General features: G+C 38.9%; 1 non-coding gene across 1 annotated transcript; it reads left to right on the top strand.

Annotated features, from left to right (window-relative positions):
* Window positions 1-46360: 46360 nt before the first annotated feature.
* On the top strand, window positions 46361-46466 carry LOC131230125 (small nucleolar RNA R71). The gene has a single exon (XR_009163849.1). It is a non-coding gene; the product is annotated as a small nucleolar RNA R71 (small nucleolar RNA).
* The last annotated feature ends 25623 nt before the right edge of the window (window positions 46467-72089 follow it).

The following is a 72089-nucleotide window of genomic DNA, read 5'->3' as shown; positions in this document are numbered from 1 at the left end:
TGATGCATTTTGAACATCCATGTCGTCCGTCCGTTTTGGATAAGGACGCCACCATGATGTATTTTAAAATTCATTCCATGTTGTCCAGCTATTTCCCATCTCAGTTGTCCATCACATGGGCCCCACATAAGCTTTATAGCTGATGTATTTACGACAGCACCTCTGTGGGTCCCACCACCAGGTGGCTAATGTTTTGACATTAGTAAGTTCTGTGGTTCCAACCATGATGTATATGTTTTAAATCCACGTCGTTCATCTATCTGGTGGGACCCACCATTATGATATGTGTTTCATTTGCACCGTCCATCTGGACGGTGCCACATACGCCCCACCACGATGGATCTTTCCCATCCCAATCATCCATCCACTTGGCATATCTGACCGTCCTTCTGCTGGACGGTCAACACCCTACCACAATGGATGTGTTCCATCTAAACAGTCCATCCATCTGACATGCTAGTGGGCCCCACTTTAATGTATGTGTAATGTGTAATATTCCCACCGTCCAGATGGCTAGACGGTGGATTGTTTCAAAAAATAATTAAAAAAAATGATGAAGCTAAATCAGTTCGTTGGTGGGCCACGTATGTGGACCCCACCTTGATGAATGTGATTCATCCAACCATCCATACATTTAGTGAGCTCGCCCTTGAGCTTGAGGAAAAAAAAAGGCAGATCTAATATTAAGTGGATCACCCTACAGAAAACAGTGGTGTTGAACGCCCACTCTTGAAACTCATTTGGGTTACAGAAGTTTTGATTCAATATAATATTTGTTTTCCTTCCCTGTTCAGGTCCTTGTGGCCTTATGAATAGTATAGGTAGAAAATAAATACTATGGTGGGCTCACTAGAAATTTAACTACGAAAATCATTACCACCACTGTCATTTGTGGTATGGTCTAGATGATCCTTTGGATATGATTCATTTTTGTATGCTCTATAATGATCTCTAACAATGGATGAATGGTGTATTGGACTCGGCCCATTCAACTCGGCCTATTTGACTCAGCCCATTTGTACCGGCCCATTTGAATTGGCCCATTCAATTCAGCCCATTTGATTCAGTCCATTTGAATCGGCCCATTTGACTCATTGACACGGCCCATTTGATTCAACTCATTGACTCGACCCATTTGCATCGGTCCATTTGATTGGCCCATTGACTCAGCCCATTTGTACCGGCCCATTTGAATCAGCCCATTCAATTCAGTCCATTTGAATTGGTCCATTTGACTCATTAACTCGACCCATTTGATTCGGCCCATTCAAATCGGCCCATTGACTTGGTCCATTCGACCCGACCTATTGATTAAGCCAATTATATATATATATATATATATATATATATATATATATATATATATATATATTAGCCCATAAGTGAGGCCTAATGTGATGCGTATATACACCATAAGTGAGGCCTATGATGATGTGCATTAGACCCTTGTATGAGGTCGTGGGCCGATTATACGATTGACCCTATGAGCGCCTTTCCTTGGGAGTAATGTTGGTTAACGGTCCACATTGATGGACAATGATGGTTGGACGTCCACATTGTGACCTTCCCTTAAGCCTTGTTAGGCCATTCCTCATCATTCTCTTGTGGGTTAACCCAAACGCTTAAGCCCCATTGATTTTAATTGATCCATCATTGGTCGTCCATCTATGGACCCTGTCTTGCGTCAAGGTTGATTATCGATGCTGATTGCCAGCTACCATTGCCGATTATAAGTTTGTGAGAGCATAATATCATGATACATGCCCATACGCATCATCTGTATGTGTGTTATAAGGTGTGACTGGCCGTTGCATATGCCATAATGCAGGTGGTTTATGGGACTCCCTGATAGGCGAAGTTATCCCACATGAGCACATAGTATGCGTAGGATTGATGCATGATTGGACTGCATGACTCATGCACTTTGCATTTGTATGATTGTGATTATTGTATTTCCTAGCGACATCAGGGCCATATCCTCCACAGACACATCGTGGATGGCCGAATTGGATCTCGAAAATACTGTTTCTAGCATTAGGGCGCCATAGATGACCCTGGGTGAAAATTTCTAAACCCGATGGTACAGGAGGATTACTCCAACGTCGAGACCGAGTGGATATATGAGTGCACGAGGGCCGTATACCAATAGGCCGCGTCTCCCACTGTCGTGGTCGGTTAGAAAGGGGTGTGACCTTACCCGCCTGAGTGAGGGGGCAATTTCTAGGTTGAGTTTAAGTAGCTTAAGGAATACGTCCGCTATCGACGAGCCAAGCCCAATATTGGCAAGCAGATAGTGGGGTCTCTTCCACTCTCCCAGTTGTGTGTTGGGATAGGGGTGGCAAGTTGGCGTAGAGTGTACTAGACCCGATGATTATCCAGAATAAGAACTATACTAATATTTGATGAGTTGTGTTGATGTGTGGATTTGTATGAGGATTGGCATGCTTGATTTGCATCTCACATCGCATGGTCATGATATGGCCGATAGCATTCACATCCTATACCACATAGCCTTGGTACAGCTGATTGTATTCATGTACTCATCAGCATAATTCCGCATTACTCTGACCTTGCATTCTGAGCACGCTCATACTGCGCACACACTTACACTGCCCTCTAAGCTTTCTATAAGCTTATGCACGATTGATGCATGAAGGTGACGCCCGGACGCAGTCGTAGCCTCGTCATAGTTGGAGCGTACGGTTGAGTTTTTAGAGTTTCTGTTATTATTATTATCTTGTATTTCCCTTCATACGCATTGTACTCAAAGTTTTTTATCATAGTGGATTTTGTGATGGTGTTCTTGTGGTTATTATTTGTGGGTTATGCTTATGGTTATACTTATACTGAATCAAAATCATGTTTGAAATCCTCCTTGTAGGATCCTAGGATCAAAACCTGGTGTATGGGTACTAGGAGCCGAGAATGGGATACTAAGGAGGCCGTCGGTGCCAGATTTGGCGATCGGGAATTTTATGAGCCGGATTTTCAAGTTCGTGGCGTGACAGAAGTTGATATCAGAGCATAACTTGGGAATAACCGAGAACAACATCACATGTTTGCTATGAGTTTAGGACGATTAGGCTCCAGGTGTGTAACCTTCTGATTGAGTTCCCTAAAGTGCGATTCTCAAGGTTGATGGACATCCTTATTCTTCTTATAGGACATGCTGCCCCGGAGAGCGACCCGAGCGAATCTCGCTCCACCACCTGAGGCTCCAGGTTTACCACCTGCGACTCCCATTTCACCCCCTAAGATCCCTGTTCTCCAGTCTGAGGATGTCGTTCCTCCACCTGAGATCGGTGAGGATCCGACAGTACCTGTGAGTGTCTCTCAGTTACAGCAGATGTTGTAGGCTGTGACGGCTGCGCTTCAGGGACAGGGCAGGCACCCAGTTGTTTCGTTAGCCCAGGTAGAGCAGGAGCATGCGAGCGTCCTTCTTCAAGAGTTTAAACAGCTCAATCCTCCACGTTTCTAGGGCGAGCCAGATCCGATTGCAGCTCAGGGGTGGTGCTCCAATGTGGAGAAGATTTTTGATACGATTGTATATACTACCCAGCAATGAGTTCGATTGACAGTAATGCTTCTCCAGGGTGAGGCCGAGTACTGGTGGACCTCCATTACCCGTGTTGCAGGACCTGATTATGTCTGGACATAGGAGGATTTCATTGATCAATTTGAGCAGCAGTACTTCCCTGACCACATTCGTCGTCAGAGAGCACTGACTTTGAGACCTTGGTGCGGGGAGACATGTTAGTGACACAGTAAGCGGCTCGTTTTATGGCGTTATCAAGGTTTGCGCCATATTTGGTCGATGACGAGGGGCGAAAGGCCCGTCATTTTGAGAATGACTTACGTTACAGTCTTTCGAGGCCATGTTATTGGGCATGAGCTCCCAACTTTTCAAGCGGTAGATCGGAGGGCTCAGATTTATAAGACAGAGTGGGCCAGCACACAGAGCGATCGAGATCAGAGGAGAGGTCGGAAGAGGTAGGCCCCCTCTAGTAGTTCCCAACAACATCGACAACCGCAGAGATACAGGAGCCACCTATCCGCCAGAGCACCATCGGCACCTCCAGCCGCACCACCTCAGAGGCAGCTTTCTGATACCTGTTATGGATGCGGTGGGATAGGACATCATAGGTGGGAGTGTCCCCGACCTTAGCAATAGCAGCCGAGAGCACCACAGCAGCTTCCTCAGTAGCAGTTGAGAGCACTACAGCAGCCTCCGTAGCAGCAACGATAGCAGATTCCACCACCGAGGCCCCCTCAGCAACAGCATCATCACCAACCTCCGAGGCTATAGCAGAAGAGGCAACAGTTTCGGCCGCCTCAGCACCAGCAGAGCAGCAGCATCCTCCGAGGGGATAGGCACCTCCCTAACCAACTCAAGGTAGATTCTATGCGGCTCAGCAGGACCCTCAATCATCTGAAGGAGTCGTTGAGGGTATACTTCCAGTCTCTCTATGCATCCCCCGAGTAATATTTGATTTTAGTGCTTCGCACTCATTCATGTCTAAGAATTTTTACCGATTGACTGGATTGTTGACAGAGTCTACTAGTGAGGGATTGACTGTATCAACGCCCTTGGGGAAGACTATAGTGTTGGGCTGTTTCTATTCATCTTACCCTGTTCTGATCGATGATATCTTCTTGCTCGCTGATTTATTTATGCCGCCGATATCAGATTTTGATGTTGTCCTCGGCATGGATTGGCTTGCTTAGTACCACGCCGCGTTGGACTATTTTGTGATGACCGTCACATTCTGTATACCTGGCTTGCCGTAGTTTTAGTTCATTGCCAAGCCTAGAGGAGAGTCATTGTCTTGTCTCATGTCCTGTACAGTCGAGGAGCCTGTTGCTTTATGTATTAATTAGTTGTCGGTGGTCTGTGATTTTTTCGATGTGTTCCATGAGATTCTGGGGTTACCGGCTCGTTAACATATTGAGTTCTAGATCGATCTTGTGCTAGGTGTCGCACTTATCTCGAAGGCCCCATACCGTATGGTACCGATGGAGTTGCGAGAGCTACATCAACAATTGGACGAGTTACGAGAGTTGAGATTCATCCATCTTAGTAGTTCTCTATGTGAAGCGTCATTACTCTTTGTCAGGAAGAAGGATGGTTCATTGAGGCTCTTCGTGGATTACCGCGAGCTCAACCGGGTCACGATCAAGAACAAGTACCCACTCCCGAGGATAGACGATTTATTTGTTTAGCTGCAAGGTGTACAGTTCTTTTCAAAGATTGACTTACATTCCGGTTATCATTAGATTCGGGTCCGAGAGGAGGACATCCCGAAGACGGCTTTTAGGATAAGCTAGGGTCATTTGAGTTTCAGGTCATGTCCTTCGAACTGACCAATGCACCCACGGTCTTCATATAGTTGATGAACAAGGTCTTTCGTCTATATCTCAATTAGTTTGTTATGGTCTTCATCAGAAACATTCTGATATATTCGAGGACCTATGAGGATCATATGCAGCATCTGGAGATCGCATTGCAGACCCTCCATGCCCACTGGCTGTATGCGAAGCTAGAGAAATGCAAGTTCTGGCAGGAGGAGGTGAGATTCCTCGATCACATGGTGACGAGGGAGGGTGTCGCAATGAACCCATCGAAGGTTGAGGCAGTGCGTTAGTGGGGTCAGCCCACTACTACATCTGAAATCCACAGTTTCATTGGTTTAGTGAGATACTATCGGCATTTCATTGAGGGCTTCTCTCGTATTGTAGCCCCGTTGACCAGGTTGACTCAGAAGGGCACAGATTTTGTTTGGATTGACGTATGTGAGTAGGCATTCATTGAGCTAAAGGACCGTCTGACATTCCCTCCTGTCCTCACTCTTCCCTCTGGGAGTGATGGATTTTTTGTATTTACTGATGCCTTACATATTGGTTTAAGTGTTGTCCTGATGCAGCACGACAGGCTTGTAGCCTTTGCATCTCGCTAGCTTAAGGTCCATGAGCTGAACTACCCCACACTTGATTTGGAGCTGGTAGTAGTCATCTTCACATTGAAGGTGTGGAGACACTATCTCTATGGGATCAGGTTTGAGCTCTTCTTCGACCACAAGCTTGAAGTACATATTCTCTTAGTCTGAGCTGAACATGAGGCAGAGAAGCTGGATGGAGCTCCTGAAGGACTATGATTTTGATCTCTAGTACCACCCAGGCAATGCAAACGTGGGGGTGGATGCCCTCAGCTGTCAGCCACGGGGCTTGGTGGCACATATAATGATTCAGGAGTGGAGGATGCTCGAGAATATAGCAGAGTATGACTTCTATTTTTGGTTTACAGTCTTCTACTGTTTAGTTATCGAGCCGGTCGATTCGACCCTCTCTTGTCGCAAGGGTGATCGAGGCTCAGCAAACAGACGAGTCGTTATAGGATTACTAAGTAGAGGTAGCATCTGAGAGTCAGACAGATTGGTAGATTGGTTCTGACGATGGACTTCGCTTCAGAGGTCGATTGTGTGTCCCGGATATTCCTGAGTTGTGCAGAGATCTTATGACTGAGTCACATCGATCACAGTTTTCTATCCACCCTCGCTCGGTAAAGATATACCGTGATATGAGGCCACAGTATTTTTAGGCAGGGATGAAGTGCCAGATTACCAGTTATGTGGTTGAGTGTGACACATGCCAGCGTATCAAGGCCGACCATCAGAGACCCCCTGGTCCATTACAGCCGTTGAGCGTCCCAACATGGAAGTGGGAGCACGTGTAGACAGATTTCATTATGGGCTTGCCGAGAACTCAGTGCAGTCACGACGCCATCTGGGTCATCGTTAATCGTCTGACAAAGTCGACACATTTTCTTACAATTCGTGCGACTTAGCCTTTTGACCAGCTTGCGAGATTATTCATCAAGGAGATTGTGAGACTACACAGCGTTCCAGTCTTGATCATTTCTGACTGAGACCCGAGGTTCACGTCTCAGTTTTAGAGGAGCTTTCAGAGAGCGATGGGGTCTGTTTCGCAGCTCAGCTCCGTGTACCATCTGCAGACCGATGGCCAGACCAAGAGGGTCAACCAAATCCTTGAGGATATGCTTCTGGCCTACGCGATTGATTTCGGGGCTAGGTGGGATGAGCATCTCCGATTGGCTAAGTTCACATACAACAACAATTATCAGGTGACCATTAGCATGACTCCTTTTGAGGCATTGTATGGCAGACCTTGCAGATCTCCGAGTTGTTGGACTGAGGTCAGAGAGCAGCATCTCCTAGGTCCCAAGCTTGTGCAGTAGACATCAGAGGCTATCGATATCATTAGGCAGAAGATGCGCATAGCTTAGAGCTGGCATAAGAGTTTTATTAATCGCTGGTATCGTCCCTTGGAGTTTGCTGCAGGGGACCATGTATATCTCAAGGTCTCGCCCATGAAGGGCGTAGTTCGATTTGGAGCGAAGGGCAAACTTGCCCCAAGAATCATTGGACCTTTCGAGATCACTGAGTGCATTGGCGTCGTGGCTTATCAGCTTGCCTTATCATCTCAGTTGTCTGACGTCCACAATAGTTTTCACATCTTTATATTGAGGAAGTGTGGGTCAGACATAGTTCCTGTTAGCGATTGGCAGCCGTTGGAGGTTCGTGAGAATGCTTCTTACATTCAGCAGACAGTACGTATCCTTGATCAGAAGGAGCAGGTCCTCCGGACTAAGGTCATTCCCTTGGTGAAGATTCAGTGGGGTGACCATTCTGTTGATGAGGCATCTTGGGAGCGCGAGGCTAAGATTCGAGAGTGTTATCCCCATTTCTTTGATGATTGATTGTATGTTGTATCTTATATGCTATCTCTAATTTTATATGATGATGCTATGTTTCCTCTTCCTTATGAGTTATGTCTAGTATGATGATTGTCTAAATTTTGAGGATGAAATTTTTATTTAGAGGGGAGAGTTGTAAGGCTCGTATCATAGATTGTACCGTTTTGTAGACTTCCTCGGTCCTTCCGGTCGAATTTCAGTAACCCTTGAACTGTATCTAATGTTTATGCACAATCCTGAGCCGAGTCCTGCATACCAAAGACGACTTGACTCGAAACTTATACCCTATCGATCGCGTCGTCGTCGTGGTTCCGACACCGCGACTCACGCACCGATCCGATACCCTGGCCAGGAGATGTGGGTCCGCGTTCATCTCGAGAAAAATGTTGCACGTTGTGAATTCCGAGAGAATCTCTATAACATGTCCCATCAATCAATAAATTAATCAAGTTAAGTACACAACATACCTCAAGTACCAACACCCATCCCTCCTTTTTTCACAAGTCAACTCTCTCTCTCCCCTACCCATCCCTCTTTTACAAAAATTCAAACACACCCATACCTCTCCATCCCGTTTCCTTATAACACCCATCTCTTATCAATCTATCACCTCTCCCTCTCTCATTTCTCAAACTCATTTTCCAACCCACAAGAATTCCAAACGTCCAAACCTTCCAAGAGCAAGCCAAGTGTGGCCCACTTCTCTACCATGCAATCTCTCATCCCCACCATCAAAACTCCATCATCCACCATCAAAAGTTAAGCATAGGAGCTAAGGAGGCTAAGGGAGCAAGAAGGAGGCCGATAGGTGGGTGATCCACCGTAAATTTTCATTTTAGGGACCACTTATGGTGGGACCCGTTTGAAGTATGCAATGTAAGAAATGGAGGGCCCATAGTAGTGGGGTCCCTCCTCTCCATCATGATCTCTTTCTATCTCTCTCTCTATTTTCCTATTGCGGCCCACCTTGATGAATGGTCTAGATCAACACTATGGATGGTGGGAATTTCGTCACAATGCATATACATTGTGTCCACACCATCCATGAGGTAGTGGACGATGGGGCCTGCTGCATGTGTGCCAGTTTGTAAGTGTTATGGTTATTTGCTCCTTTGATTGTCAAATTTTGTTGTGCAAAACCACAATCTGTGTCTTGTGTAGTATGTTGTTATATATGTTCAAGGCAATACATCTCATGCTCAAGGACGATGCTGTAAGTCAAGTACATTGATCTACTTCAAGAAATGCAAGATCAAGTACATTATTCTCTTCTCCAAGGCTTCAAAGTTTTTAAGCTACAAGATCTTATTCAAAGATCTCTGAAGTACAACTCAAGAACTACAAGTTCAAAATTCCAAAGATCTCTAAAATAAAACTTAAGAAGTACGAGTTCAAGCTTTCAAGCTTCATCAAGCGTCGAGATCTAAAGCTTCATGATCTTTAAAGATCATCCATCATCTGAAGAAAAGAATGTTCAATGTTCATACTTCATGTCTTAGGTATGAATGACCTTAGATTGACCTTAAGGTAGGTCATTTCGGATACATAAGTCAATTGCTTATTTTATATGTGTTTTAGTCTGTTCTTAGACTAGTCCCAGACTTTGTTCGACTAGTCCTAGAACTGGCTCGACCAGTCCAAGAAATTCCAAGACTAGTCCTAAGTTGTTGCAAATTTTTAAAATTTTTTGGTTGAGCTACGACCAGTCCTGAAGTCTGCTCGACCAGTTGTGTGAACAGCGCCGTCTCATTCACGACCAGTCCTGAAACTATGACTCAAACTCCAGCAATGAATTCTGGTTTGTCACGACCAGTCGTGGGCAGGTCATGACCAGTCGTGAAGTGCCTACGACCAGTCGTGGAACGGTTTTATCTGATCACACTCAAAATTTTAAAATGTTGTTGGTCCTACGACCAGTCGTAGTGTCCACAGGACCAGTCATAGATACAATTTCTGTAACTATAAATAGAGCACGAATTTCAAAGTTTTATATCCAATTAAAGTAAAATCATGGCATCACTCTGAGAGATAAGTTTGTGTTCTTTTTAAGCTACATTGTGCATATTTAATATTCTCTTTTGTTAGATTTTTATATTTGATTTTGTTTCTGCATTCCAATCCAATTTGAAAGAGGAATTGTGATATTCCACTTCTTAGAATCAAAATCAAATAGAGCTAGCCCAACTTGATTTAATTTAAAATCAATTAGAACCTAGAACCATTTCAAAGTGAGTATTGGACATTCGAACTTCTACTTCGACTTGATTCTTCCAGGCTGCTACAAAAGGAGAAATCTAGGTATTTTGAGATGAAGATGGTTCAGGAGCGTGAGAAGATGAAGGTTTTGGTAAATCTTGATGAGAAGGTTGTGGGGTAGATGGTTTAATAAGACGAAAGGTTCTCTTGGTACAGGCCATGGTGGATTGAAGATGACGAGTGCTGAAACGCCTCAAAGGAAAGATGATTTGAGAGTTCGAAGTACTAAGTACTTAGAAAATTTTCAGGTAAAAGGACCTTTTGCGTGGGTGCGCACAAACAAATACAGTTACGCAGTATAGCGCTAAGTGTAGAAGCCTTGTGCAAATAGGGAGCCTGTTGCGCGAGTGCGCGCAAACACAAGCGATTACACAAAGATGCAACAATTGGGCAGAGCTTTCAACAGGAAAGTAGAAAGTAAGGAATAAGAGGGAGGGTTCTGGTATTTATAAAAGAATGAGACTCGATTGCAGGACCCGATTGCCCTTTGCGTGGGTGCGTGCAAACGACTGGAAGAAAGAAGTGGGGATTGATCCTACTTCTTTATTTTTGGAAAAATAAATAAAGGATCAAGGGGGCATCTGTTGAGGCATAAAATGAAGGTAAAAAATGAATCAGAAGAAGAAATTTGAAGGAAAAAAATAAGAAGAAAATGATGAAACTAAGGACATTCATAGCATTTGCACGCACCAGCGTAAACCATATTGGTTGCGCGGGACCGCGTAAACAGTCATGTTGATTGCGCGCACATGTGCAACACCTAATTTTTACTGTTTAAAATGAACAGTTGGATCTAATGGAAGGTCGGCATCATGGCGTGAAGATCGAGGGTTCGCACGGGTGGAGGCCTATAAATACCCCACTCCCCCTCTCATTTGGACATGTTGAAGATTTCAGAGAAGACCAGAACTCTGGAAAAGAAGAGAAGACTGAAGGTACCAGAGGAGGGAGGAAGGAAGGAAAATGGAGAGGGCTTTGTGCCAGGTCGCACAACAGCATGCTGTCACGCGACCACCTGTGTTCAAAGAGGCAAAGTGTTGCGGAAGTTTCTGTTGATTTGATCTCTTAAGTCTTCGCATTCTTCGGTCTTCCTTTTACGTAAGGATATGAGCTTAAAAAGGAGAGATCATATGATTGAATCCGTATAACATTCCTCTTAATGAGACGATCAATTCGCAAGCCAAAATGCTACCAGATTTGATATTCATATTTGATATACGAACTCTTGAGATTTTTGCATTTCAATAATCTATCTTAGAATTAGGGGAAATCAAAGGATGTAAATGAACTTGATATAAATAAATATGATGATTGTTTTCCATACACTCTCTGTTATGGTTGAATAAGATAGTTTCCCAAATCGAATGCATTTTTTCTTATCGAAACAATATCGAATTCAATAATGGTTTGTGTACAAGAAAAGTCGTCAGACGTTGGATCAACAACCGCAATTTATTTTTTATTTTTTATTTATTTTTGGGATATAACAAATATCGATAAAAAATTTTGGAAACAAGAGTTTTTTATGATTCTTTTTTAAAAATTGAAAGGTAATTGTTGTGGATGGAGATGGCTTTTATGATCAAAATAATTCATGTTAGATCATACATACCTGGCTTCAAATTGTCCCTAGATATAAATTATTTAGTGTAGGCAATCAATAAAATTTATTTAATAAGAATAAATTTCATTTAAAAACTAAATTCCTTTGAATGAGACTGACAGTTTCTCTTATGTCAAGGGGTTTATTGTCACGCCCCAAAAATCAGCACCTGAGTATAGAGGCCTCGGTCACGAGTTCCCAAGTGTAAACCAAATGAAATGCATGTGTGACCTCATTTAGATCAGATTCATTCCAGACATGAATAATTATAGCACAATTCAACTTAGTGGATCCAAAGCAAGGAAGTGATAATAAAAATCCATAAATATAGGGATAGCAATCAAAGTACCATCCAAGTAGTGGTGTTCGCCCAAATGGGGACTATACGAGACATAATAAGCATTCTACAATACAAGTAATAGAGTCCACCTAGCTGGGGACTCCAAATATATAGATCCTAAAAATGTACAAAAAGGAGAGAGGTGAGGCACTCAGCCTAAGCCCGCCCATCCATCAACTGGAAGTATGGGGTGTCATTAACGAGGTCCACTATATCTCATCTAATGTGATGCTCTCGGTGGTACTCACTTTAATAGTAGTACTTGGTTGGTGTTTTAAAACAACATCCTAGGTGGGAGTGAGTAGTTAACTTAGTGGTTTCATGTTTTAAGTTACACATGTTATCAACACAATCAAGCTTATGCAATGATAGCATTACAAAATAAATAATTGTTAAGTTAATTATTTAAATGTATGGATGACATGATGATATGCACAATGGTTGGCCCGCAGCACAACCCAATAGTGTTTAACATGATGCATGCCTGGGATCAACAATACTAATATAGAATCACATCAACGTTATTGTCAGTGAGGGCTTCAACATATGCGTAATAGTTGGCCTATAACACAATCACCCATGTAATAATATGCATAATTAGTAAAGTAGTTATTATTTTCAATTCAAATAATAGGCTGGCGAAGCTAGGATACATCTATTCTATCAATTGTTGTTCACAACCCCAAGTGTAGGGTCGCGATGTAGTAATAAACTCGGTGAAACCGAGGTCGAATCCACAAGGACTAATCTTGTATGTTTCTGAAAATAACTAGAAGTAAAACTAGAAGAAGATGCAAATCTAAAATCTAGAATAAAGAAAGTAATTATGAATATTGTGTAAACTATGATGCCCAGGATCCACTTGTAGTAATTGAGATACTACCTTACTTGATTCAAGAGATCCAACTGGAATTAGAGTCCTGTCTTATCCAATTGGAAAGAGAGATGATTAAATCTTTGAACTTCTCATTGATCTAGTCTCAATAGAAAAGGATTATGAGGATTTGGAAGGGATTCCATCACCTAACCATGCCCCAGAGATGATGGCAAACAATACGATTTACCAATCCCACAATCTTAATTAAGAAAAGAAGATATCTAAAGTTATCATAGATCTATTATAATTTGAGTCATAATAAACCATTAAAAACTAAAAATATTCTTTAAAATCAACTAGAAATCAATAAAGTTCAATATAAACATGAATCAAAGTAAATTAAACACCCAAATCATGCTACAAGCATCACCTCTTAGCCCTTACTAAGAGGTTTAGTTAGCTGTAGACATGATTGAACTAAAAACTCTTAAATAAAATATAAAAACAACTAAGAAGAAGTAGAAAAACTCTTAGTGGCGACTCTCCACCCTTTCGCTCCACTCCTTAAACCTTAAAAGATACTTTAGAGCATCCTAGGAACTCCTACTTATAGTTGGGAAACTCCAACTTTCACACCGAGTTGGAAAAGTATGGAAACTACCTCAAATTTACACAGTCCACGCAAAATCTGCGTAACCTTCAACTGGTTGAAGGTCACTTCAACTGGTCGAGGGTCATCTTCGATTGGTCAAGGATCAGGTGAATTTAAAAATTAGGTTGCTAGAGTTCGAGCTGAAGTTTCTTGGGCTAGTCGAACTAGAGCTTGGGCTAGTTGAACAACACGCAAATTCCTTCTTTTCACTTCAAATCTTCGATTCTCTTCATTCCTCACTTGGTTTCCTTGAATCTTTGGCATGTGAATTCTTCAATCTTGTTCTTGTAAGATCCATCCCTTACCTCGGTGATTCTTTAGCATCAAATCCATGCTTTTAACATTCTTTTCAATCCAAGCTCTCAGATTCACCTTACAACACAAACATGTATAAAATATACCATTAAGCATTATTATGTTCATAAAACTAAGATATAAATAGGGTAAAATCTGCAATATTTGATACTTAACACACTACCCAACCAACATTTTACTAGTCCCGAGCAAAACATGCGTGAAGTAATCTTCAATTCTCAACATTCAAATCTTTTTTAAAAAGTAATCATTTGTGCAATCAAGTATGAATGAGTAGAATTAAGATGAGAAAGTGGGATTTTGAAAACCTAGAGCCAAATCACATAAGCAATCAATCAAATAGGTTCTTTATCATTTAATTCAGCATAAGTTCATATACCAAGTTTGCCAATGTGCTTAGCGCAAATCAACTTACTTCTCATAAAAATACCATTTTTTCATAATGTTAGCCATGCTCATCATTTCAAAATTGGTTAAAAACTCCAGTATTGATTTCGAACTAATCCCCTTTTCCTTCTTTTTCCATTTTTTAATTTTATATCAACGATCACTTTTTATTTATTCATTCTTTTCAATCTTTTCAAAATTTTTCATTCTTTTTCGGACTTTATATTCTTTCATTCTTTTTCATTCTTTTCACCATACATGACCTTTTTGTTGATCTTCTATTTTTTAACTAGTTCTTCGGACTAAATTCTCAACATCTATCAATGATTTACATACTAACCATTAAAAATTCTAGCATCATTCATAGAAAGTAGTTTGAACGTGTCTTGTGACTTAGATTAACATAATATTCAAACTTCCTCTTAATCAATTGAGTACAAGAACTTAGGTGATAGGTTACTTAGTTGATTAAGCTCCAACAATTCAAAATTAAATCTCTGGCTCATTATCATACTCAAAGCATTCCTAAATACACAAATTATAAAAAATTTCCACAATTTTTGCTCAAAACTAAGAAAATGCTGATTAGTTTACCTAATCCACACCCCCAACCTAAAAGCTACATTGTTCATAATGTAAAAGATATGAGCATGTAATGCATATGGGGCAACAAAAAGAAAGGAGTAGTGAAGGAAAGTAGTACCTAAAGAAGGCGAATTGCGGCTTTTTCAAGGATCTAAAAATGAAGATGGGCTAGCACACAGACTAAACAATCGAAAGAAAATTATCCTAGTCCTAAATCCTATGAAAGCAATAGACCTAACTACACCTCCATTAGACTATGAGATCAATCCTGGTAGACAAGATTAATCAGAGGTATGAACATGTCCATTTACTTTAAAAGCATTATCATTATTTGAATTCTTTATTTCAACGGCCCCATGAAGATAAACATTAGTAACTGTGAAAGGGCCGATCCAACAAGATTGGAGTTTACCTGAAAAAAGATGTAATTGAGAATTGTACAAAGGACTTTTTGACCAATCAAGAATGATTCCCGAAGGATGTTCCTATCATGGAATACCTCCATCCTATCCTTGTAAATTTTTGAGTTCTCATATGCATTTATCCGGATTTCCTCAAGTTTGTTCAGTTAGAGTTTGCACAACTAGCCAGCGTTATCTAGGTTAAAATTTGGATCTTTGATAGCCCAGTAAGCTTTATGTTCCAATTCCACAGGTAAGTGGTAAACTTTTTCATAGACGAGTTTAAAAGGAGACATTCTAATGGGGGTCTTAAAGGCTGTACGGTATGGCCATAAAGTATCAGTCAAGCGGATTGACCAATCCTTACAGTCAGGGTTAACCATTTTCTCCAGAATGTGTTTGATTTCCCTATTGGAAAGCTTAGCTTGCCCACTTGTCTATGGGTGGTATGGAGTGCTCACCTTATGAGAGATGTCGTATTTCTTCATTAAGTTTGTGAATGGCCTATTACAGAAATGTGAACCTCCATCACTAATGATGGCTTGTGGTGTTCCGAACCTCCATCACTAATGATTTTTCAATGGTCATTATTCCGGCACGGGATCGCTTCAACCCATTTACTAACATAGTCTACTGCTAGCAGAATGTATAAATTCCCAAAGGATTGGGGGAATGGTCCTTTGAAATCGATGCCTTGGCAATTAAATGCTTCAATGATCAAAATAGGGTTCAGAAGCATCATATTTCGACAGGACAATGCTCCCAATTTTTGACAATGCTCATAAGCATTCAAAACCTCATGAGTATCCTTGAACATAGTAAGCCAGTAAAAGCCATACTACAGAATTTTGGCCACGGTCTTTTTAGCAGAAAAGTAACCACCATAGGCCTAAGAATGACAAAAGGAGATGACACTTTGGTGTTCATTGTCTAGCACACATCTCCTTAAAATTTAGTCTGGGCAATACTTAAACAAATATAGATCGTCCCAGAAGAACTTACATACCTCGGCGAAGAACTTTTTCTTATCTTGCGCAGTCCAATGTGTCGATGTGAAACCTATAGCAAAATAATTTGCAATGTTAGCATACCAAGGTAGTTGGGAGAGTTTAAACAATTGTTCATCAGGGAACATGTAGTTTATAGGTATCGACTCAAGGGAATCAGGGGGATTTAGTCTTGAAAGATGATCAGCCACTACGTTCTCTATTACCTTTTAGTCTCATATTTCCAAATCAAATTCCTAAAGTAGGAGGACTCATCTTATCAAACGGGGCTTAACATCATTCTTAGAAAGAGGGTACTTCAGCGCCACATGATCAGTGTAGATATTGATCTTAGATCCGATCAACTAGGACCTAAATTTGTCCAAAGCGAATATTACGGCTAAGAGTTCCTTCTCTATAGTAGAGTAATTCACTTAGGCAGGATTTAGAGTTGTACTTGCATAATGAATAACATAGAGCTTATTCTCTTTTCTCTGGCCTAACACCGCCCCAATAGCATATTCAGACACATCGCACATAATTTCAAAAGGGATGCTCCATTCGAAGGTGCGGTTGTTAACATGCCCTTAAGCTTAGTGAAAGCTTCTGACATTGCTCAGTCCACTCGTATAGTACGTCCTTTTGAAGTAGATTGCATAAAGGATGAGAGAGATAACTAAAGTCCTTTATGAATTTTCTGTAAAATCTAGCATGTCCTAAGAAGGATCGCACATCTCATATGCTCTTAGGTGGAGGTAGGTTAGAGATAAGATCAATTTTATCCTTATCCACCTTAATTCTCTTGGACGAGATGATATGTCTAAGAACAATTCCCTTACGAATTATGAAATGACACTTCTCCAAATTTAGTACCAAATTCTTTTCCTCGCATCGGTTCAGCACATTTTTCATATTTTCTAAACATTTACTGAAGGATGGACCAAAGACAGAAGTCGTCCATGAAGACTTTCAAATATCGCCCCACCATGTCAGAAAAAATACTCAACATGCATTGCTAAAAAGTGGTGAGGGCATTAAACTGTCTAAATGACATCCTTTAATAAGCAAAACTGTCATAAGGACATGGAAACATTGTCTTTTCTTGATCTTCAGGGGCTATCTCTATCTGATTGTAGCCTGAATATCCGTTAAGGAAGCAATAGTAAGAGTGAGTAACTAGCCTTTCCAATATTTGATTAATGAAGGGCAAAGGAAAGTGATCCTTCATCCCAACGGTATTCAACTTCTTATAGTCAATGCACATTCTCCAACCCAACCAGTATTGACTCTCATTGGCATGAGTTCATTGTTAACATTGGCGACGATGGTGATTCCGGACTTTTTAGGAACCACCTGTGTTGGACTCACCCATTGACTATCGGATATAGGGCATATGATAGCAACATCCAATTGTAAGTGTTATGTTGTATATCAAACACCCTATGTTGTTAAATTTCGTAATGACTAACAATCACACCCCAAATTCAAAAACCGGGCTCACAAATTTTTTTATCACCGAATCCGGTGCCAACAGCCTCCGTAGTACCCCATTCTCAATTTTCAGCGCTCATACGCCAAATGCCGATCCTAGGATCCTACAAGGAGGATTTTCAACACAAATTTATCTCATAAAAAGCATAACCACAAGTATACTCAAATCACAAGAACAACATCATCATCACATATCCACTAATATAAACATTTGAATACCGTGCTAAAAGGGAAATACATATATAAAAAAATCAAAGCTCCAGAAGATGGCTGCATGCTCCATGCTCAACGCTTCTGCAACCTAACGCCACTTGCATGCATCTATCATGCATAAGCTTATAGAAAGCTTAGAGGGTGGTGTAAGTCTGTGAGCAGTATATGCGTGCTCAGAATGTAATATCAGAGTAAATAGAAATACTGGTAAGTCCATAAAAATATCATCAACCTCATCCAGGATATGCAATGAATAAGACATAGCAAGACAATGTCATATACTGAGAAAGTATCATAAATCGGTTATGTAATGTGAAAACATAATGAACTAGGTATCGGATATTGAGGATGCAATACAATATGCAATTCGGAAGAGCTACGAATACCATCAACCTCATTTAGGTCATATAAATGCAGAAACATAGCAACCCAAAATGTCATATGTCGAGGATGTAATGCAATATGCAATATATGGTGCGAATGAAATGACCAAGCTGCAGTGTGAAGTTGGGATGATAGTACATGGTATCGCAGGCTATGGGGCCTATCACAAAGGACTTCTATCCAAACCAGTCTCATACCTAAATTTGGATAGATAGACTTATTGTGGTAAGCTCCTGATCTCAGGTTAATTATGCACCTCAACCGAAATCTTGGCCATTGCGAAAGTACACATAACAATTAGTTGTGCACCACCAGCTCGAGTGGATAGTGAGTGAATAAATGAATGAATATAATGCTGAGTATGTAACTCCTACTTTATAAATCAATATTGTACATCTCTAGGATCATCACCAGGGTCTAGTATACTCTACGCCACCAGCCGCCCCATTAAGCACACAACTGGGTAAGTGGAAGAAACCTCGTTATCCGCCTGCTAATATCAGGCTCTGCTCGTCGATAGCAGACCCATTCCTCAAGTTGGTCAGACTCAGCCTAACATTGCCTACTCCCTCAGGTGGGTAAGGCCACACCCCCTCCCAACCGACCACGACATAGTGGGAGACGCGGCCTACTGGTATACGGCCCTCATGCGCTCATATATATCCACTCGATCTAGACATTGGGGCATCCTCTAGTGCCAAGAGTATTTAGGGATTTTCACCTAGGGCCATCTATGGCGGCCCAATGCTAGTAACAGATTTCCAGTGTCCCATCTGGCCATCCATGATATGCCTATGGAGGCTATGGCCCTGATGTCGCTAGGATGTATAGTAATCACAATACACAATGTAAGATGTAGGAGTCATGCAGTCCAATCATGTGTCAATCCAGTGCATACCGTGTGCTCATGTGGGATAACTCCGCCTATCAGGGAGTCCCATAAACCACCGACACTATGGCATATGCAATAGTCAGCCATATCTCATAACAAACATGCAGTGATGCGTATGGGCATGTATCACGACGCTATACTGTTACATACTCACAATCGGTATCAATAACCATCATCGACAATCGACCTCGATAATTTGGACATTTAACCAACATTGCCCCCAAGGAATGACCCACATAAAGCCTAACATATAGTGGACCCATGAGCTCACACAAGGGCCAAATATACAACACCATGGGCATCACTCAAGAGCTTAATACACATCATGATGGGCCTTTCACATGGGCCTAACATACATCACAATGGGCTTTATCGCCTGGCCCTCAAATGCATCACAATGGGCCGCATCACATAGGCGTCATATACGTCACATTGGGCCTTAAAACATAGGCTGGATACATATTACAACAGACCTCAAATATGGGCCGCATATACATCACATTGGGCCTCAAACCCGAGTTGAATGCACATCACAATGGGCCTCAAATACGGGCTACATATACATCACATTGGGCCTCGACAATCGGCTTTGATATCCGGCCTCGACAATCGGCCTCAACAAACAGAATCTGCCTCGATAATTGACCTCGTCAATCGACCTATACAATCGGCCTCAACAATCAGAATCGGCCTCAATAATCAGAATCGACCTCGATAATCGGAATCGGCCTCGACAATCAAAATCAGTATCAAAAAATAGAATCAGCATCGACAAATAGAATCAAAATTGGCCTCAACAATCAGAATCGGAATTGGCCTAAACAATCGGCCTCAATAATTAGAATCGGCCTCGATAATCAGCCTTGAAATCAGAATCGGTATTGATAATCTGAATCAGCCTTGACAATCAGAATCAGAATCAGCCTCGACAATAGGAATCAGAATTGGCCTCGACAATTAGAATCGAAATTGGCTTTAACAATCAACCTTGACAATCGGAATCAGCCTCAATAATTAGAATCAGAATCAGAATCAGAATCAGAATCGGCCTCAACAATCGGAAGCAAAATCGAAATCGACCTCAACAATCGACCTCGACAATTGGAATTGGCCTCGACAATCGGAATCAGAATCGACTTTAACAATCGGTCTCGACAATCAGAATCGGCCTCGAAATCGAAATCGGGCTCAGCAATCGATCTCGACAATTAGAATCGGCGTCGATAATTGGCCTCGACAATCGGAATAGGAATCAGCCTCAACAATCGACCTCGACAATCGGAATCGGCATCGATAATTGGCCTCGACAATCGGCCTCGACAATCGAAATAGAAATCGAAATTGGCCTTAATAATCGGAATCAGCCTTAATAATTAGCCTCGACAATCAGAATCACAATCGGCCTCAACAATCAGCCTCGACAATCGGAATCGATGAGAATGGGCCTAACAAGGCCTAAGGGATGGTCACAATGTGGACAACCAACCATCATTGCCCATCAATGTGGACATTCAACCAACATCGCTCCTAAGCAGTCGCCCACATAGAGCCAAACATAAAGTGGGCCCATGGCCTCACACAAAGGCCTAATATACATCGCAATGAGCCTCATACAAGGGCTACATACACAATAGGTGGGCCTTGCACATGGGCCTTAGATACATCACACGAGCCACAACTCATGGGCTTAATGCACATTATAATGGGCCTCATTAAATGGGCTACAAAAACATCACAATGGCCATGCCATATGGGCCAGAATACATCTCAATAGGTCATGACCCATGGGCCTCAGTACATCATAATTGGTTATAACCCATGGGCCTCAAATACATAACATGTGGGCCCTACACATGGGTCTCATAAGCATCAAATGGGCCATGTATCTGGGCCTCGAATACATCAAAAGGTCCATGCATCATAGGCCTAACAATGGGCCTTACCCATAAGCCTTGAATACATCACAATGGGCCTTGTCCATAGGCCTTAAATACATCACAATGGGCCTTGCCCATGAGCCTCAGATTCAAGCAGGTGGGTCCCATCATATGGGCCTTAAATACAAGGCAGGTGGGCCTTATCACATGGGCCTCAAATATATATCATGATGGGCCTCATGGATGGGCTGCACCAATGGGCCTCATATACATCAAGTGTGTCGCATCAATGGGCCTCATATACATCAAATGGGCCCCATCAATGGGCCGCACCAATGAGCGGTGTGAATATACGATACATCACAAGGTGGGGCGGATGGCAGGGATAAAATAGATACATTATGGTGTGCCCTACACTACCTGTCCAGACGGATGGTGTGGATAATAGAATGCATACATCAATGTGGGCCCCATCTCCACACGTGCAGCGCATGTGGAGTGGGTCCCACCAAACTAGCCAATGGACAGATGGTGTGGGATATACCACATACCTCGTGATGACCCACAAAGCTTGCTGGCGTTAAAGAAGCTCCAGCTGCTAGGCAGCAATAGATGAACAGTTTGGATAAAATGTACCTCATGGTGGGGTCCACCGTTCCAGTTAGTAGATGGTTGGACAAAGTGGACAGAACACGTGCATCATGGTGAACACCCCTGTACAGTCCAAACGGGTTCAGCACCATCCAGATGATCTGGACAGTGTGGATGAAATTAATACATCATGGTGTGGCACCACGGCACCTTCTCATGGTGTCCAGCACTGTCCAAAGCATTAGACGGTGTGGATGGAAGACATACATCACGGTGGAGTCCACACGTGTGTGGGGTCCACGTACTGGACAACAAGGATAAAATACATATATCATGTGGGTCCTGTCCCTGGTGGATGGACAGTGCAGACGAGCACCACACCATGAGGGTCCCACGTGCTGGATGCAGCACGTGCATCAGGGTGGGCCCTATGTCCCATGCATGGACGGATGGACTAGATTAAAATATATAAATCATGGGCAGCCCCTCACTGCACCATCTAGATATGGACAGTGTGAATACTACAATGCACATATCAAGGCGGGTCTACGTGGTGGCCCACCAAAGCTTTGGATCAAGCTGCTATTTTTGTTATCCTTCATCCAGGCACGCTGGACGTCCAAGGATAGACGGCCTGGATGAAATGCATACGGCAAGTGGGTCCCACATACACGTGGCCCATAGCTTGGGACCAAGCTGATATTTGTGATTTCCCTTCATCCAGATCACGCAGCAGGGCTGGCCCAATGGCTGGACAGCCTAAATCAGCCGTGCATGCACCTAATAGGTGGGTCACATCAAACAATCAAAGAGAGAGAGAGAGAGAAGTCAGATGGTGGAAGGACCCCGCCATTATGGGCCCCTCAATATAATGCATACATCAAGATGAGTCCCACCATATGTGGGCCCTCAAATCCAAATAAAATCACCCACCGATCATCTTCTTAGACTTCTTTTCCCATTGATGTGTCCTAGAGCTCCATGGAATGCATTTCAATGGTCGAGATGGAGCTTAGATGGTGGAAATGGGAGGTAGGAAGGTGGGTCACACCAAGCTTTCTCATAGAGGTTAGGACGTGGGCTGCTTGGAGAATGAGAGAGAGATGAGAGAAAGGTTTTAAGAGAACGAGGGGGATGAGGTGTGATGGGTGAGTGAGTGATGGGTGTACTTTGTTGTAAGAGAAAGTTAACTTTGGGAGGGTGGTTATACTTGGGGATGGGTGTGAGTGATGGGAGTGATATGTACTTGATTGATATGATTGATGGGATTAATATGATGTTCTCTTGGGTTTTACAACGCGCGATGTTTTCCTCGAACTGAACCCGGGCCCCACACCTCCTGGCCAGGGATCGCCTCAGCATACAAAACGCAGCATTGGAACCATGGCGACGGCGCAGTCGTAAGGATACAAGTCTCGGGTCGAGCTGACTCTAATATATGGGACACGACTCAAGATTGCGCACAAACAACGATAACATATCACGAGTTGCCAGAATTGGGCCGTGCGGACCATGAGAATCTACAGAACATTACATGCTAGGATACGGGCCTCACACTAACCACTTTAGAATGGTGGGCTTATTCAAAGATGGAAAGTTCACCTTCATAAGAAGATGTTCTACAAAGCTCAAGTCATGAAGATTGTTCTACCTTATTCAAGATCAACTTCAAGTGCTACTTTTAGTTCAAGTGCAAGTTTTATTTCAAAGTTCAAGTTAAAGTGCATGTTCAAGTTCAAGAACAAGATCAAGTTCAAATGCTACTTCAAGTTTATGTGCTAATTCAAGTCCAAGTACACTACATGGTCAAGATTAAGTTAAAGCTTCAAATGTATAAGATCGAGCTTCAAGTAAATCAAGTCGAAGATCAACTAAAGTAACTGAAGCTACAAGTTCAATGTTCAATATTTCAGGTATAAATGACCCAAGAAAGACCTTAGGTTTAGGTCATTCATATTGCACATTTAGTAAGGGTTATTATGCTTATTATAGGCTCTATTTCATCTAGTCCTAGCCTATGTTCGACTAGTCCGGGATTTGGCTTAACCAGTCCAGGATTTTTCTCGACTAGTGCAGGATTTGTTGAAAAATTTCAGATTTTTCTGGTAGGGTCACAACCAGTCAAGCACCCTACTAGATCAGTCATGGACACTGACTTAACCAGTCTAGAAGGGCTTGACTCGAACTCCAGTAATATATTTTGGCCCCACTTAACCAGTCGACTGTTATGCTCGACCAGTCGAGCAAGCCACTCGACCAGTCGTGGGATGGTTTTATTCGATAGCGCTAAAATTTTTGAAATTTGGTTGAATCTTAGACCAGTCAAAGCTAAACTTAGACCAATTAAAGGAACTATTTTTGAGCCTATAAATAAAGGACTTTTCTTAGCTTTTTTCATTGATAAAATGAAAAATCAAGCCTCCACTTTGAGAGCCCTCATAATTGTCAAGCTATTGTCTAGTAAATTAAGATTCTTTTTATTGCTTTTTGATTTCTAATTTCTCGATCTCACTTTGCTTCAATCTGATTTTATAAAAGGGTGTTCTTCTCTACCCCTTTTGAAATCCAAGAAATTAAATCAAAGTAGCCTAAGGTTGGATTAATTTAAAATTCATTTAGACTTAGATCCCTTCTATATGTGTGATTGAACATTGGACATCTTCATCTTCAAAAGAAGCAGTTCTACCAGGCTACATCAAGTAGAATCTTTAGATAAGTATTTTGGTTTAAATTTCTTTTGGTTTTTGAGATTGCCAGAAAATCTCTATTGTGGTTTTGATTGAGATAGCTAGAATATCTCAGCGCGTGGTTTTTAATTATGGTAGCCCATTGAAAATGTAATTGTAAAGGTTTTAAGGTGAACCTTGGAAAACCTTCTTTCATAGTGAAAGCCAATATCACGTGAGCTGTGATTATTGGGAGTGGAGTAGGTGTGGCTGTTTAAGAACAATTGGTGTACACGCCGAACCACTATAATTTCTGGTATTTTGTGGTTGATTTATGAGTAGTGAATGATTGTATCTATTTCATGTACATGTGGTGAATGTTGTAATAGCTAAATTTCATTATTTTGCCTCTTGTTTTAGTTTTGGTTTTTGATCCTTACCGAGTTTAAGAAATCAGGTTGTCCTACCATAAACTTTAATTTTTAGTGTAAGGTTGTCCTTTAAACAACATTGAATCAACTTCTCAATACTATTGCAATTGAGATTGTTATTTGATTCAGCTATCTTCATTTATATTCTGCAATTATTTTTATTTAGCATAGTCCTATTCACCCCCCCCCCCCCCTCTAAGACTGAGAGCTCGCCCTTTTCAAGTGGTATCAAAGCTAAGTTGCTCATTCTTTTGGATTTATTTCCTGAGCTTATTGATCTAGAGCTTTCAGTATGTCAAATTTCGATAGTCTATCTATTACTAGGCCACCACCGTTTGATGGCTCAAACTGTACTTATTGGAAAGCCAAAATGAGAATTTTTCTAAAATCCATTGATGAAAGCATGTGGCAAGCCACGGTGACTAGATGGAATCCACAAATGTCTGAAGTTCTAGGTAGTGATGGATCCAAGTCCCTTAAGGAAACACCTTTTTACATGTGGACTACTCTTCAGAAAAATGAGAGCAGTGCTAATGCTATGGCTTTAAATGCAATCACTTGTGCACTATCACCTGATGAATTCAAAAGAATCATTTTATGTGATACTACTAAACAAGCTTGGGACATTCTTGAAATGACACACAAGGGAACAACTATAGTAAAAAAGTTTAAAGTTCAGATCCTCACCACTAGGTTTGAGGAGATTTGTATGGAAGAAAATGAGTCTTTCATGGACTTTATAAGAAACTAAATGACATAGTTAACTCTATGTGGGGTCTAGGAGTTAGTATCCCAAAAAGCAAAGTCTGTGCAAAAATACTACGATATCTTTCTAAGAGATTTAATTCCAAGGTGACTGCCATTCAAGAACTTAGAGACAGATCATATGAAGGTTGAGGAACTTGTTGGTTCACTTCAAACTTACGAGTTAAATTTCAAAGCTCCAAAAGGTAAGTCCATAGCTCTTAAATCATCTAAATCTATTTCAAAAAGATAGTGATATTAATTTTGATTGTGAAAACTTAGAGGATGATATGGCTTTACTCGCTAAAAAGTTTTATAAGATTTTTAAAAGAAAGAAAAGAGTAGATTTTCAAAAACCCTCTAAAAAGAAAAAGGGTAAATCTATAAACTAGAAATCTCTAAAAGATAGTCAATGTTTCAACTGCCATGAATATGGGTATTTGGCAAATAAGTGTCCAAAAAGAGACAAGTCAAAGAGAAAAGGCATGTTAGCCACATGGGATGAATCATTCAACTCTGAAGCTTCTTCTGAGTCGGATGAATTAGAACATGAAACTTCAAATGAAGTCCAGGCTTTAATGACTCTAGCCAGAGTAACTTCCACAGATAGTTGCGATTCAACTGAATATGAAAATCTAACGAGTGACCCTGAAAATGAAGATGATCTTCAGGATGCCTATAATGCCCTATACGTAGAAAGTTGTAAGATTGTTGTAAAGCTAAAACTTTAAAAAGAAAATTTTTTGAAATTAAAAGAGGAATTTGAAAATTCTGTTTTAGAAAAATCTCATATTTCTAATTGTTTTGAAAAACCAAAATGCGATTTGAGTTTCAAAACATCTGAACTTGAAAAATTAAGAACAAAAAATGAGAAACTAAAACATGAAGTTTCTTCCCTATTGAGTTCAAAGGATACATGGAAGTATGCCCATGGAAACCCTAAACTTGAAAATTTATTAATCGCATCCAGAAAATGTGGAGATAGATCGGGTCTAGGCTATGTTAAAGACATACCTCAGAAAATTAAGAGTGTATCTCCTACATTTGTCAAAGGAGAATCCTCTAACTCAAAAGGAAAGGGCTTGAAATATAATAATCAAAACAACTTTAAAAATGTAAAAACTTTTCAAGCATCTAAAGTCAATACTAATAATGTTAGCTTTAGAAAACAATGTTATAATCCTTTAGCTGAAACAATTGTAGACTTACACAGGGAGCTTCTCAAATCTAACTCTAATATGAGAGTTGATAAACAAAATATTATCAAGCGAAGGAAAACCAACAGTGCTCCAAAATCCAAAACAACGATGAAATGAGTTCCTAAGGTTGCTTGTCTTGTTGTTCACACTGCCTTCAAGGCTTCAAGTCAGTCAAAGTGGTACTTAGATAGTGGTTGCTCAAGACACATGACAGGTGATAGAGATTTGTTCACCAACTACAAAGAAATGATTGATGGCTAGTCACTTTTGGTGATGGAAGTAACTACAAGATAATTGGCAAAGGTACGGTTCAAATTTCTAACCTTTCTCCTTTTGAAAATGTTTAATTTGTAGAATGGCTTAAGCACAATCTTTTGAGTATCTCTCAAATCTGCGATAACAAGCATGGTGTTTAATTTACAAATCAAGGATGCAAGATCTCAAATGAGAAAGGTTGTGTGATATTAAATGGTTGTAGAACGTCTGAAAATTGCTATACCATTAATGAATCTTGTTCAACTAAATGATCTTGTTACATGGTCCAAACTAATGAAAACGAATTATGGCACAAACGCCTTGGACATGTTAACTACCGAAATCTATATAGATTGAGTAAAGTCGATCTTATTAGAGGTCTACCCAAATTTAAAAAATGGATAAAATATGTGGTGCATGTCAAATTGGAAAACAAACGAGTAATCACAAGAAAGCGAACTCCTCTACCACATCCAAACCTCTTGAACTTCTCCACATGAATCTTGTTGGACCAACCAGAATGGAGAGTACATGTGGTAAGAAGTATTTCTTGGTAATTATCGATGACTTTATTAGATTTACTTGGGTATCATTCATGAGAGAAAAATTTGAGACTCTCGATAAAGTTAAAAGAATACTCAAAGTGTATTCAGATAAAAAAAGAAATGAATATCATTAAGATCCGCAGTGATCATGGATCGAAATTCGAAAATAGCAATTTTGAGAAGTTTTGTAGTGATCATGGTATATGACATGAGTTTTCAGCTCCTAAGACACCTCAACAAAATGGGATCATTGAAAGGAGAAATAGAGTGCTACAAGAGATGGCAAATGTAATGTTAAATAGCATGAAGTTATCCAAAAATTTATGGGCCAAAGCTGTTAATATTACATGTTATATTATAAACTGTGTTTACATTAGAAAATATAAAGATAAAACGACTTATGAATTGTGGTTTAATAAGAAACCTACAGTTAAATACTTTCAAATTTTTGGAAGTAAGTGCTACATTCTACGAGACCGGGAAAATTTAGGGAAGTTCGATACTAAGAATGATGAAGGGATATTCCTAGGTTATGCTCTAAATAGTCGAGCATATTGTGTTCTTAACAAAAGAACTGGTGTCATTCAGGAGTCTATAAATGTTGTTATTGATGATCACCTGAACACACCAACATCTAGTTTAGAAGATTATGAAGTCAATATAATTGAAAAACCTGACTCCTCATCTTGTCCAATCAATACTGAACTACGATCAGTCAAAGACCATCCTAATAATCAAATTTTAGGCAATCCTCTCACTGGTGTGCGTACTCGAAAACAACTGGAAAACATATGCAATTATGTGTATTTTACTTTCCAAATCGAACCAGCTAATGTAAAAGAGGCACTCACTGATGAAAATTAGATTGTTGCCATGCAAGATTAATTGAATCAATTTACTAGGAATGATGTGTGGTATTTGGTTCCAAGATGATCTGATAAATATATAATTGGGACCAATTGGATTTTCAAAAATAAATCTGATGAATTAGGAAATATAATCAGAAACAAGGCTAGACTAGTTGTACAAAGGTACACTCAAATAGAAGGAGTTGATTATGATGAAACCTTTACCCCAGTAAGTCGACTTGAATTCATCAGATTATTCATATCCATTGTGTGTTTTAAAAAGTTTAAGATTTATCAAATGGATATTAAAAGTGTATTCTTAAATGGTGATCTACATGAAGAGGTTTATGTTGAATAGCCTAAGGGTTTTGAGGATCCCAAAAACTCTAATCATGTGTATCGCTAAAAAGGCACTTTATAGGTTCAAACAAGCTCCCAGGGCGTGGTATGAAAAGTTGACTAAGTTCTTACTAAGTCATAATTTTGTTATAGGGAGTGTTGATAAAACTCTTTTTGTTAAAAAATATAATGAACACATACTAATAATATAGATATACGTTGATGATATTATCTATGGTTCTACTTACTCTAACTTGTCTACTGAGTTTGCAGAGCTTATGAAATTCAAGTTCGAAATGAGTATGGTGGGAGAATTGTACTACTTTCTAGGCTTACAGATTAAACAACTAGAAGACGGTATCTTCATTTCTCAAACCAAGTATACCTTAAACCTAGTTAAGAAATTTGAATTTGAAAATGGTAAGAAATTCGATACTCCTATGTGTACGACTCTCAAGCTCTCAAAAGATGCAATAGGTAAAAGTATAGATCCTCGGTTATATCGTAGTATGATTGGTAGTTTTCTATACTTAACTGCAAGCCATCCTGATATAACATTTAGTACAGGTATCTGTACTAGATATCAATCAGATCCTAAGGAATCTCATCTTATTGCTGTCAAGTACATTATTAGATATGTCGCAAGTACAGCTAATCTAGGCCTCTGGTATCTGTACGATACAAATGTTCAATTAGCTGGTTATATGGATGCTGATTAGGCTAGGAACATAGATGATAGAAAATCTACCAGTGGTAGATGTTTTTAAGCTGGGAATTGTTTAGTTTCCTATCACAGTAAGAAACAGTGTTCCGTATCATTATCCATAGTTGAGGCTGAATATATTGCAGCCAAAAATGCTTGTACCCAGCTAGTATGGATGAAAAGAATGCTTAATGATTATGAAATTGTGCAAGATATAATGATATTGTATTGTGATAACTCTAGTATAATTAATATATCTAAAAATCCTATCCAGCTTTCCTGTACGAAGCATATTGACATTCGGTATCAGTATATTCGGGAATTGGTTGAAGATAAAAGCATTTTGTTGGAATACATTCAAACGGAAAATCAGCTTGCTGACATCTTTACTAAACCACTTGACAGGAATAAATTTTCTAGATTGAAAATAGATATTGGTATATGTAATTCTAATTGGGTTTACAATGGTATATTTGCATGTTTTATTCTTATATTTTTATGCATATAATTGTTGAATAAAATTTATATAAAAATTCTAAATTTTTAGTGCTTGCACGATCGATCGAGCATGTCCTCGACCAGCTGTGTCTTGATGGGTTGAGCTTGTACTTGACCGGTTGAGTTGCGTGATTAAGAGCCTTTATGTGAGAGAAATCACCTTTTTATTCACATTTCTCTTCTTCCTCACTCGGTCCCCTTTTGACTTGTTGAACCCATCTTCAATTGGTACATTATAAGTGCTCCATTTTTTATTTTCTTTCATATTTGGGTTCTTTGATACACACATTGCTAGATTTTAGAGTCAATTTGAGCTTTTCTTGTGATTTATAAGGGTTTTTAGACAAAAATCTGTTGTGTTTAAAACCGTTCATTCCATTATTGTATTTCTTCAATTTAATCTTGCAATGGAAGGATGATCTAGCAAGAATGTTACTTGAGCTTCCTCCTCTCGATCCACTCCTATTAGGGTGAGAACCCTACGTCCTCTCAAGGAAGGCCCCGAGTATGTGCGGGATCTTCATAATCGCGAGATTATCGTTGAACGTTCGGTTAATTCAAATCACCTTACTCAATTTCAGCTCCTTCCTATCCTATAGGTTGGGAAATCATCTTGAATTGGAGCGGACTAGCGTACCGCTCCATTACATAAGGGATGTTTGCTTCCATTAGCGGTGTCTCTTGAAGACTTAACTTTCTCTATTAGCTTTAGAGAAGGTACATTTCAAGTTGATCGATTTTTAATTTTGGGTTTACTTGATGTTAATGTTAACGATGATGGTATTCTGATACCAACCTTAGCTGAAAAAATGACTGAATCGGAATGTTGACCACTAACCCATAAATTATGTTGCATGGACTTTGAATGGAGTGTGGGGAATGCACTTCGGGCCAATTAGATGTTGTCCAAATACAGGGTACTTCAGTGCATCTTCATTGCAAATGTTTAACCTCGTTTTGGCAACAAAGCTAAATTGACTTCTTTCATGGTTCGCATTCTACATTCAGTTGTGTCAGGTATTTCTAATTGTCTTCTGTCTTTAATTTGTTATATTATCATTCAATTCCATCTTCATCTGGGCTAGGGATATATTCTATTTGTCTACTTGATGACCACTTTGGCTTTACATTGTAATGTGGTCATGCCACCTGGTGAAGCTCCTATTGCGGCTCTACCTTTCAACAATTCTAATATTAACAAGATGAACCTAAAGCTCAATCCTGGGCAAAGAGATGAGGAAGCAGAAGAAGTTGAAGAAGAAGACACCTTGCCAACCGACATAATGATGGATGATATTTTTGATGAACTAAAATTAGATGATGTTGAGGCTAACCCTAATTTTCAACCACCTCAGTTTGATGAGTGCCTTGGCGCTTTAGAGGAGAAGGTAGATGAATGAAAAATTTCTTAGGACAGTCTACATGAGAGCCACAAATCATCTATGAAATATATGCGTAAGTACTTTTGTCACATAACTAAGGGACTCCATCAAATTGATCCTTCCATTCCACCTCCTTCATCTGAATCAAATTAGTTCTATTTCTTGATGTTTGGGCATGTATAACTTTAACTTTATCTTTCACTTTTTCACTAGTTGTGTATGACTTGATGATGATGACCCTCTGGTATGTTCTATATTCTAACTCTTTTTTTTTTATGCTGTTCTCTTCTGTTATTGAAAAGGCCTAGCTATATATCCTAGAGGGGGGGGGGGGGTTGAATAGGACTATGCCAAATTAAAACTTTAACAGTGGAATTAAAATGAATAAATTAAAGATAGCACTTTAAACCAATCACAATATGGAAATGTAAAGTAATCACAAAATCTAGTTGTTCTAAGGACAACCTTTCACTATAAAAACAAAGAGTTTATGGCAGGACAACCTTACTAGAACAATTAGAGAATTAGAAGCTGAAACTGTAAAGGAACAGAAAGGAAATGGCAAGAATTGAAATCTAAACTATTACAACATTCCCCATAGTGCTTAAAATGTAAATATTACAACATTCACATCCACACATTTATCCCACAATTTTGAATGATAAATGATATGGAAATTAAGCAAACATTCAAACCATAATACACAAAGAATTATAGTGGTTCGCCTGTGTGTTCACCAACTGTTAAACAATAGCCACACAGATTGCTACTCCACTCCTAATATCCTCACACAGGGGATATCAGCGTTCACTATGAAAATAAGTTTCACAGGTTCACCTAAAACCTTCACAATTGTCTTTCAATGGGCTTACACAATTCAAAAACCCCACTTCTAAGTTTTCCTGGCTCTCCTCAGTTAACCAATAGATTGAGATTTTTCTGGCTTAATCTCAAACAAAAACCAAAATGAAGGAAATTTACAAAAAAGTAAAATACTTGGATTTCTCCTTTTGTAGCAGCTCAGAAGAACCAATTGGAGTAGAAATTCGAATGTGGAAGTTCAATGTCCAATACTCACTTTGAAATGGTTCTAAGTTCTAATTGATTTTAAATTAAACCAGTTGGGCTAGCTATATTTGATTTTGATTCCAAGAAAAAGGAATATAACAATTCCTCTTTTCAATACAGATTGGAATATAGAAACAAAATCAAATTAATAAAGCTAACAAAAGAGAATATTAAATATGCACAATTAGCTTGAGAATGAACACAAACTTATCTCAAAGTGATGCCTTGATTTTACTTGAATTCAATGTAAAACTCTGAAATTCGTGTTCTATTTATAGTTGCAGAAATCGCATCTACGACTAGTCCTGTGGACACTACGACTGGTCGTATACTGAACAGATTTTTAAAATTTTAAGGCGATTGGATAAAACTATTTCACGACTGGTCGTACGGTGTCCATGACCGGTCGTGAGCCCTCCACGACTGGTGTGAGCATCCTACGACTGGTCATGAGGTACCGGATTTGATCGCTGTAGTTTGAGTCGAAGGTGCATGACTAGTCCTAGAATGAGTTGACATTATTCCTACGACCAGTCGAGCAGTCTCCAGGACTGTTCGTAGCTAAACCAAAAAATTCTAAAAATTTGCAACAACTTAGGACTGGTGTAGGAATTTCTTGGACTGGTCGAGCCAGAGCTAGGACTAGTCAAACAGAGTTTAAGACTAGTCTTAGAACAGACCAAACATCTATAAAATGATTCAATTTGAATTATGTATACAAAATGACCCACCCTAAGGTCAATCTAAGGTCAATCATACCTTGAAAGTGAGGTATGAATATTGAGACTTCATTTCTTCAGATGATAGTTGACCTTTGAAGATTGTGAAGCTTGAGATCTCTTTCCTTGATGTAACATTGAGCTTGAGATCTTCTAGAGCTTGAATTACACTTCATCTTGCGTTGTACACTAACTTGAGTCTTTGAACAAGAACACTTCTTTCGTTGTAGCTTGTACTTGCATTTATTGAAATGGTTTTGAAGTAGTTCTTCGTTCTTGACTTGAAACAAAGTATTTAGAGAGGTGATGCAATGTCTTGATCATATATACCAATGAGCTACATAAGACATAGATTGATATTTTGGCACCACAAAATTTGACAACCAAAGGAGCATAAAACCATAGCACTTACAATCTCTCCCTTTGTCAAATTTGTGACAAAACACACTCCAAAATAAATAAGAGAAGCTCAACATGCACCAGTCATATATAAGAGAACTAGTTATAGCCTGGTTAATGAATCATGCACCAGTTGTCATTAACTAGCACAAATTCTTTCTTACTTATTTACTCCCCATAAGTAGCACACACATATATATCATAAAAATTAACGTTACTACCCTTCAATCCATATCCATTCCAATCAATCCAAACCACTTGAATTCTTCTCCCCCTTTTTTGTCACAATATGACAAAGGAAGCAAAAAAGAAATGGAAAAGGATAATAAACATGAGTAAGAAAAGGATTAACCAATCAAGATTTAAGCAAATTAAAGTCCACAAACCATTAACCAGTTCAAATTCCACAAACAAAGGTTAGTCAACCAATCTGAACTAAAAACAAAGTTCACACACCAACAAAGGTAAAATAGTATTAGAGTTAATACAAACCAAAGGATAAAACATTTAATCAGATCCAGATGAAGGAGCAGGGATGGTAGGATCAAGTTGATGAAGGCCCTTATTTATGCGCCTAAGATACTTGCGCATATATTTAAATCGTTAATCATGGGCCACATTCATATTCTCCACCTTCTCCTCTAGAGCACGAAGACCAGCATCAAAATCAGATGGCTCATAGTCAGGATCATTAGCAGAATCTGATTTAATTTCATCAAAAATATCATCCATATTAATATCATCAAGAAGATCGCTAGCTTCATCTTCATTCCCTGCTTCAGCTCCTCCAACACTAACATCCACTTGGCCAGGAGCCAATTCCAACTTCATTTTGTTAATATTCGAATTGTTAAAAATAAGATGATGGATAGGAGCCTCTCAAACCGGCATAGCAACTAACATGTGATTAGATAACACAGTCATAAGATAAGCAAATGGAATATCACTATGACCTGAATGGAGATGAAACTGAATGACAAAATGACATATCAATGAAGGAAGACAAACTTTAGTACCAAAGATGACAGAATGCAAAACTCTAACCATAAAGGAAGTCAGTTCAGTTTTATTACTTGAACGAGGATACACATTTGAAATAAACATTCTATAGAGAACTCTGTATCTGGGTAACAAATACTTTGAGGGGAGCGCATTCCCTTTATGAGTCCATTGCACATTCATATTACATAGATCTCTAGAGAGCATGCATTTTTTCGATTCTGAGGGTTTTTCAGTTAAAGTATGAATAGGAATACCCTCATGGTTGACAGGTATGTCCACAAGACCCAAAATCAAATGGCGGTCTACTTCAAATGGACCTTCTCTAGCATCAATTTTAAATGATAAATTCTCGGTCAAAAAATCAGAGATACATGCAAACATGGACTACGCAATAGATTGGTATGCAGGCCCACCCCAATGTAAGATGTTAGCCCATCCTACAACTTGAAGAAGTGGGAGAATACCAAAAGGAGCAATGTGGTCAAGATCAATAGGTTGCTCAACAATGACATTGCACAAATGCAAATCTCGCACATATGAGGGATCATCTTTGCATGACCGAAGATGGCGCTGAGTGATAGGGGTTGATCGAGAAAAAGATGGACCATGGAAAGTTTCTTTTTCCCTTTAGCATCCATTTATAATATAATAATCAAAGAACAAGTAACTACAAAAGATGTGAAATGGGGTTTTGATAGATCAGATTTTTTAAGATAAAACCCCAAAATTGCAATGAATGACAAAATAAATTACTCCAAAAGTGAAAATGAAGTAATATTGACTAGAATCTAAAAGAAAAACGTAAAAGACGCACTAACCTTGAAGATCTAGGAAGGTGGGTACGACCGGTCGAGCGTCGGCTCGTTGGAGAGGAAATAGGAAATAAGGAAGATGAAGTTTTTCCCAATTTTAAAATGTCCAGCGCGCTACACGACTAGTCATGTACATCCACGACTGGTCGTGTACCGACTAAAATATATGCATTTTTCATAAAAATTTAACATTTACACCAATAAATTATCAAATATATATATACTATGATACAAGTATGCATGAATATTCAATTTAGATTGCACATACCAAGATTAAATTTTAATTTATTAAACCTACTTTTATCAAGCGGTTTAGTGAAAATGTTAACGAGTTGAGTCTCTGTAGAAATGTATTCTAAAGATATTAGCTTTTCTTCCACTAATTCACGAATGTAATGATACTTAATTTCAATGTGCTTGGTACGTGAATGCTGAATTAGATTTTTTGAAATGTTCATAGCAATGGAATTATCACAATATAATATCAGTGATTCCTATGCAATTCCATAATTGCTTAGCATACGTTTCATCCAAACAAGCTGAGTACATGCATTTCCAGCTGCGATGTATTCAGCCTCAGCAGTAGAGAGTGATATAGAACTTTGCTTCTTGTTAAACCAAGAAACCAAATAATTGCCAATATAGAAACAACCACCACTGGTTGATTTCCTGTCATCAATATTACTAGCCCAATCAGCATCTGAGTACCCAGCCAATTAAACACTAGTATCATATGGATACCATAAAGCCAATTTAGCAGTACTTGTGACATATCGCATAATCCTCTTAACAACAATTAAATGTGACTCTTTGGGATCAGATTGATATCTAGTGCAAATACCAACACTTAAAGCAATATCAAGTCTACTAGCAATTAAATAAAGTAAACTGCCAATCATACTACGGAATAATTTAAGATCCACATTTTTACCTGTAGAGTCCTTTGAGAGTCTTAAAGTTGTACTCATCGAAGTATCAAAATTCTTACCATTCTCAAATCTGAACTTTTTGATTAAGTTCAGAGCATATTTGGTTTGAGAAATAAAAATGCCATCAGATTGTTTTTTCATTTTCAATCCTAGGAAATAATTCAATTCCCCAATCATGCTCATTTTAAACTTAGATTTCATTAAATCTGCAAACTCAACAGTCATGTTAGAACATGTAGATCCATAAATAATATCATCTACGTAGATCTGCACTATTAAGATGTGATCATTAAGTTTCTTAACAAAAAGAGTCTTATCTACACTTCCCATTTGAAAATCATGACTTAGCAAAAACTTAGTCAATTTCTCCTACCATGCCCCAGGAGCTTGTTTTAAACCGTAGAGAGCCTTTTTAAGGCGATAGACATGATCAGTGTTCTTAGGGTCTTCAAAACCTATTGGTTGTTCAACATATACTTTTTCATGCAGATCACCATTTAAGAAGGCACTCTTCACATCCATTTGATAATTTTGAATTTTCTAAAGTAAACAATGGATATAAATAGTCTGATTAACTCAAGACGAGCTACTGGGGCAAAGGTTTCATCATAATCAATACCCTCAATTTGAGTGTACCCTTGTACAACTAGTCTAGCCTTATTTTGAATTATATTACCAAGTTCGTCAAACTTATTTTTGAAAATCCACTTTGTTTTTATAATATGTTTATCATTAAATCTAGGAACAAGATACCAAACATCATTTCTCACAAATTGGTTAAGCTCTTCTTACATCGCAACAATCTAGTTTTCGTTAGTAAGAGCTTCTTTTATGTTTTCCGGTTCAATCCGGGATGTAAAACATATGTAATTACATATGTCTTCTAGTTGTCTACAAGTGCGTACACCAGAGAGAGGGTTTTCAAGAATCTGAGTGGTTGGATGATCTTTAACAGTCCTCAGTTTAGAGTCAATTTGATTTGATGAAGTATTTGATTTATCAATTAAAAGAACTTCATCATTATCAAAACTTGGGGCAGGTGTATTCAAGTGATCGTCTATGACCACATTAATAGATTCCTGAATAACACCGATCCTTTTGTTCAGCACATGATATGTGCGACTGTTTAAAGAATATCCTAAAAAGATCCCTTCATCACTTTTAGTGTCAAACTTTCTCAGATTTTCACGGTCACGTAAAATATAGTACTTACTGCTAAAAACTCGAAAGTATTTTACAATAAGCTTCTTATCGAACCACAGTTCATAAGGAGATTTATTATTTGACTTACTTATATAAACTCGGTTGATAGTATAGCATGCAGTATTTACCGCTTCAGCCCAAAGAGTTTTAGGGAGCTTCATACTATTTAACATTACATTAGCCATTTCTTGAAGCACTCTATTTTTTCTTTCAACAATTCCATTTTGTTGTGGAGTTTTAGGTGAAGAGAATTCATGTAATATCCCCTGATCGCTACAGAATTTCTCAAAACTACTATTCTCGAACTCAGATCCATGATCACTACGGATTTTACTGACTTGAGAACCTTTTTCACTTTGGATCCGTTTGATAATCCTTTTTACTTCATTAAGGGTTTCTAATTTATCCCTTAGGAAGGCTACCCAAGTGAATCGGGTAAAATCATCCACGATTATCAATATATATTTTTTGCCGCCTCGACTCTCCATCCTAGTTGGTCCTACATGATCCATGTGGAGAAGTTCGAGAGGTTTAGATGTGGCATTAGAGTCCACCTTTTTGTGAGCACTCCTAGTTTGTTTGCCAATCTGGCATTCGCCACATATTTTATTTACTTTTTACAATTTAGGTAGACCTCTTATTAGTTCTCTTTTACTCAATCTATAGAGATTGCGATAGTGTACATGTCTAAGGCGTTTATGCCATAACTTGGTCTCATCGGTATGGACCATGTAACACAATTGATTAGATGAGCTCGAATCACTTACGATGTAGCAGTTTTCAGATGTTCTACAACCAGTAATATTATTGAACCATTTTTGTTTAAAATTTCATACCCTAGGTTAAAAAATTTAACACTATGATTTTTATCACATATTTGAAAAATGCTTAACCAGTTATGTTTTAACCCTTCAACGTATAAAACATTCTTAAATAAGAGGAGGTTAAAAAGTTAAACTGTACCTTGGCCAATAATCCTGTAATTGCTGCCATCACCGAATGTGACTGAACCATCAGCCATGTCTTTAAGATTGGTGAATAGACCTTTATCACCAGTCATATGACTTGAGCACCACTTTTTAGGTACCACTTTGAATGGCTTGAAGCTTTAAAAGCCGTGTGGGCAACCAAGCTAGTAACCTTAGGAACCCATTTCATAACTGTTTTGGGTTTAGGAGTATAGTTGGTCTTCTTGTATTTGTAATTATTGTAGGAATGACCCACTGAGTTAGATTTTAAGAGCTCCTTAAGCAAATCAACTATCTTTTCAGCTAAAGGGTTTTGATTCTGATTTTTATAGTTGATATAATTACTTTTAGGTTTGAAAGATTAAAAAGTTTTAACATTTTTAGAAAACTTTTGATTTGAACTATTTCCTTTTGAGTTTGAAGATTCTCCTTTCACAAACTTAGGAAAAGTATTCTTCTGTTTAGGAGGAACACTTTTATAATAGCCCAAACCAGATCGGTTGCCACATTTTCTTGATCCAAACAAAAGTTTTTCTAACTTTGGATCACCTTGGGCATACCTCCATGTATCCTTTAAACTCAGAAGAGAAGAGACTTCAAGTTTTAGTTTTTCATTTTCAGATTTTATATTTTCAATCAACGAAGTTTTGAAATCTAAATCGCATTTTGATTTTTCAAAACAATCTAAAATGTGGGATTTTTCTAAAATAAGTGATTCAAAATTTTCTTTAAGTTTTAAGAACTTTTCTTTTTGAAGTTTTAGTTTTACGGCAATTTTACAACTTTCCTTGTATAGGGCATTGTAAGAATCTTGAAGATCTTCTGCATTTTCAGAATCACTGTTTAGATTTTCTTCACTTGTTGAATCATCGTTATCTGAAAAAGTGAATTTGGCTAGAGTCATAAGGGCTTTAATTTCACTGCCCGACTCAGTTTCAGAATCTTCTGATTTAGAAGAGGCTTCAGAATCAAAGGATTCATCCCAAGTAGCCAACATACTCTTCTTTTTAGGTTTGTCCTTTTTAGGACACTTGTTTGCTAAATGCCCATATTCTTGGCAATTGTAACATTGATTATCTTTTAAAGATTTCTAAGTTCTGGTTTTAGATCTTTTCTTATCATTTGATTTTTAAAAGTCAACCCTCTTTTTACTTTTAAAAATCTTGTAAAACTTTTTCGCTAAAAGAGCCATATCATCTCCAGAATTTTCTAAATCAGAATTTTCTTGAGAAATACATTTAGAAGATTTAAGATTGATAGATTTACCTTTAGGAGCTTTAAAGTTTAACTCATAAGTTTGTAAAGAACCAACTAGTTCTTCTACCTTCATATTGTCCGTATCACGAAGTTCCCGGATCGCGGTTACCTTAGAATTGAACCGTTCAAGAAATGAGCGTAGTATTTTTCTACACACTTTACTCTCTGGAATTTTATCGTCAAGACCCCACATAGAGTTTACAATGTCATTTAATCTTGTAAAAAGCCCATAAACATTTCATTTTATTCCATATGAATTTCCTCAAATTTGGTTGTGAGGAGTTGGACTTTAGATTTCTTAACAATTGAAGTACCCTCGTGTCTCATTTCTAAAATATGCCAAGCTTGCTTTGTAGTATCACATGATATAATTATTTTGAATTCATCCGGTGATAGTGCGCAAGTGATTGCATTTAGTGCTTTTGCATTGGCACTACTCTCACTTTTCTAAACTGTAGTCCAAGTGAAATATGGTGAAACTTTTATTGATTTTGAAACATCGATACCAGTTACTTGTAGGGGGCTTCCATTCAGTCACTGTGGCTTGCCACACGCTCTCATCCATGGATTTAAGGAAAATCCTCATCCTGGCTTTCCAATAGGCATAATTGGAGCCATCAAATGGTGGAGGCCTAGTGACTGAAAGGCTATCAAACTTTGACATCTTATAAATAGCTTAGATCGATTAGCTCAGGAAATAAATCCAAATATAAAGAATTAGAACGAGCTATTAGGCTCTGATACCACTTGAAAAGGCCTAGTTATATGTCCTAAGGGGGGAGGGGGAATAGGACTATGCCAAATTAAAACTTTAACAGCGGAATTAAAATGAATAAAGTAAAGATTGCACTTTAAACCAATCACAATATGGAAATGTAAAGCAATCACAAAATCTAGTTGTTCTAATGACAACCTTTCACCATAAAAACCAAGGGTTTATGGCAGGACAACCTTACTAGAACAATAAGAGAATTAAAAGCTGAAACTATAAAGGAACAGAAAACAAATAACAAGAATTGAAATCTAAACTATTACAACATTCCCTATAGTGCTTGAAATGTAAATATTACAACATTCACATCCACACATACATCCCACAATTTTAAATGATAGATGATATGGAAATTAAGTAAACATTCAAACCACAATACACAAAGAATTATAGTGGTTCGCTTGTGTGTTCGCCAACTGTTAAACAACAGCCACACAGATTGCTACTCCACTCCTAATATCCTCACACAGGGGATATCAGCGTTCACTATGAAAATAAGTTTCACAGGTTCACCTAAAAGCTTTACAATTGTGTCTTTCAATGGGCTTACACAATTCAAAAACCCCACTTCTGAGTTTTCCTGGCTCTCCTCAGATAACCAATAGATTAAGATTTTTCTGGCTTAATCTCAAACAAAAACCAAAATCAAGGAAATTTGTAATACAATAAAATACCTGGATTTCTCCATTTGTAGCAGCCTGGAAGAACCAATCAGAGTAGAAGTTCAAATGTGGAAGTTCAATGTCTAATACTCACTTTGAAATGGTTCTAAGTTCTAATTGATTTTAAATTAAACCAGTTAGGCTAGCTATATTTGATTTTGATTCCAAGAATAAGGAATATAACAATTCCTCTTTTCAATTCAGATTGGAATATAAAAAAAAAAAATCAAAGTAATAAAGCTAACAAAAGAGAATATTAAATATGCACAATTAGCTTAAGAATGAACACAAACTTATCTCAGAGTGATGCCTTGATTTTACTTGAATTCAATGTAAAACTCTCAAATTCGTGTTCTATTTATAGTTGCAGAAATCGCATCTACGACTAGTCTTGTGGACACTACGACTGGTTGTAGATCGAACAGATTTTTAAAATTTTATGCGCGATCAGTTAAAAGCGTTTCACGACTGATCATAGGGTGTCCACGACCGATCGTGAGCCCTCCACGACTGGTTGTGAGCATCCTACAACTGGTCGTGAGGTACCAGATTTGATCACTACAGTTTTAGTCGAAGGTTCATAACTGGTCCTAGAACAAGTTGACACTGTTCCTATGACCGGTCGAGCAGTCTCCAGGACTGGTCATAGCTCAACCAAAAAATTCTAAAAATTTACAACAACTTAGGACTAGTCTAGGAATTTCTTGGACTGGTCGAGCCAGATCTAGGACTAGTCAAATAGAGTTCAGGACTAGTCTTAGAACAGACCAAACATCTATAAAATGATTCAATTTGAATTATGTATATAAAATGACCTACCTTAAGGTCAATCTAAGGTCAATCATACCGTGAAAGTGAGGTATGAATATTGAGACTTCATTTCTTCAGATGATAGTTGACCTTTGAAGATTGTGAAGCTTGAGATCTCTCTCCTTAATGTAACATTGAGCTTGAGATCTTTTAGAGCTTGAATTACACTTCATCTTGCGTTGTATACTAACTTGAGTTTTTGAACAAGATCACTTCTTTCGTTGTAGCTTGTACTTGCATTTCTTAAAATGGTTTTGAAGTAGTTCTTCGTTCTTGACTTGAAGCAAAGTGTTTAAAGAGGTGATGCAATGTCTTGATCATATATACCAATGAGTTACATAAGACATAGATTGATGTTTTGGCACCACAAAATTTGACAACTAAAGGAGCATAAAACCATAGTGCTTACAGTAATCATAATCACATTTACATTCAATCTCTATATTTATATCTTCCTTTGTTAAGTTGTAACAAAAAGGGGAAGAACTTTGTGGTTATGTTCATTGATTATATGGTGTAGAGTGGTATAGGTACTCCACAAGTTGTTGTGCTCAGTTTGAGGGAGAGTAGACTGAGGGGGAGTTTTTATTTCAAAGAGTATTATGTTGTGAAGTGAAGTTATGAAGTTTGCGAACTTATGCATTTTGTGAAGTTTTTATTATAATCTTCTAAGTTGGTTTTGTCACGAATTTGACAAAGGGGGAGATTGTAAGTGTTATGTTGTATATCAAGCACCCTATGTGTCAAATTCCATAGTGACCAATGACTTTAGAATGATGGACTTGTTCGAAGATGGAAAGTTCACCTTCATTAGAAGATGTGCTACAAAGCTCAAGTCATGAAGATTGTTCTACCTTGTTCAAGATCAACTTCAAGTGCAAGTTCTATTTCAAAGTTCAACTTAAAGTGCATGTTCAAGTTCAAGAGCAAGATCAAGTTCAAGTCCTACTTCAAGTTTATGTGCTAGTTCAAGTCCAAGGGCACTACATGGTCAAGATCAAGTTAAAGCTTCTAGTGTACAAGATCAAGCTTTAAGTAAACCAAGTTGAAGATCAACCGAAGCAATTGAAGCTACAAGTTCAATGTTGAATATTTCAGGTATAAATGACCCTAGAAAGACCTTATGTTTAGGTCATTCCTATTGCACATTTAGTATGGGTTATTGTGCTTGTTATTGGCTCTATTTATACTAGTTTTAGCCTATGTTCGACTAGTCTAGGCTCTAGCTCTACCAGTACAGGGTTTTTCTCAACTAGTCCAGGAATTGTTGCAAATTTTCAGATTTTTCTAGTAAGGTCACGACCAATCCAGCACCCTGCTCGACCAGTCGTGGACACTAACTCAATCAGTCGAGAAGGGCTTGACTCGAACTCCAGCAAGATATTTCGGCCCCACTCGACCAGTCAAGTGCTATGCTCGACCAGTTGAACAGGCCACTCGACTAGTTGAGGGAAGGTTTTATCTGATCGCGCCAAAATTTTTGAAATTTGGTTGAATCTTAGACCAGTCGAAGGAACTGTTTTTCAGCCTATAAATAGAGGACTTTTCTCAGCTTTTTTCATTGATAAAAAGCAAAATCAAGCCTCCACTTTAAGAGAAAAGCCCCCGTGATTGTCAATCTATTGTTTGGTAAATTAGGATTCTTTTTATAGCTTTTTGATTTCTAATTTCCTAATCTCTCTTTGCTTCAATCTGATTTTAAAAAAAAAGGTGTTCTTCTCCACCCCTTTTGAGATCCAAGGAACTAAATCCAAGTAGCCCAAGGTTGGATTAATTTAAAATTCATTTAGACCTCGAACCCTTTTATATGTGTGATTAAACATTCGACATCTTCATCTTCAAAAGAAGAGGTTCTACCAGACTACATCAAGCAGAATCTTTATATAAGTATTTTGGTTTAAATTGTTTTTGATTTTTGAGATCGCCAGAAAATCTCTATTGTGGTTTTGACTAAGATAGCCAGAAAATCTCAGCATGGGGTTTTTAATTATAGTAGCCCATTGAAAACACAATTGTAAAGGTTTTAAGGTGAACCTTAGAAAACCTTCTTTCATAGTGAAAGCCAATATCACATGGGTTGTGATTATTGAGAGTGGAGTAGGTGTGGCCATTTGAGAATAGTTAGTGTACATATCGAACCACTATAATTTTTAGTGTTTTATGTTTAATGTATATGATGTATGAGTGGTGAATGATTGTATCTATTTCATGTACATGTGGTGAATTTTGTAATAGCTAGATTTCATTATTTTGCCTCTTGTTTTAGTTTTGGTTTTTGATCCTTACTGAGTTCAAGAAATCAAGTTGTCTTACCATAAACTTTGATTTTTGGTGTAAGGTTGTCCTTTAAGCAATGTTTGAATCAACTTCTCAATACTATTACAATTGAGATTGTTATTTGATTCAACTATCTTCATTTCTATTCCACAATTATTTTTATTTGGCATAGTCCTATTCACCCCCCCTCTAGGACTGAGAGTTTGCCCTTTTCATAACTTAAGAACCTCAACCTTAACTACTTCTTTCATGTTTGGATTTAATCAACATTGTGGTTGGAGGTCTTCACATTATCTTCAAGCTAAATGTGGTGAGTACAAATCAAAGGATCAATTCCCTTGAGGTCCGTAATCGACCATCTAAAGGCCCCTTTGTGCTCAATAAGAGTGGAAATAAGCACACTCTCCTGTTTTTCTCAAGGTGGGATGAAATCACCACCGAGTCTGTCTCATCTTGACCTAAGTATTTAAGATTATAGGGAAAAGGTTTTAGGTCAAGCTTCGATGCTTTAAGGCTAGACAACAGAGGCACTACGTCAGTTTGGGGCAGTTTCTCAAATTGTGGCCTCCACCGGTTAACTTCAAGTATTGGTGCAGTATCAAGCATGACATCCATCCCCCTAATCATCTCATCATCCATATCAGGGGAGTGGGCCAAACACATCTCTAAATGGTCAGAGTATAGAGTCAAAAGAGCTCTATCATCTATGAAAGGGTCAATCATGTTAATATCGTGGGCATCGTCATCATCCTCTACTTGTTTGCTCATATTGAAAAAGATATTGAGCTCCAATGTCATATTTCTGAAAGATAAACTCATAACTCCATTCTTACAATTAATGATTGCATTTGATGTAGTAAGGAATGGGCGGTCAAGAATGACAACATTTTGAGTGCTCATATCCATGATGGGTTGAGTATCCATGATGATAAAATCTCTTAGATAATAGAATTTGTCAACATGAAGCAACACATCCTCAATTATCCCTCTCGGTACACGAACTGATTGATCAGCAAGTTGTAATGTGGTCTGGGTGGGTTTTAATTCACCTAGGCCCAGTTGTTCATAGACCGAGTTAGGAATCATATTTACGCTCGCCCCCAAGTCAAGAAGAGCGTGCTCAATCCGGTAGTTCCCAATTACACAAGTGATGGTTGGGCTACCAGGATCCTTGTATTTTTATGGCACATCTTGCTTGAGGATGGCACTCACTTTTTCTATCAGAAATATTTTCTTTTAGATACTCTGCCACCTTTTAGTAGTGCATAAATCTTTCAAAAATTTGGCATGTGAAGGAATTTGTTTCACAACATCCAGAAGAGGGATATTAACATTTATTTGTTTCAACACCTCTAAAATATCTTGAGAGTTAGCCAGAGGTTTTGGTGTAATCAACCGTTGGGGAAATGACACATTTGTTTTACTCTGTAGTTCTAACTCATATGGAGCAGTACTAGGTCTATCGTTCTCATCTACTTTTGGGTCCTTAGGCTTTTCAACCCTTACTAGAATATTTTTGTCAATTGTCTTTTCACTCTTAAGAGTGGTGATAGATTTCTCTTGCTCCATCTAATTTAAAGATCTAGGATCATTTATTTCGTATTGCAATTTAGGATTGGGGAGAGGTTGGGCAGGAAGCATCCCCTTCTCTATAACCATAACAAGTGAATCTATCTTCTGCATAAACTTTGTAAGCTCTTGTAATGTTTGGATAAGCTCTTAAGTTTGTATGAAATTATGAATTGGTTCCTCTTAAGGTTTCCCTTGATTTAAGAGTTGGTTAGGGATTCCTTGAGGAGTGGCAGTTTGTCCATTCCTCCAACTAAAATTTGGATGATTCCTCCAACTCGAATTGTATATATTAGAGGTGGGTCCTCTGAAAGGCCTTTGGTAGTTGTTTACGACATTTGACTGCTCATTTAATATCTCTTAAAAAGCAGGAATTGTTAGGCAATTTTCTGTCGTATGCATGTTGCAGGTACAAATACCACAGACAACTTCCTCATCCTTACCCTTCTTAAGTTCCATAGCCTCAATTTTCGTTGTGAGACTGGCCACTTTAGCCTTTAGATCATCTTCCTCTTTCAAAACATATATTTCGCCCCTCTCCTTTGATTGAGTAGGCTTAGAAGTGGTGCTAGGTCTTGGGGAGATGTCCCATGATTGTGTGTTTTTAGTGAGTTTATCAAAGTAATCCCACACATCATTGACATCTTTGTTCATGTATTCCCGATTGCACTTCATCTCGACCATTTGGTGTATGAAAGATGTCATTCCTTCATAGAAGAAACTTGTAATGCATCACGTTTTAAAACCGTGTTGTGGGCATGAACTGACAAGATCCTTGAATCGCTCCCAACATTGGAAAAATGTTTCATCTTCATTTTAGGTGAAGTTCATGATAGACTTCTGAGGGTGTTTGTTTTATGGTATGGAAAAATTTTCTTAATGAACTCCCTTGCCATGTCATTCCATCTGCGAATTGATCGTGGACGTAGTGAGTGCAACCACATCTTAACTTTTTCTTTTAAGGAGAAAGGAAAGAATTTTGGCCTAATCGTGTCTTCAAACACATTGGGAAAGTGTAAAGTGGCTATTATCTCATCAAACTCTTTCATGTGCGGATATGGATTTTCATATTTAAGTCCATAGAGCTTTGGAAGGAGTTTGATCACTCTTAGCTTGATATCCATATGTCCTGCATTCTCTGGAAGAATCATGCAAGAAGGTGTGCTCCCCCCACCGTTTGTAGATAATCTCGTAAGGTACGAGGCAGGGGTGGTTAATGCACCTCATTCTCATCCTCAGCTTCCTCAATCGGAGGTTGAGGTTGATTCACAGCCATCACTTCTATTAACTCGGAGGACCTCAAGTGATGTCTAATCTTGTGATGGATAGGTAGCCCTTCGACTAAACCTCCTTCACTCAAGAGACATAGAATGTTATCACAGACCCACCTGGGCATGAAACACTCTCAGCCCTCAAGCAACTAAAAACTAAATCCAAGAGAGAAAGAAAACTAAAGCAAGTAAGGAATCTAAAAAAGAAAGAGAGAGATTTGGAACGAAGTTACCAGGTAAGAGTCACTAGGTTAGGATCCTACAAAATAGAAAACAATGTTAGTTTTTAGAAATAATTCAGAAAAATTCTAACCTAGAAACACAGCAAAAACTAACCCTAATCTTAACCTAATTCTAAAACTAATTAATTTTAGAAAAATGTAGTCGTAGTCCCCGACAACGGTGCTAAAATATTGTCACAACCCCAAGTGTAGAGTCGCGATGTCGTAATAATCTCAGTGAGACCGAGGTCAAATCCACAGGGACTAATCTTGTATGTTTCTGAAAATAACTAGAAGTAAAACTAGAAGAAGATGTAAATCTAAAATATGGAATAAAGGAAGTAATTATGAATATTGTGTAAACTATTAATTGAAAGTAGGAACTAGAGTGCCAAGGATCCACCTGTAGCAATTGAGATGCTACCTTGCTTGATTCAAGAGATCTAACTGGAACCAGAGTCCTATCTTATCCAATTGGAAAGAGAGATGATCAAATCTCTAAACTTCTTATTGATCTAGCCTTAATGGAAGAGGATTGTCAAGATTTGGAAGGGATTCCATCACCCAACCATGCCCCGGAGATGATGGCAAACAATAGGATTTACCAATCCAACAATCTCAATTAAGAAAAGAAGATATTTAAAGCTATCGCGGATCTATTATAATTTGACTCATAAAAACCATTAAAAACTATAAATATTCCTTAAAATCAACAAGAAATCAATGAAGTTCAACATAAACATGAATCGAAGTAAAGTAAATATCCCAATCACGCTACAAGCTTCACCTCTTAGCCCAAGCTAAGAGGTTTAGTTAACTATAGACATGATTGAATTAAAAACTCTTAAATAGAACATAAAAATAACTAAGGAAGAAGAAGAAAAACTCTTGCCGGTGGATCTCCACCCTTTTACTCCACTCCTTAAAGCTTAGAAGATGCTTTGAAGCATCCTAGGAACTCCTATTTATAGTTGGGGAACTCCAACTTTTGCACCGAGTTGAAAAGTCGGGCAACTACCTCAAATTTACGCAGTCCGCGCAAAATATGCATAACCTTTAATTAGTCGAGGGCAATCTTCGACTGGTTGAAAGTCACCTTTGACTGGTTAAGGGTCATCTTCGATTGCTCGAGGATCGCGTGAATTTAAAAGATTATGTTGCTGGAGTTCAAGCCGAAGTTTCTTAGGCTAGTCGAACAACACGCAAATTCCTTCTTTTCACTTCATTCCTTACTCGGTTTCCTTAAATCTTTGGCATGCAAATTCTTCAATCTTAGTCTTATAGGATCCATCCTTTGCCTTGGTGATTCTTGAGCATCTAATCTATACTTTTAATATTCTTTTCAATCCAAGCTCTCAAATTCACCTTGCAACACAAACATAACCATTAATCATTATCATGTTCATAAAACCAAGATATAAAAAGGAAAATCTATAATATTTAACACTCAAGAATTATCGCTAAACAGATTCACGTAACTCGTGGCAGCATGTAGTGACCCCTCACTAGTGTCCCTTGTATAAGGCCCATATCCTAGTCCGTACCGTTCCATGGGCTTCCGCGGTCCTCCTAGTCTAATTCTGGTGACCCGCAATGTGTAGATAGCATTTGTGCGTGACCTTGAGTCGCATCCTGTCGATCTGAGTCGACTCGACCCAAGACTTGTACCCTTGCGACTGCGCTGTCGTCATGGTTCCAACGTCGCGTCTCGCGCATCGATGCAATACCCAGTCCAGGAGTTGTGGGCTTGCGTTTATTTTGAGAAAAATTTCACGCATTGCAAAACCCAAGAGAATCTCTACCAAAAATCAAATCAATCAATCAATCTTAAGTCAAGTACAACAAGTACACAACCTATCCCTCTCCCATTCCCAAAGTCAACTCTCTCTCTCTCTCCACCCATCCCTTTCTTACACTCACCCATCACTCATCACTCACTCTTACATCACCTCTCTCTCTCTCTCTCTCTCTCTCTCTCTCTCTCTCCCAAGTTCATCTCCCAAGAAACTCCCAAGGAGAGGATGTCCAAGCTTCACATGGAGAAGTTATGGTGTGGCCCACTTCCTACCACCCTATCTTCCCATCCAACCATCAAAACTTCATTATCAACCATTAAAGAGAGAGCCAAGGAGTTTGGCATTTCGAGGAGCCAAGAAGATCCAATGGTGGGTGCTTTTCTAGGATTAGATTTGTGTTTTCTTACATGGAATTGATGATGTGAGGGCCCACTTGTGGTGGGACCCATTTGATATACATGTTGTAAACGGAGAGGAGCTCATAGTGGCGGAGCTCCTCCCTCGCACACACACCGTCTCTCTCTCTCTCTCTCTCTCTCTCTCTCTCTCTCTCTCTCTCCCTTTTTGTGATAGAGTGTGGCCCACCTGATTATTTGGTGGAGCTCACATTGTTGTCCGTGGCGGGACAGGCCCAGATGAAGGAAATCACAAATAACGGCTTGATCCAAACCTTGGTGGCCCATCCTCATGGCAACACATGATGTATGTGCTTTATTTACATCGTCCAGCCATGGACCCCACCAACGTGGGACCCACCACATGTGTGTGACTCATCCAAACTGTCCGTCCAGGTGGGACGCACCAAGATGTACTTGTTTATACACACACCGTCCATCTAGACGGTGCTGTGCAGAGCCACCATGATATATATATATATATATATATATATATATATATATTTTATCCCTGCTGCCCATCCATTTGGCAAACGTGTGGGGCCCACCCCACATGTGTTGCACGTGTGGGATGGGACCCATCTTGATGTGTGTATTCTAATATTCACACCGTCCATTTCTGGATGGTGCAAAGAGGGGCCGACCATGATGTATGTATATTATACATACCGTGCATTCGTTTGAGATGAGGGCCCACCCACATGTGTTGGGGTAGGACCCACCTTAATGTAAGTGTTTTATATCTGCACCGTCCATCTGTCCTGGACGGTGGGACCCCCTGCAATGTATGTATTATCAGCACCATTCGTCCGTTTTGAGCTGGACGTGGGACCCATGATGTATGTGATATTCCAGCCGTTCATCTGCAACGGTGCAAATTAGCAGCACCGTGATGCATGTGATTGATCCACACCATCCAGATGGCTGGACGGTGTGACCCACCTTGATGTATGTATTTGCATCCACGCCATACAGGGCTTGAACACTAGATTGTGTTAAAAATAATGAAATATATATAGTATGTATATGTGTGTGTGTGTGGTGGGCCCCACGTGGGACCCACCTCTGTAAAAGGGGATTGGCTTGTGTACATTTACACCAGCTGTATGGCTACTGTACTGACGTCACAAGTTCTATGGGTCTGATCACGATATATGGATTAGATCCACACCATCCAGATAGTTAGGTGATGGGACCCACCTCTGATGTATATGTCCTATCCACCCGTCTATCAAGTGGACCACACTACAACCAGTGGAGGAATGAACGTCTACCATTGAACCCATTTAGGATCACTGAAGTTTCGGATCAATATGAAATTTGTTTTCCTCTTAATTCTAGTCCTTGGTGACCTTATGAATAGATTGGATGGAAAATAAACATTGTGGTGGGCCCTGTGGAATTTTAACAGTGGAAAATCATTTTCACCACTACTATTTATGACATGGTCCAGATGATCTTTCGATCATTATATCCGCTGCTATTTATGGTGCGGACCATGTATTGTGGCCCACCTTGAGGTATATGAGGCCCATTGTTGCGGCCCACTTGATGTATGTGTGGCTCTTAAATGCGGCCCTAAATGATGTTTGTGTGGCCCATATGTGCAGCCTAATGTGATGTTTGTGTGACCCTTAAATGCGGCCCAATATGATGTTTGTGCGGCCCATTTGATGAGGCCCATTGTGATGTATATATAGCCCATGTGATAAGGCCCAATGTGATGTATTTGTGGCCCCTCATGATGCATTTTAGGCCCTTTGTGTGAGGCCCATTACGTTGTGTATGAGGCCCTTATGTGAGGCCCACTCCTTGGGAGCAATGTTGGTTAAATGTCCACATTGATGTGCAATGATGGTTAAATGTCCACATTGTGACATTTCCTTAGGCCCTTTGTTAGGCTGATTATCGATGCCAGTTATCGATACCGATTATGAGTATGTGACAACATAACATCATGATACATTCCCATACGCATCATCTACATGTTTGTTATGAGGTGTGGTTGACCATTGCATATGTCATAGGGCAGGTTATTTATGGGACTCCCTGATAGGCAGAGTCGTCTCACATGAGCATACAGTACGAGTAGGGTTGATGCATGACTAGATTGTTTGACTCATGCATCTCGTATTTTGTGATATAACCATCGTATGCCCTAGCGACATCAGGGCCATAGCCTCCACAGGCATATCATGGATGGCCAGATGGGACGCCGAAAATCTTATTCTACATTAGTTGCCATAAATATCCCTGCGTGAAAGTCTCTAAACCCTCTAGGTACCAAAGGACGTCCCAATGTGTAGATCGAGTGGATACATGAGTGCCCGAGTGTCAAATACCAATAGGTCGCATCTCTCACTGTGTCATAGTCGGTTGGGAAGGGGTGTGGCCTTACCTGCCCGAGGGAGTAGGCAATGCTAGGCTGAGTTTGACCAGCTCATAAATGGATCTGCTATCAACGAGCTGGGTAGGCATTGGTATATTGCTGGCAGGTGGGTAGTGAAGTCTCTTCCACTTACCTAGTTGTGCACAGGTGGCGTCGAGTGTACTAGACCTCAATGATGATCTCAGAGATGTAAGGTACTAATATGTGGACTTATTAAGTATGAGTTACATATTCAGCATTTTCCTCATTCATTCATTCATTCACTATTCACACGGGCTGGTGGTGTGCAATCAAGTCATTGTGTGTACCTTCGCAGTGGCCAGGATTTTATTTGGGGCACACGACCAACTTGAGATCAAGAGTTTACCACATTAAGTTTGGCTATCCAAATTTAGGTATGTGAATGGTTTAGATAGAAGTCCCTTATGATGGACCCCATAGCCTGTAATACTATGTGTTATCATCCCGACTTCACACTCCAGCTTGGTCATTTCATTCGCACCACATATTACATTGCATCCTCAGTATATAGCATTGATTTACTATGCTTCTATATTGTATAGCCTGAATGAGGTTGATGGTATATTATGGACTTGCCATGATCTGCATTGCATACTCTGCTGTTGTATGACTTATGGATTTGTTAGTATTTCTGCTCACTTTGATATTGCTTACTTGGCACTTACCTTGAGCACACACTTACACCACCCTCTAAGCTTTCTATAACTTTATGCATGATAGATGCATGTAGGTGGTGTTAGGTCACAACAACGTTGAGCTTGGAGCGTGCAACGGTCTTCTGGAGCTTTAATTTTTTATATATGTATTTCCCTTTCAGCATTATATTCAACTGTTTATATTAGTGGATATGTGATGATGATGATGTTGCCTTTGTGATTTGGGTAAACTTATGGTTATGCTTCTTACGAGATAAATGTATGTTAGAAAATCCTCCTTGTAGGATCCTAGGATCGGAATCTGGCGTATGGGTGCTGGGAGCAAAGAATGGGGTACTACAGAGGCTGTCGGCACCGGATTCGGCGATGGGAAATTCTGTGAGCCTGGTTTCTGAGTTTGGGGCATGACACCTTGATTCAGATTTGGGTTCATCACCCAATCGTCCATACAAATCAGTCAAGTTAATATTAGGAATTGTTGTTGAGGGTCAAATATTGCATATTATCTCCTATTTATATCTTGATTTTATGAACATGATAATGCTTAATGTCCTATTTTACTCATGTTTGTGTTGCAAGGTGAATTTAAGAGCATAAATTGGAAAAGTTGTTAAAAGCATGATTTTGATGCTCAAAAAGCACCAAGGCAAGGGATGGATCTTAGGAGACAAAGATTGAAGAATTCACATGCTAAAGATCCAAGGAAACTAAGTGATGAAGGAAGAGCATTAAAGACTTGAAGTGAAAAAAAAAAGAATCCTAAAAATTGTCCTGAAAATAGATTTTGAGACTATAAAGGTCTAATCCTAAAAAACTGCCAAAATAGACTTTGATTCTATTGAAGACTGTTAGATAGTATCGAAGAACATATCGAAGACACTTCGATAGAATCAAAAGTTTTAGAATTTCAGGCCAAACTCGCTGGACAATTCTGGACCAATCTTCAATTCAATCGAAGACTGTTCGATAGAATTGAAGAACATATCGATGGCACTTCGATAGAATTTAAACTGTGTAAATTTGAGGCAGTTTCTAGATTTTTTTCAAGTTGGTGCGAAAGGAGGTGTTGTACAACTATAAATAAGAGTCCTCTGGGCATCCCTGGGCATCATCTCAGGTTTAGAGGAGCAAAGCACAAGGGTGGAGAGTCATCGCCAAGCGTTTTTTTTCTTTCTTCCTTAGTTTTTCATGCTTTCTTCATGGGTTTTAAATCCAATCATGTCTATGGTTGGCTAAACCTCTTAGCCAGGGCTAAGAGGTGAAGCTTGTAGCATGACGAGATGTTTTTATTACTCTGATTCATGTTTATGTTGAACTTACTTTGATTCTAGTTTGATATTTAAGAAATACTTTTAGTTTTTAATGGTTTATTGTGACTCAAATTATAGTAGATTTGTAATAGCTTTGAGTATCTTCTTTTCATGCTTTGAAATTATGAAATTAGGAAATCATGTTGTTCACCATCATCTCTAGGGCATGGTTAGATGATGGAATCCCTTCTAATCTTCATAATTCTCCTATGTTTGTAGAATTGGTACATCCTGTTAATTGTCATTGTCTCCAGGGCATAGCTAAGTTATGGAATCACTTCCAATCGTCACAACTCTCATCTATTGAGAATTAGGTCAAAGGATGTTTAGATTTGGTTTTATTGTCATATCTTCCAACTGGATAAGATAGGACTCCGATTCCAGTTGTGTCCTTGAATCAAGCATAGTATCACCCTGATTGCTCTAAGTGGATCCTTGGAAACCCAAGTTCCCACCTTTGAATTTCTTAAGTTTCTAATTAAATCTCTCACAATTACTTTCTTTTATTTCAGATTTAGATTCACATCTTCTCCTAGTTCTACTTTTAGTTACTTTCAGAGATGTACAAGATCAGTTCCTATGGATTTGACCTCTGTCTTACTGAGATAATTACCACATCACGACCCTACACTTGGGGTTGTGAATAAGTTTTTGGCTCCGTTGTCGAGGACTGATGGTTGTGTTTTCTGATTTTGATTAGTTTTGAAATTAGGTTAAGATTAAGATTTATTAACTTTCTATTTTTAGGTTAAGATTTTTTCTATAATTTTTTTAAGAAACTAACTTAGCTTTCAATTTCTAGGTTTAGAAACTTTTCTTTTCTATTTTTAGAGACTAATTTACTTTCTAATTTTAGGATAGAAACTTTCCTAATCCATTTTTAGAAACTAATTTCCTTTCCTATTTCTATTTTTAGAAACTTTCTTTTTTCTATTTTTAGAAACTAGGTTGCTTTTTAGTTCTTTTTTAGAAACTAATTCACTTTCCTTTTTCTTTTGCAGGATCCCAATATAGAAACTTCTAATTTGATAACTTCTTTCTTATTCTCTCTCTTTCTATTTCTAGATTTCTATTTCCCTCTTTCCTTTTAGGGTTAGGTTGGATTCTGAAATTGAGGGCTGAGAGTGTTTCATGCCCAAGTGAGTCCGTGACAACGCTCGACGTCTCTTGAGTGAAGGAGGATTGGTTGAGGGGTTATCTATCCATCACAAGATTATCACTTTAGATCCACAAAATTAATTGAAGTTATGGCTGCCAATCAACCGACCAAACAAACTCTAAATCCACCTCAACCTAGGGTTGTAAAATCCAGGATGAGAATCATGTGCATCAAGCACCCCTGCCTCGTACTTTACAAGATTATTTACAACCAGTAGGGTTGAGCATGCCCCCATGCAAGGTTTTTCCAGAAAATACGGGATATATGGATATCAAGCTAGGGGTGATCCAACTCCTTCCAAAATTTCATGGACTTGAATATGAAAATTCATATTTACACTTAAAAGAGTTTGACGAGATCATAGCCACTTTATATTTTCCTAACGTGTCCAATCACACGGTCAGGCTGAAACTCTTTCCCTTTTCTTTGAAAGAGAAAGCTAAGATATGGTTGCATTTGCTATGTCCTCGATCAATTGGTAAATGTAACGATATGATAAGGGAGTTCATAAAGAAAATTTTTCAACACCATAAAACAAACACCCTCAGAAAGTCAATCATGAACTTCGCCCAAAAGGAAGATGAAACATTCTGTCATGCCCCAAACTTGGAAACCGGGCTCACAGAATTCCCGATCACCTAATCCAGTGCCAATAGCCTCCGTAGTACCCCATTCTCGGCTCCCAGCGCCCATACGCCAGATTCCGATCCTGGGATCCTACAAGGAGGATTTTTCAATGTACATTTATCTCGTAAGAAGCATAACCACAACTTTACCCAAATCACAAAGGCAACATCATCATCACATATCCACTAATATAAACATTTGAATACAATACTGAAAGGGAAATACATATATAAAAAATCAAAGCTCCAGAAGACAGCTGCATACTCCAAGCTCAATGCTGCTGCAACATAATGCCACTTGCACGCATCTATCATGCATAACCTTATAGAAAGCTTAGAGGGTGGTGTAAGTGTGTGCACAAGATAAGTGTCAAGCACACAAATATCAGCATAAGAGGAACACTAGTAAGGCTATAAGTCATTCAATATCAGAGTATGCAAAGCAGAACGGCTATGCAATGTGGAGACATAATAAGCTAAATATCATATACTGAGGATGCAATGCAATATGCAAATCCTGATGAGTTCACGGATATCGTCAGCCGTATATAGGTCATGAATGCAAAAACCAAATGGTATGTGCTGAGGATGCAATGCAATATGTGGTGTGAATAAAATGACCAAGCTGGAGTGTGAAGTCGGGATGATAGTATGTAATATCACAGGCTATGGAGTCCATCACAAAGGACTCCTATCTAAACCAGTCTCATACCTAAATTTGGATAGTCAAATTCAATGTGGTAAACTCCTAATCTCAGGTTAGTCATGCGCCCCACCAGCCTGAGTAGATAGTGAATGAATGAATGAATAAGTAAAATGCTAAGTATTCAACTCCTGTTCAATAAGTCTACATATCAGTACTGTACATTTTTGGGATCATCACTGGGGTCTAGTACACTCCACACTGACTACCGCCTCCCTAGCTGCACAACCATGCAAGTGAAAAAGACCTCACTACCCGCCTGCCAGTAGTATACCAATGCCTAATCGGCTCATCGATAACGGACCCATTTGTGAGCTGGTCAAACTCAGCCTAGCTTACAGCCCCCTCGCTTGGGCGGATAAGGCCACACTCCCTTCTAACCGACCACAACACAGTGGGAGACGCAGCCTACTGGTATTCGGTACTCGGGCACTCATGTATCCACTCGGTCTAGACGTTGGAGCATCTCCTGGCCACAGAGGTTTAGGGACTTTCACCCAGGGACATCTATAACACCCCATGTAAAAAAAGATTTTCGGTGACCCATCTCACCATCCACGATATGTCTGTCGAGGCTACGACCCTGATATCGCTAGAGCATACAGTCTTCATATCCCAAAATGTGAGATGCATGAGTCATACAGTCCAGTCATGCATCAAACCTGCGTGTAGCGCGCGCTCATGTGGGGCAACTCCATCTCTCAGGGAGTCCCATAATATTCGCCCACTAGCATGTGTTATGATCAATCACTCTTCATATCGAGCATACATATGATGCACATGGGCATGGATTATGGAGCTATACTAAGCATGTTATATGATGATGATGTACTCTCCTCATATCAAGGATGGGCCTAGATGGCCTACTCATATTAAGAATGGGCCTAATGAGGCCTAAGGGAAGGTCACATGTGGACATTTAACCATCATTGCCCATCAATATGGACATTCAATTAACATTGCTCCCAAGGAGTGGCCCTCATAAGGCTAAACATATAGTGGGGCCCATGGCCTCACATAAGGGCCTAATATACTTCTCAACGGGCTTCATCACATGGGCCTCGTATACATCATAATGGGCCGCATCACATGGGCCTCAAATACATATCACAATGGGCCTCATATAAGGACCTCATATACATCGCATTGGGCCACATCCCATGGCCTCGAATACATCACACCGAGCCTCATTACATGGGTGGCTCATACATCGCAATAGACCTCATATACATCATCATGGGCCGCATCACATGGGCTTCACTTACAACACGTTGGGCCTCACACAAGGGCCTCATAGATGTCATAATGGGCCTGATGGTGCAACTCATACGGTCCAGAAATAAATGGACAACATGAATATAGAACATATATAACATGGTGGCCCTGCAAGATGGGCCCCACCAAATGGATAGTGTGTATGCAACACACGCATCACGGTGGGCCTCATACATTCACAATGGGCCTCAATCAATCAGAAAGTGGGCTTAAAAACTGATGGATGGCAAGGATAAAACATATATGATGGTGGGCCTGAAAACTGATGGATGACAAGGATAAAACATATGTATCAAATGGGACCCACCGAACTTGCTGACGTCCATACAAATGGACGGTTGGAAGAACACATGCATCATGGGGGTCCACGCGTTTGGACAAATGAGATAAAACATGTATACCAATATGGGCCCTATCGTCCAGCAGCTGGTGGACGGTGCTAGATAGGATCCATACATCAGGTGGATTTCTACCGTCTAAACATTGGACAGTGTGGATGAAATACTTATATCACGGTAGGCTCTACAGAACTTGGTGACATCACTACAGGTCCCACCTATCAGTAACTAATTTGGTGGGTCCCACATGATCTAGATGGTCAAGATTATGGCACGTGGGACCTATGGAAGGCGTGGATATAACACATATACCATGGTGCATCCAGCACCGCCCCACACTGGACAGTGTGGATGCAAAACACATCAGATGAGGGCCCCACCGTCCAAGGTCTGGACGGTGTGGCAAAACACATGCATTAGGCCGATGCCACATAATGCACTCAGCAAGGCATCAAGGTGGGCCCCACATCCCATGTATAGACGGGGTGGATTCCACACGTATCATCATGATGGGCTCCCACCGTCCAGCAATTTGGACGGTGAGGATAAGGCCCGCACATCATGGTGTGTCCCACAGCAGGGATGGATCACATACATTCAAGGTGGGTTCCACCGTCTAGAGTGTTGGACAGTGTGGATAAGACCCATACATCATGGTACGTCCCACCATTGGACGAACGGTATAGATATAGAATACATATATCCAAGGTGGGCCCCACCCACTTACACATGCAGCACGTGTGGGGTGGGTCCCACCAGCTACCAGGTGGACGTACGGTTGGGATATAACATATATCTCATGTTGGGCCCCACAGAACTTACTGACATAGACGCAACAACTAATTTTCCACCGTTCAGATAGTGGACGGTGTGGATAAAAGACATGCATCACGTGTGGATCCCACGCACGTGGTAGTTGGACGATGACGGTCCAGCACAGCATCAAGGTGGGTCCACACGTGTGGCTCACCTCAACTTTGGATACAAACTGATATTTATATTTTCCTTCATGCAGTCCAGTAGCCTCTGATGCTGGATGTTCCACGGCTTGGACGGTTTGAATGTTATACGTCCATCAAGGTGAGGTCCATGTACACGTGGCCCACAAGGCACATACATCAAGGTGGCCCCATGTCTAGGGATGGCGTGGATGGCATACGTCCATCAAGTGGGGTCCATGGATCAAGTTGATAATTACGTTTTCCCTTTAATAGGGCCTGCCCAAAACGGGCAACAGGTATAGCAAGGTGGGCCCCGTTTGGACAGTTGGTGCATCCCACCCAGTGGATGGCATGGATAAAAATACATCATGGTGGGCCACAAGATGGGAAAGAGAGAGATAGAGAGACACGAAGTGGTGGAGGGACATGTGGGCCCTCAAATAGAAAAAAAGATCTAATGCTATGAACACCCACCGATTTCACTCCTTCTTGGCTCCTTAAACTCCTAAACTCCTTGCCTTTCCCTTTGTTGGAAGTTGATGAAGGTTGGATGGCTAGGATGGGAGATTGGGTGGTAGGGAGTGGGTCACACTTGGCTCTCTTTATCTCCCTAGGAATTGCTTGGAAAATGGTGGAGAAAATGAGACTAGATGGAGTGAAAGATGGGAGAATGTTTGTGTAAGGAGAGATGTGATGATAGGTATGGGTTTTAGTTGACTTTTGGGGGTGAGTTGGCATGGGGTATGGGTTGCTTGTTTTTATTGGTAAGAAAAGGATGCGAGAGGTATGGGTTTTGTACTTGACTAGTACTTGATTGATTGATGTGAAATGTGGTAAAGATTCTCTTGGATTTTACAACACGTGATATTTTCTCGAGATAAACGTGGACCCACAACTGCTGGCTTAGGTATCGCATCAGCGCACAAGTCGAGGCATTAGAACTGCGGTGACGACACGGTCGTTAGGGTATAAGTTTCGAGTTGAGTCGACATAGATCTACGGGATGCAACTTAGGATCACGTGCAAATGCCAATTATAAGTCACGGGTTGCTAAAATTCGACGGGGAGGATCGCGAGAGTCTACAGAATGGTACGGACTAGGATACAAGCCTTACACATTCTTCCAATGTTAGGAACGGTTCAAGGATCTTGTTAGTTCATGCCCATAAAACGATTTTAAAATGTGGCACATTACATACTTTTTCTATGATGGACTAACATCCTCTATGCGTTAATTGGTTGAGACAATGTGCAATGGAGAATTCATAAATAAAAACATTTATGATGTGTGGGATTATTTGGATAGAGCTGAAAATGCACAATCATGGGACGTCTCCCCAAAATCGAGCATCACCTCTAGGCCCGCTCAATCAAAGGAGGGGCGGAATATACCTTCTGAAAGAGGATGATGATATCAATGCTAAAGTGGATAATCTTGTAAGGAAATTTGAAGCCATGGAACTAAAGAAGGATAAGCCTAAAAAACTGTTTACGGTATTTGTGCTTGTAACATTCACATAACTGAAAATTTCCCAACAATACCTGCTTTTCAGGAGGCACTGAATGAGCAATCTAATGCTGTGAATAATCACCAAAGGTCTTTCAATGGACCCATCTCTAATACATACAATCCTAGATGGAGAAATCATCCAAATTTCAGTTGGAGGAATGCACAAACTGATACTCTTTAAGGATTCCCTAATCAAATTCCAAATCAAGGGAAACCTCAAGAGGAACCGGTTCAAAATTTCACACAAACTTAGGGGCTTACCCAAGCATTACGAGAACTGACAAAATATATGCAAAAGATGGATTCACATGTTATGGTTATAGAGAAGGGAATGCTTTTTGCTAAACCTTTCCCCAATCCTAAACCGCAATAGAAAATAAGTGATCCAAGCTCTTCAAATCAAATGGAGCAAGCTAAGTCTATCACCACCCTTAGGAGTAGGAAAACAATTGACAAATTTATTCCGGTAAGGATAGAAAAGTCTAAGGACCCGAAAATAGATGAAATTGATAGACCTAGCACTGCTCCACAAGAATGAGAACCGAAACTTTAAGGCAAGCCTATTGCACGATTCCCCCAACGGTTGATTACAACAAAACCCCTCTTTAACTCTCAGGACATGCTAAAGGTGCTCAAACAAGTGAAGGTCAATATTCCTCTACTGGGTGTCGTTAAACAAATACCCTCATATGCCAAATTTTTAAAAGATTTATGTACGAAAAAAAGACGGCAAAATATTCTAAAGAAAATCTTTTTAACAGAAAAGGTAAGTGTCATCCTGAAGGAAGTTATGCCATATAAATATAAAGATCCTGGTAGCCCAACAATTGCTTGTGTAATTGGGAATTACTGGATTAAGCACCCACTTCTTGACTTAAGAACGAGCGTAAATCTAATCTACTAGGTCTACGAATAACTGGGTCTAGTTAAATTAAAACCCACCCAGACCATATTACAACTTATCGATCGCTCAGTTCATGTACCAAGATGGATAATTAAGGATGTTTTAGTCTAGGTTAATAAATTCTACTACCCGGTAGATTTTAACCCATCGTGGACATGAGAACTCAAATTCTCGTCATTCTTGGTTGCCCATTCCTTACCACATCAAATGCAATCATTATTATAGGAATGGAGTCATGAGTTTGTCTTTTGAAAATATGACATTAGAGCTAAATATATTTTTTAATATAAGCAAACAGTCAGAGGAAGATGATTCCCATGATATTAACATGATTGACTCTTTCATGGAAGATAAAACTCTTCTGACCTTATCCTCTGACCCTCTAGAGACATGCCTAGCTCACTCCTATGACATAGAAGATGACATGATTAGGGAGATGGGAACCATGCTAGATACTATGCCGGTACTTGAAGTTAACCAGTGGAGGCCACAATTTGAAGAATTACCCCAAACTGATGTAGTGCCTCTACTGTCTAACCTCAAGGCACCAAAGCTTGACCTAAAACCTTTGCCCTCTGATTTAAAATATGCCTATTTAGGTCAAGATGAGATATACCCGGTAGTGATTTCTTCCCACCTTGAGCAGGAACAGGAGAGTATGCTTATCTCTACTCTGATTAAGCATAAGGGAGCCCTTGGATGGTCGATCGCAGACCTCAAAGGAATTGACCCTTCGATTTATACTCACTGCTTTATCTAGAGGATAATGCTAAGACCTCACAACAACTACAATATAGATTAAATCCAAATATAAAGGAAGTGGTTAAGGCCAAGGTTCTTAAGCTATTAGATGTGGGTATCATATACCTTATATCTGATAGCCAATGGGTGAGTCCAACTCAGGTGGTTCTTAAGAAGTCCAAGATCACCATAGTAGCCAATGCCAACAATAAACTCGTGCCAACTAGAGTTACTACTGGTTGGAGAATGTGCATTGACTACGGGAAATTGAATACCGTCATGAGAAAGGATCACTTTCCTTTGCCCTTCATTGATCAAATTTTAGAAAGGCTAGCTAGTCACTCATACTATTACTTCCTTGATGGGTATTCAGGCTACAACCAGATAGAGATAGCCCCTGAAGATCAGGAAAAGACCACATTCACATGTCCCTTTGGCACCTTGTTTACCGAAGGATGCCATTCAGACTGTGTAATGCCCCTGTCACTTTTCAGCGATATATGATGACTATTTTTTCTAACATAGTGGGGCAATATTTAGAGGTCTTCATGGACAACTTCTCTGTCTTTGGTCCATCCTTCAATGATTGTTTTGAGAATCTTATATGCGTGCTAAAGTGATATGAGGAAAAGAACTTGGTACTAAATTAGGAGAAGTGTCATTTCATTGTTCATAAGAAAATTGCCTTGGACATATCATCTCGTCCAGAGGAATTGAGATAGATAAGGTTAAGATTGATCTTATCTCTAACTTACCTCCACCAAAGAACATACAAGACGTGCGATCCTTCATGGGACACGCCGAATTTTACAGAAAATTCATAAAGGACTTTAGTCACCTCTCTCATCCTTTATGCAATCTACTTCAAAAGGATGTACCATACGAGTAGACCGAGCAATGCCAGGAAGCTTTTTCTAAGCTTAAGGGCATACTAATCAGCACACCTATCATATAACCACTCGATTAGAGCATTCCTTTTGAACTTATGTGTGATGCGTCCGACTATGCTCTTGGGGCAGTGCTAGGCGAAACAAAAGACAAAAAACCCTAGGTTATACACTAAGCAAGTAAAACCTTAAATCCTAGCCAAGTGAATTACTCTATTATGGAGAAGGAACTTTTAGTTGTAGTATTTGCTTTAGAAAAATTTAGGTCCTACTTGATCAGATCTAAGATCATCATCTACACTGATCATGTGGCACTTAAGTATCTTCTTTCTAAGAATGATGCTAAGTCCCGCTTGATAAGACGGATCCTTCTATTCTAGGAATTTGATTTGAAAATAAAAGATAAAAATGGAGTAGAAATTGTAGTAGCTAACCATCTTTCCCACCTTAATCTTCATGATTCCCTTGAGAAGACATAAATAAATGACATGTTCCTTGACGAACAATTGTCTAAAGTCTCCAACTCACCTTAATTTGTTGATATTGCTAATTATCCTGCCACAGGTTTCATGCTAACACATTGGACTACGCAAGATAAGAAAAAATTCTTTGCCGATGTACGCAAGTTTTTCTAGGATGATCTATATTTATTTAAATATTGCTCAGACCAAATCTTAAGGAGATGCATGCCAGATAATGAACACCTAAGTGTCATATCCTTTTGTCACTCTCAGGCTGTTAGTGGTCTCTTTTCTACTAAAAAGACCACGGTCAAGATTTCGTAGAGTGACTTTTACTGGCCCACTATGTTCAAAGACACTCATGAGTTTTGCAAAGCTTGTGAGTGTTGTCAAAAATTGGGAGCATTGTCCCGTTGAAATATGATGCCCTTAAACCCCATTCTTATCATAAAAGCATTTGATTGCTGGGGCATCGATTTCATAGGACAATTGTCCCAATCCTTTGAGAATTTATACATCTGATAGTAGTAGACTATGCCACTAAATGGGTCAAAGCGATTCCATGCTGGAACAATGACTATCAAACGGTCATTAAATTCTTAAAAGAAAACATCCTTTCCCGGTTCAGAACGCTCTCACAATTTTGTAATAGGTTGTTTGCAAACTTAATGAAGAAATATGACATCTCTCATAAAGTGAGCACTCTATACCACCCACAAACAAGTGGGCAAGCTGAGATTTCAAATAGGAAAATTAAGCACATTTTGAAAAAGATGGTTAACCCTGACCAAAAGGAGTGGTCAATTCGATTGACCGATGCTTTATGGGCTTACCGTACTACATTTAAGATCCTTATTGGAATGTCTCCCTTTAGACTTGTCTACAGGGAGGCTTGCCACTTACCTATGGAGTTGAAACATAGAGGCTACTAGCTATCAAGAATTTGAACTTCGATTTAGATAATGCTAGCTTGCAACACAAACTACAATTAAATGAACTCAAGGAGATCCGAAATGATGCATATGAGAACTCGAGAATTTACAAGGATAGAATGAAGGTGTTCCATAATAGGAACATCCTTTGGAAATCATTCTTAGGTGGTCAAAAAGTCCTTTTGTATAATTCTCAGTTACATCTTTTTCCAGGTAAGCTCTAATCTCATTGGACCAGTCCTTTCATTGTTATTAAAGTAAATGGACATCGGTTAAAGCCATTTGTGAAAAAATTTGATTCAGAAGACATGTCCATGCCTTTGACTGATCCTGTTTACCAGGATTGACCTCCTAGTCTGACGGAGGTGTAGTTAGGTTTACTGTTTTCCATTATTTAAGGTAGTTTGCTTTCCATTGATTATGATAGTTTGTTTATTGTCTGTTTGAGTCTTTTGTGCTAACCCATCTTCACATTGAGATCATTGGAAAAGCCTCAAAATTTCTTCTTCTGGTATTATCTTTCTATCACTTCCCTTTTTCTTTTCGTTGCCTCTTTTGCATTACATGCTTATTTCTTTTACATTGAGGACAATGTAAATTTTAGGTTGGGGATGGGGGATTAGGTAAACTAATCAGTTGTTTTCTTAGTCCTTGAGCAAAAATTGCAGAAAAGTGCAAATTTTTTGAAAATTAGAATTATAAAATGCTTAATATTGATGATTTATATCTCTTAGATTCAGTTACTTGGAGATTTCAAAGTAAGTTCGAATTATCGATACATGATTAGGAGTTTTAAACATTGATCGAGTCATGATGTCATATGTCACATCTAGCTTTCACATTAAAGCTTCAGTCAACATTTAATTGTTAACTTGGTAATTATTTAGCATGAAAGGAACCAACCTGAGGAATTTGTCCATCATGTTCAAAAAATAATAATAATAATAATATCTAGCTAAAACAACGTTGTCTTTGAAAAGGCCACCTATTAAAGATCTTTAAAAATGTTAACATAGCGTGAAAGCCATCGATAGAAAAATAAAAAACTGGAGGAATAAAAGAGGGAATTAAAAGATGAACTTTAAGGTCAAGTTTCATTTTAGGTTTTGTTTTTCCTGAATGCACTTTTGATTATCAATGTTATCATGAAAATGAACAATTGAACCTTTGATTATGATAAGTCTAGACTTCATTATACACCTATGAAACTCAATGTTTGGAATGGTTCTAATTAGGATTAATGCTTTGAACTTGATTATAAAGTTACTAAATGCTAAAGTTTAAGAGAGAATAATGCTCAAGATTGATGTATTTTGAAACTCTATTATCTGTATTGTTTTTGAAACTTCTTGAGCTTATGGAGTTTATACAATGGTTTCAAAATATTTTTCGCATACTTTGCTTAGGACTAGCAAAATGTTGGTTAGTGATTGTGTTGAGGGTCAAATATTGCATATTATTCCCCATTTATATCTTGGTTTTATGAACATAATAATGCTTAATGTCCTACTTTACTCATGTTTCTGTTGCAAGGTGAATTTAAGAGCTTAGATTGGAAAAGGTGTTAAAAGCATGAATTTGATGCTCAAAGATCACCAAGGCAAGGGATGGATCTTAGGAAACCTAGATTGAAGAATTCACATGTTAAAGATCCAAGGAAACCAAGTGATGAAGGAAGAGAATCGATGACTTGAAGTGAATAAAAGGAATCCTGAAAATTGTCCTAAAAACATATTCTAGAACCAGAAAAGTCTAATTATGAAAAATTACCATATTAGACTTCGATTCTATCGAAGACTGTTAGATAGTATCGAAGAACATATCGAAGACACTTCGATAGAATCGAAAATTTCAGGATTTCAGGCCAAACTCACTGGACAGTTCTGGACCGATCTTCGATTCAATTGATGACTATTTGATAGAATCGAAGGACATATCGAAGACACTTCAATAAAATCAAAATTGTGTAAAATTGAGGCGGTTTCTAGATTTTTTCAAGTCGGTGTGAAAGGAGGTGTTGCACAACTATAAATAGGAGTACTCAGGGCATCCCTGGGCATCATCTAGGGTTTGGAGGAGCAAAGCACAAGGGTGGAGAGCCATTGCCAAGCATTTTTCTTCTTTCTTCCTTAGTTTTTCATGCTTTCTTCTAGAGTTTTAGATCCAATCATGTCCATGGTTGGTAAAACCTCTTACCTAGGGCTAAGAGGTGAAGCTTGTAGCGTGATGGGATGTTTCTATTGCTTTGATTTATGTTTATGTTGAACTTACTTTGATTCTAGTTTAATATTTAAGGAATACTTTCAGTTTTTAATGGTTTATTGTGAATTGAATTATAGTAGATCTATAATAGATTTCAGTATCTTCTTTTCATGCTTTGAGATTATGAAATTAGGAAATCCTGTTGTTCACCATTGTCTCTTAGGCATGGTTGGATGATAAAATCCCTTCTAATCTTCATAATTCTCTTATGTTTGTGGAATAGATATATCCTGTTGTTTGCCATTGTCTCTAGAGCATGGCTAAGTGATGGAATCACTTCCAATCCTCACAACTCTCATCTATTGAGAATTAGGTCTAAGGAAGTTCAGATTTGATTCTATCGCTATATCTTCCAACTGGATAAGATAGGACTCCGATTCTAGTTGTGTCCTTAAATCAAGCATAGTATCACCTTGATTGCTACAAGTGGATCCTTGGAAACCCTAGTTCCCACCTTTGAATTTTTTAAATTTCTAATTAAATCTCTCACAATTACTTCCTTTTATTTCAAATTTAGATTCACATCTTCTCTTAGTTCTACTTCTAGTTGGCTTTCAAAGACGTACAAGATCAGTCCCTGTGGATTTGACCTTGGTCTTACCGAGATTATTACTACATCATGACATTACACTTGGGGTTGTGAACACTTGTCGCCCAAGGACAATCATATATAGGGTGGAGTTCGTCACCCACATCCCAACTGTGGAGAGAACATGCCGCCTAAACCATTAACAACATGGTAAGGTCATGACATTCATTAGTGCACAGTGGTCATTACAGGAAAGCTCGTCACCCAATATTTTACCAACATGGTAGTCTCATCACTTAATGTTTTGCCTATGTGGCAGGCACATCACCCTAGCATAGACCGATAGCTCTGACACGGTGTCCCATACCACCATGCTCGGCTCACGAGTCTTTGTGGGATCGTAACACACTAATGGTTATTAATGGATTTGATCCAATGGTAATAGTGGTATCCTAGATTCCTTCAAATATTATACAACCACTAAATATAAGAATGATCGGGCCATACATTGGACTGATCCGATCGATAATGGGGGACCTCATACCAAACTGGCATTGGGTACATAGCATCCTGTACAGCTCCAACTGCTATCGGTCATTCGTGTTCATCATCGGTTAACCGTATAAGTTCGAGATAGCCAACCCAAAGAGGGCCCATCTGTAAGTGCTATAGTCTCATGCCCCTTTGGTTGTTAAATTTTGTTGTGCCAAAACTCTATCTGTGTCTTGTGTTTGTATGATGATATACATATGTTCAAGACATTGTTCAAGACATCGCATCGACTTTATAAAGACATTGATTATGTCAAGAACGACGAACTACTTCAAGCCAAGTCAAGCCATGTACTTTGTCAACTTCTGTAAACATCAATGTTCAGAGCTACATTAATAAACACTTCAAGACTCAAGTACATTTCAAGACTCAAGTGCAACTTAAGATGAAGTTTAATTTCAAGCTTTAGAAGATCTCAAGATCAAGCTACATAAGTTGAGATCTTAAGCTTCATAAGGTTCAAAGGTCAGCCATTATCTGAAAAGAATGAAGTTCAATGAGTTCAATGTTCATACTTAATGTTCCAGGTATGATAGACCTTAGATTGACCTTAGGGTAGGTCATTTTAGTTACATAATTCAAGATGAATCTTTATAGATGATTTTGGTTTGTTCTAAGACTAGTCCTGGACCTTGTTCGACTAGTCCTAACATTGGTTCGACCAGTCCAAGAAATTCCACGTCCAGTCCTAAGTTGTTGAAGATTTTTGGATTTTTTTGGTTAAGCTTTGACTAGTCCTGAGAACTGGTCGACTGGTCGTAGGAGGGTCACGACTCGACCTTTAACCAGTCGTGTATCTACGACTTGAACTACAGCGTGCAAATCATGTTTCCTACGACTAGTCCTGAGTCAGCCATGACCGGTCATAGGTGGTCCACAACCAGTCATAGAATCCCTACAACTAGTCGTAGAACGGTTTTTTAAGATCGCGCTTAAAATTTCAAAATGCCGTTGTTGCTACAACCAGTCGAAGCTTTCTCAAGACCAGTCGTAGACATGATTTCTGCAACTATAAATTGAACATGAATCTCAAAGTTTTAGAAACTCACTTAAAGAAAATCAAAGCTCCATTCTGAGATAAGTTTGTGTTCATTTTAAGCTACGTTATGCATAATTAATATTCTCTTTTTGTTAACTTATTTATTTGATTTTATTCCTATATTCCAATCTTATTTGAAAAGAGGAATTGTTGTATTCCTTCTTGGAATCAAAATCAAATATAGCTATGCCTATTTGATTTAATTTAAAATCAATAAGAACTTAAAACCATTTTATGTGAGTATTAGACATTGAACGTTAATTTGAACTTCTACTCTGATTAGTTCTTCCGAGTTGTTACGAAAGGAGAAATTCAGGTATTTTACGTTTATATAAAATTTCTATTCTTTTGGTTTTTATTTGAGATTCGCCAAAAAAATCTCATTATGTGGTTATCTGAGGAGAGCCAGAAAACTCAGAGAGTGTGGGTTTTTAGATTGTGTGAGCCCAAGTTAAAAAGACATAATTGTGAAGGTTTTAGGTGAACCTGTGAAACTTATTTTGTTAGTGAACGCTAATATCCCCTGTGTGAGGATATTAGGAATGGAGTAGCATTTTGTGTGGCTGTTGTTGAACAGTTGGTGTACACATAGGCGAACCACTATAATTCTTTGTCTTGTGGTTTGAATGATTACTTAAGTTTTATATCTTTTATCATTCAGATTTGTGAAATGTATGTGTGGATGTGAATGTTGAAAAATTTACATTTCAAGCACAGTGGGAATGTTGTAATAATTTAGATTTAAATTCCTACAATTTATTTCAATTCCTTACTATTTATTTATTCCTCTCCGGTTTGAGTTTTTGATACAAAGGACGTTCTAGAAATAAGGTTGTCCTGCTATAAACCCTTTGGTTTTTATGGTGTAAGGTTGTCCTTAAAACTGAATTCATATCAACCTCTTAATACTTGTTTATTGAGGTTGATTTTATTTCAGCATTGTGAATTGATTTATTTTATTTGGTTATCATATTCTTTTATTCCGCTGTTAAAGTTTTATTTTGACATCGTCCTATTCACCCCCCTCCCCCCCCCCCCCCCCCTTAGGACTTATAGCTAGGTCATTTCAAGTGGTATCAGAGCATAATAGATCACTCTTATTGCTTTTTATTTGGAATTATTTCCTGAACTAACGATCTAAGCTTTTTAAAAGATGTCAAATTTTAATAGCCTATTAGTCACTAGGCCTCCACCCTTTGATGGCTCCAACTATGCCTATTGGAAAGCCAAGATGAGGATCTTCCTCAAATCAATGGATGAGAGTGTGTGGCAAGCCACAATGATTGAATGGAACACACCTACCACTGAAGTGACTGGTATCGATGGTTCAAAATCAATGAGTAACACCGTATTTCTTATGGACCACTCTTCAGAAAAATGAGAGTAGTGCCAATGCAAAAGCACTAAATGCAATCACTTGCGCATTATCACCGGATGAGTTCAAAAGAATTATATCCTGTGATACTGCAAAGCGAGCTTGGGATATTTTAGAAATGACACACGAGGGTACATCAATTGTCAAGAAATCTAAGGTCCAACTCCTTATAACTAAATTTGAGGAAATTCATATGGAGGAAAATGAAATGTTTATGGACTTTTACACAAGATTAAATGACATTGTAAACTCAATGTGGGGTCTTGGTGATAAAATCCCAGAAAGTAAAGTGTGTGCAAAGATACTACGCTCACTTCCTGAACAGTTCAACTCTAAGGTAACCGCGATCCAGGAACTTCATGATACGGACAATATGAGGGTAGAAAAACTAGTTGGTTCTTTACAAACCTATGAGTTAAACTTTAAAGCTCCTAAAAGTAAATCTATCGCTCTTAAATCTTCTAAATATATTTCTCAAGAAAACTCTGATTCTGAAGATGATATGGCTCTTTTAGTGAAAAAGTTTTACAAGATTTTCAAGAGTAAAAATGAGAAACTTTAAAATGAAGTATCTTCTCTTCTAAGTTTAAAGGATACATGGAGGTATGCCCAAGGAGATCCAAAGTTAGAAAAACTTTTATCCGGATCTAGAAAATGTGGCGACAGATCCGGATTGGGCTACAATAAAAATGTTCCACCTAAACAAAAGTATACTCCCTAAGTTTGTAAAAGGAGAATCCTCTAACTCAAAAGGGAAAAATACTAGTCAAGGTTTTTCTAAAAATACAAAAGCTTTTCAAAAACCTAAAAGGAGCTATGTCAACTTCAAAAATCAGAACAAAAACCCACTAGTTGAAAAGATAGTTGATTTGCTTAAGGAGCTCTTAAAATCTAACTTAGTAGGTCATTCTTATAACAACAGACAAAAGAAGACCAACTATATTCCCAAATCCAAAATAGTTCTGAAATGGGTTCTTAAGGCTGCCTGCTTGGTTGCCCACACCGCTTTCAAAGCTACAAGCCATTCAAAGTGGTACGTAGATAGTGGATGCTCCAGGCATATGACAGACGACAAGGCTTTATTCACCGATCTTAAAGATATGACTGATGTGTCAGTTACTTTTGGTGATGGAAGTAATTGCAAGATAATTCACCAAGCTACAGTTCAACTCTATAATCTTCCCTTATTTAAGAATGTTTTATATGTTAAGGGGCTAAAACACAACCTGTTAAGCATATCCCAAATATGCGATAACAACCATAGTGTGAAATTTTCCAATCAAGGTTGTGAAATCATAAACAAAAAGGGTTCTATAATATTAACTGGTCGCAGAACTTCTGAAAACTGCTATATTGTAAGCGATGGTAGCTCATCTAATCAACAGTGCTACATGGTCCATACCGATGAGATAGAATTATGGCATAAACGCCTTGGACATATACACTACCGGAATTTATACAGATTGAGCAAAGGAGAACTAATTAGAGGTCTACCAAAGTTGCAAAAAGTATGCAAAATATGTGGTGAATGCCAGTATAGTAAACAAACTAGGAGCTCTTACAAAAAGGTGAACTCCAATACCACATCAAGACCACTCGAGCTACTTTACATGGATCTTGTAGGACCAACTAGAACGGAGAGTCGAGGTGGCAAAAAATTCATCTTGGTTATCGTAGATGATTATACTAGATTCACTTGGGTTACGTTATTAAGGGACAAATCAGAAACCCTTGATGAAGTGAAAAAGATCATCAAACGAATCCAAATTGAAAAAGGTTCTCATGTCAGTAAGATCTGTAGTGATCATGGATCTGAGTTAGAAAATAGTAGTTTTGAAAAGTTCTGTAGTGATCAGGGAATGTCGCATGAATTCTCTACGTCCAAAACACCACAACAAAATGGAATTGTGGAAAGGAAAAATAAAGTGCTTTAAGAAATGGGAAACGTAATGTTAAATAGTATGAAGCTCCCTAGAAATCTTTGGGCTGAAGCAGTGAATACTGCCTGCTATATTATTAACCGGGTTTATACTTGTAAATCTAATAATAAAATGGCTTATGAACTTTAGTTTGATAAGAAGGCTACTATCAAATACTTTCAATTTTTTGACAGCAAGTGCTATATTTTACGTGACCATGAAAATTTAGGAAAGTTTGACACTAAGAGTGATGAAGGGA

This window comes from Magnolia sinica, chromosome 16 (assembly GCF_029962835.1).
Source record: "Magnolia sinica isolate HGM2019 chromosome 16, MsV1, whole genome shotgun sequence".
NCBI classification, from domain to species: domain Eukaryota; kingdom Viridiplantae; phylum Streptophyta; class Magnoliopsida; order Magnoliales; family Magnoliaceae; genus Magnolia; species Magnolia sinica.
Note: the sequence above shows the minus strand (reverse complement) of the source record. Positions and strands in the feature narration are given on the sequence as shown.